Source organism: Megalops cyprinoides, chromosome 19, assembly GCF_013368585.1.
Source record: "Megalops cyprinoides isolate fMegCyp1 chromosome 19, fMegCyp1.pri, whole genome shotgun sequence".
In the NCBI taxonomy this organism is placed as follows: domain Eukaryota; kingdom Metazoa; phylum Chordata; class Actinopteri; order Elopiformes; family Megalopidae; genus Megalops; species Megalops cyprinoides.
The window spans coordinates 19,764,094-19,834,893 of record NC_050601.1 but is presented as its reverse complement, the minus strand read 5'-3'; the positions used below and the strand labels follow the sequence as shown (position 1 = coordinate 19,834,893).

Below are 70,800 nucleotides of genomic sequence, written 5' to 3'. Positions count from 1 at the left end.
AACCGGAACCAATGGCTCCAGTTTTTGTCCCGAAGGCAGGACAAATCTCATGTTTGTCAGTCTCAGAGGAGTCAATTTACCAAAAGCAGAGTGAGACATTATGCTCAGAGGTCAGGGGTCGGGGAGGTCGGGGGACAATTACGCTGTGTTCGCGCTGCAGACTGGGTGGGCCTGTTTTTTAGACACGCTTCCCACCCTTTTCATGGAGTCTGGTGTTTGATCCGCACAAAGCGAGCCCTCATAAGGAACAGAACCCATCAAACACTGTGGCTCTACTTCCACATCCACTGCGGAGAAGGCGATCAGTTTCAAAACCCATGGTGTTATTGTTGTGGGGAGCCGATCCATATTTTTGACAACTCAACGGAGAACTAAACGCTCGGACAAGATGTGCCTGTGGTTTTGTAAAACTGCATTTTGTCAAATTGTTTTTTTTTTTCTGAAAAATGCTGATGTTTACATAACAACAATTCTGGAAAATTTTCAGGAGTTTATAAATGACCATCCTAGATACCTATAGTCCTTATTATGAGTTGCTTGGCCAGGTTAACACATTAGATGCTGTTGCATGCTGATAGTTGGTTTGTAAAGTGGAAGAGGGAGAGAGGGGAGATACTGTTTCTGCAGAAGCAGTGGCTGAATGGGAGTGTTGATTGGAGGGGATTTGTGTGCCATGAGTGGGGCTCCATGGAGTTACCACAGGGACTGATCAATGGAGGGGAAGCACAAAAGAACCATGTCATTGCTGTTATTCTTTAAAGCACATTAAGATATACAAGTGTTGCACACAAACAGAGGATGCCGTTTGGAGGCTGTATTTAAACAGAGAATGGACTCTTAATGAATCTGGAAAGTCATCCAATAACAAGAAACCAGTGGGTTCAGTGGCAGATCACTTGTGCATCACCCACCAGCATCATCATCTTTCTTAACCCTTGTGTATTAAGGGCAGATTTTTGGAACGTACACTACACGTAGGATCCTCACAATCCATGTGTCCAGCCCTCTGGGCCATTTCCTGTTTAATATTGGAATTCCTGGTGTGGTTTAGGGAAATATATTCGCCGCCTGTGGCCCATGCGTAAGATGGGCGTGTGGCCAAGTGCAAGGAGGGTATAAGTCACTCTAAGGCAGCTAAACCCTCAGCACAGTATTACTTCAGTTTTGCATTAAAGGTTAGCCAGCCGCATGACTGAAGAAGAGCAGGGAACTGAACTCTGAAACCAACCTTTCGTCAATAAGGCCGTGGTGCAGTGAGGAGCAGCCTCCCCCCTCTTTGCGGGTAACGTGAGGCACTCCAGCACCATGGACAGCGCCTGCTCCACCTGCCCGACACCCCTCCTGGTCTAACTGCCCTCACTGCCCCAGGAGCAGAGGTACAAGCAGGAGACTGGCCTTTTCTACAGTTCTTTCCATTGAGCTTGGGATGTTCAGCGTCTCACAGCACGCTCCCTATGTGTTGCTGCCTTCTGTAGCACCCCCTGGTGGTGAGGAGCACTCTTGCTGAAAGGTGAATAAAAGCAGAGCAAGTCTAGACTGCATCTCATTCTCAGCAAGTCTAGTCAAACCATAAGGGCTTTGACTATGCCTGGGGAGACTTTTATTGTGATAAAACTTACTATGCACTACTACTTACTATTTGTTAATGACACAAAACACACTTCCAGGGGAAGTTCAAATAAACTGAAACTTACCATTGCAATGCTATTACTATCCCTCAATATGTAACGTAAATATCAATTATCATGAGCCATGTATAATGCAGAAAATGTATCATTCTGCTGGTAAAGATTTAATTTAGGGAAAAAAGTTTAAGAAACCTTGGGTGTCTAAAATAACATTGTATTAACAGTAAGTTCCAGACACAGACAAAAAACATTGAAAATGGCACACACTCGCTTGAAGATGTTTGAATATTTGTGGCTTCCCCCCTCTGTCCCCTCTTAGCACATCCATTGAGGTCTCGCTGATAGTTGGAATCTAGCCCAGGTAACCACCATGGCAGTAGCTTACTGCTGACAAAGGCACAGCAACGAAGCGCATTCGATCAGATGAGAGTTCAGAGACAGTTACAAGCAGGAGCCAAAGGGGTTTGAGGAGGTGATCGGTGGCACGGAGGGAAGGCAAATATAGACCAGGACGTCACAGGCAATCACCAGGGTCAGAGGGGCAGCTCTCCTATGGCACACCCCCCGTGAGCTTTCTCCCAATGCAGGCTGAGCTGCTGCATTATAACCTCCCTGCTGGAGCATTAACACCACGTTTGACATGCACCCGTTTGCTAAATACATCTGAGAGCTAAACATAATGCTGAACTGAGCACCCTCCTTTCTTAACCTTTGGACAAGGACAGATGAGCCCTGGGACAGCAGGGTTGTGGGTGATGGATCCTTTTTTTGGGGAAGAGTAAACAACGCAATATGATTTGTTTTCATTTTTGCTGAGGCCTCAGTTCGACTCTCCCTCACCACATCCTGGTCACTTGAGAATAGGGGCAGGGAAGGGATGAGGGAACCGGGGGCTAATTCTGATTGGTCATTCACCTCCCCCTAGAATGAGCTGAAATTGTGTAAATGCTTTTCAGCTCTGTGCACTGAGCATACCAGGGAGCCCTGTCGCCAGAATTCATTTTCGATGTTAAAGCTGACACATTTGCAACTGAAAGTTTAGCTGGTGCAAATTAAACTTGACAATCATTCAATCAGTTTAATTAGGACGAATTTGGGAGTCAGGAGAACACCAACAAAGTGAGAGTCCTGTTAACACAATGTGGTCAAACAAACTCATGAACATAGCACCAGACCACACTATAGTCTCCACATAAGATATATTTAACATATCTATATTTAACATATATTGTATATACATAAATATGAAAATGAATTCATGTGTATATTAAATTCTGGCAACATCAGCTGAACAGAATAGGGCAGGATAAGAAAACACACACTCCCAAAGAACTACGTGCAGTTCAGTGAGCATTTCCCAGAAACCATGGTAAGAGGAAGCATCCACTACAAACATATGCCACCAAACACCATAAGGAAAGGTATTTTTCACTGTAGGGAATTATTCATTCTATGCCCTTTTTCTAAATTGGAAGTACTGTTCAGTTATTTTCCCTATAGTCATCGATTACAGACTGTATCATTCCTATATTCCCTGTATTATTCATACATGCTCTCAGTCAACTTGTAAGAAATGTCGAGCTGTATCATATGATCATTCAAAATAACAGAATACAGTAAGAAATCTTCTTTCAAAAAGAACACAACCTTATTGCTTGTCTCAATCTCCCTGCTCTCTTCCCTCTGAATGTGCAGTTTTTTTTTTCGATAAAGCGTTCCTTTCTGTCCACACTGTTCCATTTATGGGGTAAAAACATAACACAGATGGATTGTTTTTCAAAGACTGCCCTATTCAGCCCATAATCTCCATTCTGAATCTCACTTTAGCAGTGGTAACTGTACTTGGAGGGGAGAGGAGTTTTCATCTCCTTCATCACGCTGATTGTCAAGCTGGTCATGTTATTTTGTACGTTTGGTCTTGTGACTAAAGGATATCAACTGGAGGGAATAGACTATAACCTTATGCAGCTAAATTTAGAGGGAGGAAAAGAAAAAACAAAAAGAACAGGAGGAGGCAGGAGGAGGACAGAGCGATACGGGTGCAGCTGGATTGGCCGAGCCGTGTTTGAGCTTGAAAGGGTTGCCCCGAGGGTAAAGGGGGGGAGGAGGGGGTTCTGACCCCCATCAATCTCACTCAGGCCTCACTTAATGACACCAGCGGGGCCCCGAGGCCCCTGGGGTGAGGAGGGACCCCTGCCACTGACAGAAGAAAACCCCCTTTGTGCTCGGGGAGGAGGGGCACGGCCCAGGAGTCCACAGGCCAGTCTGTCACATACAGCCTCCTGTCCAGCTCCAGCAGAGACGTCGGTGTGTGGGCGTGGCTGTGGGCGGACTTTAGGCCTGGGGGCCGTGTTTGTGCAACTGCAGCAGGACATCAGCTGGCTGCCAAGAGAAGCAACATGAAGACAAGGAGGGTGGAGAAAGGAAGACAGAGAGATAGAGAGAGAGAGCGAGGGAAATTTGGCCTTGCAACATTATCAGTATACTGTGAAACCTTCACAGTCATGCAATGAATTGTCACTCATTCTAATAAAGCAATTTAAATTTATGATAACTGAACTTGCCAAGCCAGAGAGACTGAAGAGATAAAGACAGATAGGAAGAGAGAGAGAGAGAGAAATAAAATGACAGGGGACAAAGGAGCCAAGGTTAGTGGGGGTGGGGGTTAGACGGAGAAGAGGGAGCTGCCATGTCAGGCTTTGAGGGGCTGAGAGGCTGAGAACAGGAGCAGATAAGGAGGGTGATAAGGGTACCCAAAGCACAGTTATGGATGGGGCATGACTGAGGGTGTCTGTGCAGGACCACAGACAGCCAAACCTCAACTGTGTGAGGTCATCACCCAGTCATTTAAACAGTAATTTAAATACACATGTTTTCAGTGTTCAGAAATGAGTACATTTGTTCAAACAGGATGTTCTGTGTTCTGTAAACACTTCTTGCAAATGCTTGCTTCATCTTGTCATGCCAAAACAAGCTTTATCTGAATTTGTGTTGGAAAGTTCCTTCAATACAATGACATTTCTGTTATCAGACTATCATTGCACACTGTGTTATCAATGCATAAGATTATGCAGTGTATAATTTGTCAATAACTTGTGACACAGTGAGATATCAGCAGCTGAGAAGACATTGCGATTGTATCCTGAAATGAAACTACAGCCAGTACAGCATTTTGAATTTGCCCGACAACAGATAGCACACCAGGAGCGAGCGAGGGTGGGGGAGAGGGATGATAGGAGCCAAAGAAATCAATTTTCAACCAAAATAAATGATAGCGAAGGCCTTATCGTCTGGTAATAGTAGTCCCTCCTCACAAAAATTTGATTTGCAGAGCTGAAGAAATTCAATTTGCTGATCCATTTGCTCCTCCAAGCAGGGGTGCAGCCGGGCGTACCGAAATCAAGAGTCCCTATTTCAACCGAGCCCTCTCTGCATGTGTTCCTTAACCTAATAACGCAAAATAAGGCACCATATGCTTTTAAAGGCCCGGCACTTTAAACTCTGACACTCAGCTCTGATGAAGATGCAACTGGGACTTGAAGATGCAGGCCTAAACCAGCGGATTTGTTTGAACAACTGCTCTAATAATTGGCAAACATGAGAAAGGCAACTCCATCATGATGACATGCAATTACACTAAAATGGGATGGTTTGATGTGGCCCTTTAATCCAAAGAGGATATCCTTAAAAATCCAAAAGGCCAGCAGTGGAGGAACTATAACACTGGTGACATTTTAGATTTTAGACATTCCGTGTACTGCTTGCAATGATGTGAAAGAACACAAATTCACATACAAACAATTGATGTTAAAATGTTATGAAACATTAAAAAACTCATTGCTCATTTGTACAAGTAGTCCAGAGAGCTCATACTAATTTCCATGGTGTGAAGCACAAACACAGCATGGCCCCTGAGCCAGTCAATCACAGAGTCACTATGCTGATCCATCTCTGCTGCACTGAGCGCTGAAGCACACAGACAGTCTGAGCTCGGATCGAAGGCGTCTGCGCCCAACCCACCACCCTTAGACCTTATGGTATCGCACGTAAATAACCAAGTGAGCTGGGGACTCTGAGTTTACGGTGGAACTCTTTACCAAAAGCAGAGGTATGGACAGAGGATAGATAATTCAGGACCAGCCTGGTGAAACATGGCTCTTGGTCTCTCCCAGTCTCTCAGTCTCTCTCTCTCTCTCTCTCTCGCTGTCTTTGCCAGATGATGCTTGTGATAAGCAGCGAGCCTGGGTATGTCTAATCACGGCCTGAGCTATCAATCAGCCCTGACAGGCAGTGGCTACATGAAAAGGAGCCAGAGAATCCCTCCCATTAAAAACAGCCCCCCCCCCCTTACACCATGCTTTGTTTTCCCTTCACGAGACAAAAAACAGACTGACATGATGGAGGTCTGGGCATTAATCAAATCACCCTGTGGAACAGCCCACTCCTGCTGATGATAAGTAAATTCTACTCCTCTCATTGGACAGCTGTGCTAATCCACCCCCACCCCTCTGCCGCCGCCTCTCTCTGCTCAGTTTTTAGGGCCCTCGTCTGCTCTCTGCCTCTATTCCCCAGAGCAGTGATGGGCAGGTGTTCGGCTGCGCGAGCCCAGCCCGACCAAGGCTGCAGGGACCCAGGGTTGCCAAGGCAACTGGCCCAGGCCTGCTGCTTGGTTGTCAGTCACCTCTGTCTCCAGGACTACAGACACATGAGACACTGTAACACTGCTCAGCCCTGGTCCCAGAAGGGAGCTGGCCTCGTCGCACACACCAACACGCAAGCAAATACACATGTGAATGTGCACGCTCTCTCACACACACACACACCCAAAATAAAAGTAAGTCAGTACAATGGCCTTGTATGCATGTTTTTTTTGCGCTGAGAGAAAGACCAATAAGCAGAGCATAGGAATAGATATTCCTTTTAGAAGGCATGGCATGGTTAAAAAAATAATGTCTATGCTTTGTCAAAGATTGAGTTATATGATATGTAATATATTTGAATCAGAATAAAAGAGGTCACATTTTTGGTGTGACAAATTTATGCCTGTGCTGCTTCTTTGTACATCTTTCCAACCCAAGATGTGGCCACTCCCTGTAGCCTCCCTGACTGCTTATAAAATGAGCATTAGATGTGTGTCAGAGTTAAACTTGCTCTGCATGCAGGCATCTGAATGTGACATACTGCAATTACTCTGCAAGCTGCTACAGTGAGATACTATAAGCATTGGACTGTCACCACTAAGTGCCATTGAATTTGAGATCAACATTCCCTCTTCACTGGCGTAGCTGGGTTACTATGCAGTTTTTGTTTTTAAAACCCGTGCCCTTTCTAAAATGAGTGAGCTGGTTTCATCAGCGTCAGTCCATTGTTACGTTAATTTTCTAGGCTCTAGCAGCTGGGTATCATGTGATGAGAACGGACCAATGGGAAGCAGTCTGTCTCCTCCCTGTATTGTGGTCACCAGGCTTGTCCTGAGCATTAATGTCCTCATTGTAATGTCTGTGATTGACTGATCAGGCTGCACATACTTCAGCTGTTTCAGGAGGTGAACATGTCATTGATAATTTGTGGCGTTTTGTCTCCAGCTAGCAATGACATCATGAACACGGTGCATGCCAGCTGACAAATCTTTTTATAACATTGCTCCGATTTTGGGGTGATTGTGACAATGACGCTGTACTGGTGCCAGAGCATCTGAGGTCTGCATTTGTGGTCCATGCTACCCAGAGACATGCCTAGGACATGGAGTTTGTGCTACAACCCCAGGAGGTAAAGAAGCAAGTTATAGGGCTGTGGCTCTCAGTGTTTCTCTTGTGATGGGCCTCGCCTAATTCTAGGAAACTCAGATAGACAACATTCTAAAAACTTTAATAAAAATAAAATTTTGGAGATTTAGTCTCAACTACATCTGGTCAGGTAAAACCTCCTTGGCTTCTGATTGGATCTCCTCAGCATGGTTCTGCTATAGCTGAGGTCCCGCTGGGGCTTGAAAACTCATGTCTACATTAAGCCACTCTATAATGTGATGCTGGGTCAGTCTCAGATGCACTTGCTCCCATTGTGATTGTGCGTCCTGGAGTTTATAACCTCTCAGGGTAGCAGCAGTGCCGAATGGGCTGCACAGTATGGCGACATAGTCATCACTGAGGCCTGAGGTGATGACACAGCATGATTCCCTGATTTCAATACTTTTACAGTGTCAGTTCAGACTTCCCCATTGCTGCAGTAGCCCAGCTGTAACGTGCGTCAGGATAACTCACAACATAGTCATTAGCTATCTTCAATAGTCCCAATGTGATAGTACCTCTTGGCAGAGATTTCTGCCCAATCTGACAGAGGGTTGAGGGTGAGTTTCACTCCATGACCACTAGGGTGTGCTCTTCAGGAACTGAACTCATGATGGGCCAGTATTAAAAAACGTGGAATGCACAGCACATCAGAAAAAAAAGCTTGTCGGCAATACAGAGCAAATCATTTAATGCAGGTTATGACACCGTGCTGCAGTTGAAGACCCAGTTTAGAGGAATGAATTTCAGTCCTGAGCGTTAATTTGGTTTAAAGATGTGCTCGTGAGTAATGTAGTGTGGGTATAAATTAGTGAGGACTGCGTCTCAACCAAAATAAATGAGTTTAAAGCAAAAACACTGGGGGTGTGTTTTAATCTAAGAGAGTGACTCCAATTTAGCATCTATTTTGGGTCTTAAAAAAATCAGGTGAGAGAGGCAGCCACACTTTCAAGCACAATCCAGTAAACGTAAACAAAGCAAGGATGGAAAGTTCCGGATATCATCTATTAAAAATAAAAAATGACCTGGAGCTTTCCTGAGCTGGTGCCCTACAGGACGAGGGTGAAGGTGAGTAATTAAGCAGAGGTGAATGAATTGACTCAATTTCCTGCCAGGTCAAAGGTCTGGGGGGAAAAAAAAAAGATTCCTGCCTCACGCTCAATTTGAGAAGTGGCATGCAGCAAAATTTCTCTAAATAAGCCGCTACGAGGGGCCCGTTAGCTTGTGGAGGCGCCTGAAAGTGGGGCATGGGCGTTCACGTGTATTAGCTGGGTGAATTCTGGCCGCAACCAAAGCCTGAACTCTGTAGAACTGTAAGAGTACAGAGTACAAAATCTGTAGAGGAGTTGAGATTTCCAGGCACAGAGGTCACAACCATGACATCAGCCAAGCCCAGACCTCCCTGCATAGGCCTTGTTCCAAGGTACACTGTGTAAGCCAGGCCCCAGTGACATATGCAGTATGTTCTGTGTCATGTTGTGTGACGGCCCAAAAACAGACACTTGAACCCATATATATGACTGTGATGGAGCAAGACCATTTACAGCTGTACTAGAGAGTTCTATTGCACTTAGCCAAGATCTGATTCTTGGCTACTTGCTGTAATATTCCATTTTAAAGGGTTGCAGGGCTGAAGGCTTTCATGGGGAGAAGAGGATCAATGGTGTCGAGCCAGGCATCAGTATGGTGAACGAGGTACACACCCAGAGGTACAACTGCTGTACACCGGGGGCAGTGTCTCTTTAAAGCAGTAAAATTCATTTTAGCTCATCTCAGCACTCATGAACCACTGCAGGGAAAGGGACACGTTTGTGAAGTAAGCGGCAAAACACTGCTTGTGAAAACCAAACTGCTGTTTTAATGAATAAAATCAGGATTCTGTAAAAAAAGGGAACTAAAGCTAGGTTACGCTCATGGGGACCATGAAAGTATGACATCATATCAGTTACACTGAAAACAGTTTAAATATTGATCCCATCACTGAGTGGTACTGTTACACTGTCCTACCTCTTACACACAAAGCCTTATCACTTTTCTCACAGAAAATAACAGAGATGTAAACTAATCTTCCAAAGGCAATACTTCAGATAAATGGAAGTGGGGTGGGTTATGTTTTGGGGATATTCTCATCTATATTATGCTGAGCAGAAATAAGGCCTGATCACACCGGAACTGAAGTCACTTTTTAAACTGGCGGTTTCCCGCAACTATGAAAACAGGAATTCACCTCTTCTCAGTTTCTCAGAGACTGCCCAAAAATATGGGGAAAAAAGATCAGAAAAGGGTATGCTGATCCTACAGCACCATTATGATCTGAGAGAGATGACTGATGACTGACAGGGGTATGCTGATCTTTAAATATATATTGATCTGACAGAGGTTCACTGATCTCACAGGGGTATTCTGATCTGCAAAGATATACTAATCTGACAAGGGTATGCTGATCTCACAGGGGTATGCTGATCTGTACAGACATTCTGATCTGACAGGTGCTATTCTGTTATGATAAAACTGATCTGACAGGGTAAGGCCACTGCCTTGCTCCTTCCCCCTGTGGGTGCTGGGTGCAGTCCGTGCAGGTCACTGAGCTGGGGTGATCCGAGGTGCACTCCGAGGCCCCAGCTCTAAGTGTAAACTCGCAGCGCCTCGTCGGGGGCTGTGCCGGCCTCCGCCTTCACCAGGAGGTGCGGCTTCTTCCGCAGCCTCTTGGCCTCGTTCTGCAGTTTCTGGCGGATGTAGCCCTTTATCTCAGCGTCTGTCTTCCCAGGGAAGTAGTACTGCACTGCTCCTGTGGAGGTGGTTCAGATTAACAATTACCACCAGCACTGTTACTATAATGGCTGCTGCTGCTTTCACGGTTTTATTATTTTTGTTTAGCACATACACTTTTGCAGAGCAGCTCCAATCTGCGACCAGTTTACACATTTGGCTTTTATCCGCGAGTAATCTGGATTTAGAAGGCAGTGTTAGTGTTTGAGAGGCAGCCAGTGTTAGTCTTAAAGAAGAAGGCTGTGTTGGTGTTAGAGAGGAAGACAGTGTTAGTGTTAGTGTCAGAGAGGGAAGCAGTGTTAGTTTTAGAGAAAGAGACAGTGTTAGTGTTAGAGAGGGAGCCGGTGTGAGTGTAAGAGAGAGAGAGACAGTGTCAGTATTACTGTTGGGGAGGGAGGCAGTGTTAGTGTTTGAGAAAGAGGCAGGCAGCGTCAGTGTTAGCCGCCTGCAGCTACGTACTCAGGATGGCCTGGACCTCCTCGGCCGGCAGAGCGGGCTTGGGCTGGCCCCTCTTGTTGTAGACGATGCCGGAGATGGAGTGCGAGGCCAGGCACTCCCTCTCGTAGAGCCCGCGCAGCAGGTCGTTGGTCAGCTTCTGGGCCGTGGTGCCGGTGTTGCAGCGGTCCAGCAGCTCTGGGGTGATAAACTGAGGACGCCCACCTTGAGTCAGAGCGGCCTCTTTGACCAAACTTCCTCGTTTTCATTTTCATTCATAAGAAGTGCTGAAGGTTTGGCTATAAGGCTCAAAGCTAAGCTTTGGGTAGCATATGCATACCACATGCATGAGAAACATCCGCTGTTCTTTAGGGGACTGTCTGTTCAATGCTTTCTGGGCGCTCCATTAAAGGGTGCCAGATGTAGCCTCAAGTGACTGATGGATACGTTTGTTTTGACATAATATACAAAGTGACTTTCTGTAACATTATGTGTTAGGCATTCCTGTCAGCTTTGCTGATGAGCTGGTGCCCAGTTTCACCACCAACCCAAAGCACTGCAACCAGGGGATTGAAACTATGCTTGTCTGGTCAGGGACTGAGAGTCACTCCTTGTGGTCTGGGCTTACCTCTTGGAAGACGGGCTGTCCGTTCTGTTGGGCGTGTTTGTGGGGCTCTGGCTGGCCATTCAGGGAAGGGGTGTCCCGTTTCACCCACTGCCCATTCAGTGCTGCCGGCACCAGACTGTCACCTCCGACCAGAACGCCGGGCATGCTGGGAGACGGAATCCTGCCGTCGTCACCCAACCACAGCTGAGTCCTCTCAACCAGAGCCTCCAGGTTCCTGGCCAGTTTTCCACATGCTGTTATCATAAAATGAACATGAAACTACATCTGATGGCAGGTATCAGGTATCACAGAGTCATGACTGCTCCCTCACCTGCAATGCAATTACTGTTTCTGGAATCCCTTGCTAGCCTGTGCTCTCCATAAATTCTCTGTTTATTCTGAGAAAACAGAGTGGGCTCTGTACATACAGAACTGATGTCATATCGACAAGCAAGACACAACAAGGAACTACAGGAAAAAAGCATAATCGTAACAGATAAATCCCTAAAATGGCAATGGCTTTCTTCACTTCTGTGTAAAAAAGAGGTGTTAAGGGAGGTGAAGACTACCAGTGAGGATAAGCCACAGTAAGTGCCTTGGCCTGACAGGGGTCATAATGTACACTATAATCTGTCACCTGCTGTCCTCACGGACTGCCGCCCCATGCCGTACCTGTGAGGTACCGTATCTGCTCCTTCAAACTCTCCATCTCCTTCTGCATGCACAGCACCATAGCGACCAGCTCTGCCTTCGAGCGCAGCTGCAGGCAGTCCGTCTCCTGTAATGACACACCATGAGCCCTTGCTCATTCACATGCACCAGAGCCTCACTCATTCGCCAGGAGAACATGCATCGTTGCTCATCGACTCCACCCAGATTTCTGGCTTACACTTTACCTGTGGGGTGGAGTCCCCTTCTGCTGAGGGCTCCATACCAGGGCTATCCAACTCAAACACCTGCAGGGAACAAAATGTAGAGTGTCACTCTCATAGTTTCCAACCAGGAATCAGGTCTGGGTCAGAATCCCAGACAGACCTCATCTGCTGTGCTCCCTCTTTACAGAGCTACTGTCATTCTGCAGTGATTTTTATCCTGGAATGTTGCATTGCAAAGAAAAACATCTGTTAGCATGTACAGTTAACATATACCACTAAATTCATAAAAGTATAAAAATAATTGAACATGACATTCTTGCAGTCTTGAGAACATGGGTTTTTCAGGTGGGAGATGTCATCCTGCCAGCATTCCTGCTATGATATTAAGCCTTGTGCTGCACTGATGTGTCAACCCTACTGGTTTGTACTCTGTCGTAGCTGGGTGCGGTTTTGTGAAACTGGTGGTAAAAACTGCACCTCTGCTTTAGGTAGTAAGAGAAAGACCCCATTGTCTCAGAGTCTCAGACCTCCCAGAATGAAGAGGCTTTTTACACAGGAAGCTGAGGTCCTGAAATGTTATGCCATTGCTAGTATCCTTATATTTAAAAAGTTAAACTGAACTGAGGGTCATTTATTTACAACTAACCACATTAACATGTCAACACTGTTAGGCACACATAACTGTGGATGATTTTAATGCACATTAATGTTAAATACACCATTCTGCACAGATTAACTATACCTTAATGCAAGGACTCTTGAATTAGAATAACCAAAGACAATCTACTTTTCCACAGAAATTTACAATGAACACTTATGAATTCCCAGTTTTATGTAAAAGTCAGATATGTTGATAAAATTTAATCGTAAAATTGATTAATTAATTATCAATTTGTATTTGAATGGCTGTTGCCCCCTTTCTCTGCAAAAAGTAAACAGACATATGTGCTACACTGGCCAAAATTTTTAATTTTTATTCATTAATTTCCAATTGCCAGCTTAGAAAGGACAATAGCCAATTTTTTAATACCCATCTGAGCATTACTGAAATTAACATCACTTCTATTGAAACTCTCTGAATATTCACATAATTTGGGACAATTACACCTTGAATAATTCAGAATATTCAGAATAAAACAGAAAAAATGTAGTGTGGCCTCTAAATTCTAAAAAATTCATATCCTGACATTACATTATTTCAAAGAGCAATGGAAATATGCGTTCATTCCAGAACGATAATGATCAAAAGCATACAGAAATAAGGATAAAGGGTTGGAAGCTGCAATCTCCAGAATCCCCAAACTCAAAACAAGAAAAAGAATTTATATATATATGTTGTCACTTTGTGCAGTTTATGTAATGTAGATATATTCTTAATTTTTCATTTACTTACGATAAAAAAATGACTGCCCACTTGGATTTAGTCCTTTAAATTATCTTCTTGTCACAACATAGTAAAAGTATGCAATTTGGCACTGTCTCGTGCATAGTACAGTGCCACTTATGGCATTTCCTGATATTTCATGTGAAAGACAACTCTGTTACTACACGTCATACCTGTTACTACAGACAAGTAACAGGAGTGACTTCGTCAGTAAGTTCGGCCCCTACTCCACATGTAGGTACATCACGTCCAGTTCAGTGTATGACACCCTAATCCGAGGTAACGGTGTTGACATGTTAATGACGTCCTGACGAAAAAGTACCTTACTCTGAATCTTGCTGTCCCCTCTGGGCTCATAATGTCAAATTAACCTTGTGAAATTCTGCTTGCAAAGCGACAGGTCGAACTGCTCTTAACAGAAAGAGTGACTTTTAATATACCGGGATTCTGTCATTAATTAATAGAAGTATTAAGAACATGACTAGGGACACTGCAGAAATCGGATCCTTCTACGTAAACAAAGAATTTGTTATATTTTAAGTACTTGCTGAGTGGACTGCCATAATTATTTATAACAGGGCAAGACACTTATATTCTCATTTAATTGAGCCCAAGTATAACTTTTACACAAATGATGTCAAGGACGCAAAAGGCTGAAGAAGAATGACCTAGAAACAAAAGTATGCTATTTGGTACTTCTAACATCCAAGTAAATTTTGGATTGGCCAGGGCGAATTCAGTAACGACTGTCTTGGTTACTCAATGGTCAGCCATGCATATTTCTTTTTTAGGGGACGAGCCGCACGCGTGGTAACGTGTCGTTTACCGTGATTTACCCCATTGTTCTCCACAACTTTACCCGGCATTGATTAATCATGGCTGCCCTCTCCTCCTCGCCGTTTTCTCCTTCCGTCGTCATAACAATAAGCTTTTCATTTGGTGAACAACATATGTCACAACCATCAACTAGCAATATACAGTTATGGGTAAATAATTTCAAGCTGAATGGGCTATACCTAACAGATATCAACGGGCACAATCAAGACACGTTGCCAACACAGGCACAGAAACTTTGTTCCAAAAATAAAATAGTAAAGCCAAACCCTCATTTTCAACTTCTGGAGGCCGGCAGCGGATGGAGAATATTCTTCTGCTTTGTCTTTGGTAGAGTACATTTGTTTTCTTCTTTTCTGCAGCCCATGCTGAAAGAGTCGGTCGGTGTAATTTAATGCATGTGCGACAAACACTTCGACAGATTCATAGCAGCTACACCAGTGACAACACATCCATGTTACTGCATATTTCTAAATGTTATTACGTACACATAAGACCTTGGTTTGCAATTTCCTTTCGTGGATATCTTGCTTTTGGTCCTCCTCGTCTTGTTCTTCTCCATTTTCGTGGTCAATAACTCGCTTCGCTATTGTTTTCCTTCTCATTTCTCTCACATTATTTTTTAGAGCGCAGAAAAAACTGGCTGCTTCTTTAGCATATTGCACGATTTTTTTCCCCAGACCAAGTCTAGTGACCCTACCGAGTCCGCCGTGTTACTTGGGAATTCGGTTCAAAGAAGTGCAGGAAACTAGCTGTATTAGTCTCGCTTGTCCTACTTAGAGCACTTCTGATCTCCGAACAAAAACAGCTCTTTACTGGCCCCCATACTAGAAATGACAGAGAACTGATTTTGAACTAAATGCACCGTAGCGTAACGTGGCACAAGATTCTGCCGAGCACAGACAGCAGTTTGAGCTACGTGCTTCTGGACAGGGAAAAATCCCAATGCACTTGTACTGCCGTGGTCATAACTGGTTGTCCATTCAAGTAAGTTTTACAGTTACATGAGTGATATTAAATTACAATCTTTCATTTTGGAGTTGTGTGTTCACTGCTTTGTGTGCGTAACGTGGCTGTGCATTGGAGGAGTCAGATTCGTCACTCATTTAACCGTGGCACACACAATGGCGCAAGTTGGGGTGGTGGGGTTCAGAAAGGAAAGGATGTCTTCTGACACATGGCGGTAAAATGCACGAGAGAATGGTGGTGCAAGATGCGCTGCTTGTACATCTAAGAATAATATAATACTGAATGGGAGTAAATAGATGAAATATAATAAATTATAATTTTGTGTGAATTCTGAAATGTGGAATCACACAAACGCTTTAAACTTTACCTGATCTAAAAGTTTATGTAAGTATGACAAATGTTAGCTGGTTAAAGTGTAATTGAAAATCACACAGTGATTATGAATAAATTACAAGGGAAAGCTTTGTTGGAAACACTTCTCAGAGAATCAGGATGGATGTTTTGAGGCCAGAGAGAACAGTGCACTCTGAACCTGCAAAAAGGCCTGCCTCGGGGCTTTGGGGCCATTTAATTATGGTCTTTAATGGTAGAGGAGGTCAAACAAAGTCAACTACAATCAGCCCCTGCTGGTCAGGCCCAAAGTGCAGGGCTACAGGAAGTGTGCGACAGCTTTAAAGCTGATATACAAAATGGAGTACATATGCAAAGATGTTGCAGAGAAGCAGTAGACTGTTTGAAGTTGTTTTGTGTGTGTGTGTGTGCGTGTGAGTGTGTCTGTTTGTGTGATGGTATGGAGGTGGGAGGGCTCCTCAGATATCGAGTTCTGTTGTGCAGCGTTTCAATAAACCAGCCAAGCCCTCTTTCTGTATGTCAATGTGTGTTGCAAGAAGAAGTCAAAAACAGCTTATGATCAACATGCATTTTACTAATGCAGTACCTACTCTTCATCAGTAAGGTGGAGATAGTATTTGAATGTTAATGTGTTGTGACAAAACTTTTCGTATTACCTGATTCTGCATCCTCACAAAACCATATTTTACTCGAGACAGTTCATTAAAAATGGCACCAGAACTGTCCAGCTGATGTCTGAAAGGTTACTGAATGGATCCTTATCCTGTTAAGGTGGAAAGTGCCATGTGAAAAAACAGAAATTACAGCAGGGCAGGGCAGTAACACAGAAGGGGAAAAGGACAGGCATGACATTGTTGGCAGTGTGGAAGATGCCACAGGCTACAATGAAATGCGATTTGATGTGTTTTAAATACCTTCAAAAAAAATTGCCCCTTGGTGCGGAGGCATGTAACATTCGATTAGCAAATGGGTGGAGAGGCAGTATGTGCTGTCGCGATTGGTGGCAGAGAAGCCAAACAGATCAGACAGAAGTTAAAAGCACAAGGAAGTGGGGGGTGAGGGTCATAGTAAAAAAAAAAAAAAGATAAGTTATCAGGAACAGATAATGTCACAAGCATGCTTCATGCTTCTTCTTTGAAGTAAAATTCAAACCATGTCCACCCAGCTGTGGGTAAGTGAAAAACAACCGACTTGTATAACCATGGTAGCCTGTTTTCCTGTTACAGATTGACAGAGAACAGGCCTAAAAAAGTAGAAGTTGGACTCAGGCGCTGAGTGGATTTTAATTGACAAGAAGGGGGTGTGAAGGTTGAACTTTGACCCCCAAGGCCCCAGAGAGGGCCGTATATGATTTCTGCACTAATGAACGTCGTAGGTCACCAGCTAGCTGCACAGCAGGCACTGTCATGGGATCAGCTGCCATTCCACACTAAACATTAATTGCCACCAGTTCATGAAAATCAGTGTTTCAGTGTGGTTTGAAGCTGGGAGGCATTCCTGTACAAATGCATGGATATATACATTAAACTGATCTTGGGCATCTCACATGCCTTCACCAGCCACACCCTGAACAATGTGTTTTTTTTTGTTCTCACCAGTTCATTGAGAATGATTCCTCACCAACATTGTTTTTTCTAAATTTATAAACAGCGAAAAATTTCTAAAAGAACGATCACTTGTGGTCCCACTGAGATTGAAAAACAGTAAGTTGTAAATACATATTTGGATGGTTGTGAGTGTGTGTGTCTGTGGGTGTGTGCGTGTGCAGTTGCACCCATGTGAGATTGTGTGACACTGTGAATCATGACTATAACACACCGACTAAAGTGAATATTTTGAGAGTGCTGCATGAGCTGTCCCTGAAATCAACCCCCCACTTCACTGATTCTTTGCTTGGTGGTTTTGTTCACCCTCATGAGTAAGCAATGGCATGTACAACATTTCGTGGGAGTCATGTTATATTCATGACTCAGAATCACAAGACTGTGCCCCAGGGAACAAAGTTGTGTGTCACCAGTGAATATCACACCCCGACAGAGAATGACCACTGCCTGGCCATTATGAGGCCAACACAAACTGGCTCCTATTTCAGAGACTGTGAGACTGTGAGGAGAAAGGGACAATGATGCATTTCCTCCTAACATGTTATTATTATTTGAAATTTATAAACAGGAGTAAGCAACTTGGGCTGAGGCATCTAATTTTCAAAGGAGGCTTGGAAAGGCAATGTAAACCTAGTTACAATTAGGCAAGAAAATGGATTGCAAATCCTTTAATAAAATGCCCCCTGACCTCTTAAGTGTGAGTGATGAAGTGAAGGTCACAGTTCTCGTTTGTAGACTGCGCTGGTGGCCCAGTATGTGGCTGCCTTAGTGTGCACTGGAGCAATTCGCGCAGATCAGTTCCTGTGCTCATACATTTAACTGGACTTATTATTATTTAACTTTTCTTATTCATATTGTTTTAATATTATTCTGTTAATGTGTTGGTTCATCTTTACCTTTACTTCTGTCTTTTATTCTCTTGTGTTCAGGTGATATGTGCTGCATGCAAACAGTCGGCCAAACCTTCTGAGTACTGCTCAAGCACAAGAAAGTACATTTGAAAAGGATTTCAACTGCTGTGCTCAACCACTATTGAGGCAATGCATAGGGATGGGTATTGCACGTGCTATAATAATAATGTCAGTGACAATCCAGTTAAGGCTCTGACATTGAAAAATGGGGCTGAGGAAAAGCTTTGTATGATGACCCACGGTCCAATCAGGGATCCTGCTGCACAGCCCATAGACCAACATTAGCGCGGGCTTAAGTGAAGGAAAGAACTGCAACTCAGGGATTCCTTAGTCAGGAGATTGCCTGGCTTGGATGCCCAGTGCTATTGTGGGATGGAGCTTTTCATCTCAAGGTTTTCAAAAAGAATCAGCCAATATAGCAACCCCCAGCTTCAATGGGCCTGTCCATCAATGGCCCAGACGCCATGTTTCCATGCGCTCATCTGTTTCTGAATGAGTCTGAGCTTTTAGATGTAATCAGTCTTTAACAGACCTCATTTTCTCCGTAATCCTGCTTTAAGCACCCATATGGGTTATGCTGTGTTTTCTCGCTGAGTGCATGGGGCATTTTGGGACACTGTCATCTCACCATGTGTTTGATATTAAACACAATCAGTTCATATGTTCTGCGAAGAAACAATTAGGCAGTTGCCATTTCTGTGTTTCCAGGCAAATTAAAACCAATCGCCCGGAAGAGCAGATACGGTTATTTATTTACGTGGCTCGTCAGAAACAAAGATCAGCCGTAACTGTATCAAAACACTCGCTTGGCTCGCAATGGCAGCTCTCACTCGCTTCAAAATGCGGAGAGCGTTTGCATTGTAAAAAACGCATCGGCAGTCACGGCAAACAACAGCTGAACAAGACCACCCTGTATTCCGCGTTACAGAAGGAGAAGGTTCACTTAGGATGGATGGTAACAAGTGTGAGCTGATAGGTCTTCAATGAGGATGGTAGCTATCTCCATATCCAATCCTTTTATATATACATGTGACATAAAAAAGCAGCACATGCCGAGCGGCTTTTCTCCAAAATGCATCTGTACCTGCTAATTTATTACAGACAACAAACTTCAAGACTGGCCCTCTTTAGCATTTAGCAATCTGAAAGAGAGTAATGATTATCTAATTAAAAGCCATCGGGATCATAACCACGTCCTCTGTATGTACATCTGAGTAAATAAGCTAAACAAATGGTCTGTGAAGGAAGTGGAATAGCTACATGTAATGACCTTGCAACGCACGTTTCCACATTAACAAAAAAGCGTTCCTCAATCTGATCTCGCAGTCTTTGCTTTCGCACCAGCCGAACAGCCTCAGCACTCTTACCGACCACATCTCATATGCGTCCTGCCATATCATACAGACTCTTTTAAGAGAGAGGTAGGTGTCAAATTACAACAGATGTCCGCTGTGCCATTACGGCAATTAGCGCCTAGTAGCCGTCAATAACGGATTGTTCACCGTCGCCCTGCACTCGCTATCGATTCTCCGCTGACGACCGGTCACTTTTCATCACCGTTATAGTCCTGCCAGCTGTGAAAACTGAAATAAAACATATCTTGTCAAACGTGTAATGGGGGAAATTAATTGAATCTTTGAGATAAAGTTTGTGGCAAGAAAAGGTGAAGGGCTAATGCCATTCCCCTGGGCTACTGGTGCGTCATAATTCAGCAGCTGAGAGTGACAGTCGCCGGACAGAGTGCAGTCTCTTAATTGATTTACTGCAGTTTGGGCTTTTGACCGAACATATATATATACTTCTGGCTTATCGAGAATATAGCATAAAATTGCATTGGCAATTAAGTGGCAGGGTCTGTCCTTTCTAAATCAAATTTTACTGCTGATATTGACAGTCCTCTATTCTTTTCTCTCCTAATATGTCCAAGATCATCTTCCTCTGGTAAAATCCTCTTTTCATCTTATTTTGAGGTCCTGGCTTGACTCCTCTGGCTCCCAGGTGCTGGAATGACCAGACCGTAATGTCCAGCACTCCAGTGTTACCAGCACCATGTGAAAATGTAGTGCTAAGTGATCATGCATGGTTGGAGGCTGAGGACGATTAAAGCTGTGAACGGAGGGACACGAGCTGTTAAATATTTGAATCGCAAAGTGTTCATGAGCCTGAATGGGAAAGATGTTGAATTGCTGTCACGGGGTACTGTGATACTTGCTGAAAAGGATTGCCCTTTTTTGGTTTGGCTTGCTGCATCGTTAATTAGATTTTCACTGAGGCCCTAAGCATGGAGCAGAGATAGGGTGTAGACATTCTGGAAATTCCCCATCATAGCACCCTGCTAGGGAGCTGCAAACATAACTCTTGGTGCCAGCAACAGGCAAACAGTGAAGGCATAACTATGGACCGAGATCTTCTCGTGGAAGGTCCTGCAAAGCACAGCCCTGTCCATAGAGTGATAGTGAAAACAAAAGAGCCTTCAGGGTAAACGGAAGCCATACATTTCCACAATGCATATTTACATTTACATTTATTCATTTAGGAGACGCTTTCATCCAAAGCGACGTACAAAAGCATATGACCTTAGGAAAACTACAGCAGGAGCAACACACAATCACACTTCAGTGTTGGCTGTCAATATAGTTCCGCAAAGTGCAAGAAATACAGAAATGCTATTGTACAGCATTGATTATTAAGGGACCAAGGCAGGTCATGCATGCATAATATGATTTCATCTGGTTTATGGCCAATAGCATTGCATTTATTTCTGCCGGTGCATCAATACATCATAGAATACATAATTGCTTGTATTTTCCCAGAGTTGCTGCAACATTTTACTGGTTACTTTAAAGGGAAAACTGAGGAATTATTGTCTTCCCAGCCTCAACCCCTTAAGTTTGCACCAATGAATGTATGTTCTTACCCTGGAATTACGATACTAGGAAAATATAAAATGCTTGTTTTAGAATAATAGTATCGACTGACATTGCTTCTGCTTTTGTCTCAGGTTTAATATCAGCTGAACATCATATCAACCCTTTCTAAAACAATATGACTCAGACTGGCGGAATGTAGTGTTGTTTATTTGTATATAGGAACAGGCAAACCACAAAGAATGCTTGGTAAGATTTACGTATTAAACCCGCTGCAGAGCTCTTGAAACGCTGTCAGACGCTTCACCCCGGGTGGGGCGTGTTGCAGTGCGGGAAACATCGAGACTTCGTTGAGAGAAGGCACAATATTCTTAATTAGCCTACTTCTTTCTTGGTTAGACGCAATTTCACTGGTTTAATGTTAAACTCTGTTGCCACCTGGTGGCAAATGTTAATTATTGCCTACAAACCTGGCTTGTTTCTTCCAACCCATGGCATTCTTCATGTTTTCAGACACCATACTATCACCCATTGTGCTTTAGTAAACTGTTTTTCAGTTTTGTTTATTTCTGTGTGTGTGTTTGTTGCCTATCTATCTATCTATCTATCTATCTATCTATCTATCTATCTATCTATCTATCTATCTATCTATCTGTCTATCTATCTATCTATCTATCTATCTATCTATCTGTCTATCCATTACATTATACTTCACTTTTATTTGTTTGCTTTCATAACACGAACAGTCATTTACTTTATCCAGACTTCTCCCCATTGTAAGAAGAGTCTCTTTTTAATTTTTGTCGGAATATTTATTTCCCTGGAAAATAAATTGAGATGTTTCGTCTTTAATGAGATGTGTTCATCAGTTCGTGGGCTAAACCAGGTTAGTGTTTATGTATTTAAGAAGGGGTACCATTTGTAACCACCGGTCTGTTTAGGCAGATGGCGGCTTCAGGCGCACCGAAATGTATGCATGTTTGAAAAGGTGCGTGTGCTTCGCTGAGAAGGAAATTTAGCGGAACCACCCCGATTTGAGGAGACACGCCAGACTGAACAGCTATCTTGCTATTAAAAAGCTTTCTGTTTAGAGACCCCCTCAAAGGTGCATTTCATAATTGTATGGTGCGCGTTAACTGAGCCTTTGATGAATGAAATAATTTGCTGAAATCATTATTACATTAACGATTATCCATAAAATAGCGATAATGAAATGTAACAGAATGGACGTTTCTCACAACAGCTCAAAAACACTATAAAACATATCACACTTAAATTTTACCAAGGAGATCTGGTTTTACAAACCAGTGATCCCATATAAAGATGGCCCTGCTTAATGAAAAGCATTGTTTTTTCACAATTGGAGAAATTATCATGCAGTGTGTTCACAGTATAATAATTTCACAATCAGTCAGATTATTATGCAGTGTATTCACACTGTAAGTCAAGCAAAACAATTTTTACTTTGTTTTCTAATTTTCAGATCGAATTTTTACATTTTACTTATCTTTGTTTATTTTGTAGATTTGTTGTAAAATACTTGAAAATAAAACAAATCTCTAGTGTGTTGCAAAATGTTGCTTATTATTTACAAGCTTACCATTTACATGAATACCACGAATTACATACCATTTTCAAGGAAACTGCACAATTTAACAAACCTGTCACTGTCAATTGTGATCATTTTGTTTTTTGTCCTTGCTGGTGTTGATTGACAGCTCATTCTCCCCTCCCTACTCCGCAAAATGTATACTCCGCCCGCAATTATGTCATTCGTTGCACAGCCAATCATTCAAGAAGCCATCCATCAATGTCTTACTGTCGACCAATAACATTGAGACAGGGGAAAGCGTACCAGCCAATTGCAGTTAGCTGACCCCCTCCACTGACATATAAACCTCGTAAGAGCACTCAGCATTGTCTGCTGGTCCCCCTTTGTGAAAGAGCGTGGGCAGCATAATCAAACAGCATACAAACTTTTGCATAAGCTGACATACACAAATTCAAGAAAAACGGTCAGCTTAAATGAGTAAAAACCTTATTTATCAGGACTATTTTCATGCCTTTTGCCCACTGACAGTGTATAGGTTTTATCTAACAGGGTTGTACAGCCACATCATATTAATCTTGTGCTATGCAGTGTCCTTTCACTTGGTGTCCAGCCCTGTAATTTCAAATCAACTTCCTTACATACTTTTCAGAAATGCGTTTTGTGGGCAGCATCTTCAGCCCTATCCATAGTCTCTGATCCTGTACACTATTATATTTATGTGGCAGCTCATAGTTCACAGGCCTACAGCGCCTGCTATATACCTGTCTCCAGCTGGCTCTAGGCAGTGATGTCCCAGGGACAAATGTGGCACAGTGCCGACGTTATTATCCCCAAACTTCATATTCCATATTCACAGGGAGCATGCACAGACAGTGGGGTGGAGTGGGCCATTGCTCTTAGATGCTGGAGTAGGGAACCTCACATACTGTATATATCCAATGATAGAAACAGTAAGGGGTAAAATGGAAGGCTTGTTCTGGCTTGTTCACATCAGCCTGGGTCCAGCCAGTCCCGCATGTGGCTGGGGTTGGGCTGCATAGGTCTTACCTCTAGGTGTCCCTGCCCTCCAGCCAAGCCTCTGAGGTCCCGAGTTCCTAAAATGAGGTTCAGCATGGCCAGAGGAGAAATAGGGGAAGGAGGCATGAGTCTTTGACTGTTTGTGGGATGGGGAATCAAGATGTTTTTGTTAGCACAAAACAACGCATTACAGAGGTGTCGTTGCATTGCATTAGCACTGCTGCAAGCAATGCTAGAATAGGGGGAAGGAGCAGAAAGTGATTTTCATGACTATTTTTATCATTTCCAGAATTGTATTGTGAGGATTTTTTTTCTTCCCAAACTGCTAGGGAAGAAGAGAGCAATCCTACTTTCTTTTCTTCTGGAACAGAGATTTTCTACATACTGTGGCGACGTTTCATTTAAATATCATCTCTAAAAATACTGAATGTTAAAATGAAATATTCATATTTGCAGAATGGAATGGAGAAATAAAATGGAAGAACCACATTTTTGAAAAATTAAAATGGCCTCCAGTCTGAAGCAGTGGGAAACGCTGACTGAACAGGAATTAATCTCTTCTAAATGTTGCAATACTCAAAATATTGTACATAAGGTTAGCTGATATAAATAAACTTTGGGCTTCAGTGATTAGATTCCCCCCAGGAACAATTTCATGTCACATTTTAAATGAAATTGGGTTCGGATGTCAATCCCATGAATTCAACATTAATTACAGTGTTTTTTCCAAGCTGAGTTGAAATGTAGTTGAGACAACAGTTTAAGTGCAGCATTCTATCAATTCGAAGTTAGCATAATCTGAACAGAGAATCAATTGAGGGTTCAACTGAGAAGACAGTTGCAGGAATACTTAAATTTATTGACATTTAAGTGATCATAATATTTTAACATCCAATCACTGTGGCTTAATTAGAGTAATAGTAGCTAGTTGTACTCTGTTTTTCTTTTAAAAAAATCCAAATTTAATTTTTTAATGCACTTGCATCTCTACCAGCTAGCTTATACCTTGTCTGGCCAACTATTGAAATCGGTCAAGCAGCACTTCAAATATTGTGACTCCTTGTATGGCTTTTGCTTGTGTTGTACTCTGCCTCACTTGTAAGTCTTTTTGGATAAAAGTGTCTGTCAAATGAATAAATGTAATGTAATGTAAATGCATATAAATGTGTTACAGATACCTGCCCTTGGTGAGAACATATCCTGTACATCCAAAAATGGCCACTAGATGGCACTTAAAAGGTCAAGGTGAACCACAGCACAATAGGATATGCGGGCTGATATTAACTCACACAGATATCTAGTGTACCGATTCCAGTGTAAAACATGTCCAATCAATGTAGCACTTCAGCACCATGAACACTGACTACCATTCACGGGACCCCTTCCAGCCAGCCAGGAGACAATGGATTTTGTATGTAGACAGTATTAGTCTGCTGTTACATCACCAAGGCAACATGATGTTAAAGGTAGACCAGCTCTCACAGGTTATTGCAAAGTAGGGATTACAGTCTGGCCAAAAACATGGCAACCTGATCCAGAGCAGTGAAATCATATGAACAGATCTTTCCATTCTATAATGGCTCTCATTTCATAAATATTCACATATTAGCGCAGAACACATTCACTGGAAGTCCATTGTGTTAAATGATCACTGACTGTATGCGTATGTTGGCACAACCCTGTGTTAGTCTTAAAATACAAATACAATCTGCAGTAAAAATAAGTCACCAGGACACACAGCTGTAAAGATAATCTTTATTTCTATTATGTAACAGAAACATACTTATTGGAAAAAATGAGCATTTCATTATGATTTGAGATAAAAATGTAGACTATGTCTTTTCCTGCAAGCTGAAATCAATGCAAAATGAAACAAATATATATAAAAAGTCTATTTGAAAAAGCTTTGTGATATAGAGAATGCTTTCTCCTGCTCACTTAAGCACGGGAGATGCAAAAAATGCAATTTGATTCAATTTCTGTTCTATAAACAGTATGGTAAATTACATGGATTAAAGCAACTGACATTTGTTCCAGTATTGCAGTACACCATTTGTTAACATAATTTACCTCAACCTTTATTCTTCTATTGCTTGCATACATATTTAATATGATTATTCAAGAAGAATATACCGCTTAATCAAATTACCCTACTTCATTCAATACTGCACCTGCATACATTAGAAATGATAAGTTAAAGCGACAGTTTTTTCTGGTCACCTATTTTCTCAAATGGGCATTTTTACAACATATTCTTATGTACTGTAATTCTTGCCGTTCTCTTCCTGTTTTTGCTGCATCTGTTGCTCATGTGATATGTATTCAATATATAATGCAATATTGGCTTCATGATTCACTCTGGATACGCGTGTCTGCCGAATAAATAAATAAATACACAAAAGTGATCAGTTTAGGGTCCCTCCGTTCATAGGATCATGTATGAAATTACACCACATATTAAGTGTAGACTCAAATGTAGTTGTAGCCTTCAGTGGTAATCTTTGGTATCAGAGGCTTTTTTACAGGAGAATACACATGAATCCGTCCAGAATTCCTGAAAAAAGTAACAGTATTGGGCAAAATGTTTTATATTCTTCACTGAGGGGGGAAAAACAACATGATGACGTTTAGCATGTTCCCTGAACACAGAGAGCATAAAATGTTTAGTCACTGCTTACAGCCACACAAAAATATTAATAAATTAATATTAATAATTAATAAAGCCCTGTCTTGTGCATTTTGTCATCAAATTGGCAGCCCTGCTATGCACTTTTACTTTTCACTGTGCCACAGGTACTTTATTATAATATTAAAGTAATGTCCAAAAGTAATATATTAAAAAGAAACAGTTAAGGTTTCAACACAAGCTGACCTTCTCCACTGAACAATCTTTTTTAGAAATGTAACCCTCCTCTATAACGCACTGCTTGTGCACTAGGACACTGTTGCCTGCTGTGTGTTTTAAGCATATTTTTCCTCTGAATTACTTTGGGATGCACAAAGCTGATATTTTTAGGTGTCAGCCAAATACTGAATCCTACGAAGCCATATTTCCTGCAGTGTGTCTCAGCGTATACTTTCAGACAAAAATCTGAAACAACCCGTCACTACAATCCTTAATTATCAATCCACTGTGAAATTTGGCTGATGACAGACCAACATGTAGACCTGTGTACCAAGAAAGAGATGAATGATTTTTTTTGACACACAATTCCGGGTAACAGTAAAAACACAAATAAAATTTGGCTACATCTGAAGCCTTAAAACACATATAATTATTTGGTGAAACTGAATCCGGGATTCACTGTATTCCAAGTAGTTTCCTGAGAGGGAAAATATCTATAAAAAACAACAACATTGTGACTACTCAACTGAAATACAATACAAAAGAAATCATCAGTGTAACTCATCAGTGTAAGTGTATTTTTACTATTTGCTTCCCTGTTTTCGAAGATGGGCTACATAGGTGCTAAACAAAGTGTTCTTCCTCATACAGGCTGTCACATTAAATTGAGCATGTTTTATAATATAAATACAAATGTATATTACTTCATATCGAAAATTCAACATATTTTAACCACTTTGTTGCTGGTTTTTCCCCTCTCTATTTCAGACATTTGTAACATGAAAACTCCCTTAAATGTATGCATTGTACCACAAATATATATATACACTGCAGTTCCTAGGACTAAGAGCTAGGTGTCTTCTCCAGTTCCAAGCCTGATCATTTCAATATTGACCACTTGATTTGTTCCTTCGCAGACTGCAGCACCTGAAGAAAACAATAAAATAATCACAATCATTCCCAATCTTCATTAGGAAAAAATAACTGAGGTGGTTATTAATATTAATAGCAATGATGTTTCTGCTATTAATAACAACGTTAATAAAAGTTGTCAACTAAATCTGTGCAAGCATATTCAGAGAAAATACAAAGCAACAATAACAATTATCACTGAATTTTAACAGCAGTAGTATTATTGCTCACTTATTACTCATAATTTTATTCTAGTCTAAATCATCATTGTTTATTACACAGTGTAAAATAATGATTATTTGAATAACGCAGAATTTATCACATGAATTGAAAAAGTTAAGATAAACAGCCAGCAGGTGTCGCTGTATGTCAAAGGATCGTTCACTGCAGTATTTGCAGTAACGTAAGCATCAATTCCTAGGAAAATAATGTGCTAGTAGAGATCGATAGAGATTTATAATTTTAAATATACAACATAGATTTAAGGACATTCATCTTATTCATTTTTGCAATGGAAAGTCTGTCTTCATTCCTTTATTGGGAGGTGGGGGTATCCAAGATAATCTTGGATCCACCCCCTTAATCCACCATTAAACCACAAAATTAGTATTAATTTAACACTATATGACTATAAATGAGACTTACATATCACTAACTGTCTAGTTTCACAGTGTGAAAAAACTAGTGTGGAAAAATTAGTATTTAGAAATGTAAGCATTCCAAATTCAAACCCCCCCTTTAGCTCATGTGTTGAGATAAAAGGGTGAACTCAAGCTGCAAAGCATTTAGCTGACAAAGGAAAAAAGAAAGAAATAAAAAAAAATCAAGACTTTATAATTTTTCTTTTACTTTCAAACATTGAGTTTGAAAAATAGGATGCTTACAAGGATTCACCACAAGATGGCAAACCGAACCATACCTGCACACCCAGTTGGAAAAGCTGCATATATGCATAAATGTACATACATACATTCCTGTACAGGACAGAGGGCTCATGTTTTAACATTAGAGCTTGTTAGTCATCATTTCTGATGGGCAATTTATACATTTTTTTAGTGCAATGGTATCCTCTTCTGAATATTAATGATGAGGAAGATGCGGACTGTGACATATAACCCTTAAATGGCTCCTTAAACAAGCTGGTCAAAACATGTATCGTAAACGTGCACGCCACTCTTTTCAGCTCTTTTCTTGGCATTAGCGTTAGATGCCAAGCCTCATCACATGCAGAAAATCATGATCATAAAGCACTGTAGGTGATGGAAATTGTAAAAACAGCTAACCTTACATCTGCATACACTGCATTTGTGAAATATATGGACCTTAATCGCTGTCCCATTACCCATGGGTAAAAATATAAAGCCATCATATTTCTATGGTACCATATTTATGAGCAGGTTAGGCTCAATCATCAATAATGACTAGTGATTATACACATGTTGGACCTCTGTATATTTGGATGTAATGGATGTAAAGAGGTTCTGTCCCCATACATTGTGCCTAGATTGGTTTAATCATTTTCAGATAATTCTAGTGATCAGGATAAGGGTCAGGTAACATGATCTTGGCTCAGTTGTTGGGGCCAGACATCTGCAGGAGCAGAACTTTCAACAGGAACTGCAAAAGGAAACGGAATCGCACATCGCGTTAGAGAATAACGGATCTCTGGCTAGGGCTAACTCAGGCTAAACGGGGATGACTTACAGTGGAGGTGGCAGCCAGTTTCTGTGATATGTGCTGTGTGGGAGTTAGAGCAGAGGGTTAGTGGTAAAGCAGAAGACAAGCCAAGCAGTCTCTCACAGTTAGGGTCAAACTGCCACAGGGATGAGGGGGACCATTGTATTGCCGTTAGGCTCGTTCCAATGCACTGCACAGGTGTCGCGCTAATGAATAAAAAGAATAATGGCCAATGCTTCAGGGGAGCACAGTAAACTTGGGCCTGGAGTTGGTAAGACCTGGAGCCAATGGAAGCGCAATACAGCGACCGTCTCTCCCATCCCCGACTATCATCCAAGCAGACATTTAGCTGAGGACAGTGCAAGCATGCAAAGTCAAAGCAAAGACGAATCATAATCATCACGTGTCACTGTGAGGGTTTGCACTGTCCATCATATGTCGTTATCAAACTGGACCTGAGAGGGGCAGCCTGGATGTAGGAGTTCCCCAGAGAATAAGCTCAGGGGGTGGGAAGATCACTACCACAACACTACCCCAGTAATCCCTTTTGACCCGTGCTGTGCACATACCGTGAAACAGTTGGTCTGCATCTGTCAGATAAAGGTTGATCTCCTTTAAATACTGTTCCCACGTTATACCTTTCAGTGTATGAACCCCACCTTCAGATCAAGGTTCTTACGCTTGCGGTTGCTATTTACACGCTCTCATTTTGAGTGGCCCTCATTCTCCACTTCAAGCAGCATAGACAATACAGTCAATAGAGAGATTAATGAGCAGAGCCCACAGCAACTTTTGGAGGATATTTCTATGCAGGGATACACACCATGCTGATCGTCACTAAATAATTATGGTAGAAGTTGGAGTTGGAGGGAAAAAATGAATGTGTCAAAAAGAGCGAATTTAGACATTCTCGGGGTGGAGCGTTCAATGCCAACTATAGAAAGCGTGGCATTTGAGCAATGTCCTATGAGCAATGAAAGGAACCCGGGCTATTTTAGTTTCTTTGAAAAGCTGCAACAGACCGAGGGCTCAAGGATCGGAGTGAGAGACATTTTCACTCCATCACCGGCTGCAGACGAGATCAAAGCAGCGGAGCGATATCCTAGCACAGTTCAGCGGCAGTGTTTACAGAGATGAAAAAAATAAATCCAAAATGCCGGGAGAGGCAATATCAACCACAACGGGCTTAGAGGCTATTCAATCCTATAGCTTCGCAGTTTGTCCTTAACTCTAAGTTTAAGTAATTGTTCAAGTGGAAAAGGAACTGCAAAAACAAAATGAGACGTGCTTAGGTTTCTTTATTCAGAGCTTAGCAGAAATCAGCGGGTGTTGCTGGATAGTACTGAATGGCCCCCTTAATGATCAAACAGGTGCAAAATGTACGCTGTTGTGAAGTGTACGCTCCTTACCTGAGCCACGCTCTGCTCCGACAGGGGATTCTCATCTGCCTGTGAAACAAATGATGAGATTAGAGGTAGCCTTAATGGCCTGGGTCTCAGAGGTCCCTGGCAGACTCCTCAGATCTCTCTGGAGTGTGAGAGCCAGAGAGCCTGCCACATAAACAACCTGGACACTCGCACACAGGGTGAGCAGGCACAATGTGTGAGACACACACACGCGCGTGCACACACACACACAGGTTACCATGCTGGTCATTGTGCAGATAATTCTGTTTCAGAAATCAAAGGAACTGACATGGCTGGCATGTCTTTTTTTCCTTCTGACAAGTCATGAATTAACAGCTGAACCGAGTTCCTCTATCCACACAGAACTGACTGAGCAGGTAGTTCTCAATAGTGCCAACTGCCATCTAATTCAATCCAACTCCAGGATTTAGAGCCTTGAAAAAAATCATTAAAATTGCAATAAAATGGTCCATTATGCCAGATTCATTCAGACAGCAAGCCAGGAACAAAGGTAAAAAGTCAAGAAGTCGCAAATTTAATAAGTTCTGCAGCTAACGCACGGTGGCTCTCCCTGACTGAATCACACTGGAGCACATTTAGGAGCTGAAATACTGCAAAGTGAAAACTACATTCATGTCAACTCCATCTGCTTTTGAAAATAATAACCCATTTCTGCTTCTCTTACTCTTCCCAGCTAATCACCTTTCAGAATGATGAGGATTTGACTTGTGCAGCTGACATTTCACAGACAACCACAGGACATAACAGAATAGTAATTACAGGAGACCTGTTGACCTAACCGGGGCAGGGACATTACATCACATTGTGGGTGTTGCATGTTTGCAGACGGTACAGCAAAAGCTGAGAGTCCAAAGTCTAAATATCTTAACTGAATAAGTGTGGCAATGCCACATAACTATTAAGTGAAAGGTAAAACACTGGTTTTGAATAAAAAGCTGGTGAGAAAAAAAATGGACAGACACTACCAAACCTTTTGGTGAGTCGGCTAGTGGGCAAATCCATTGAAGATGGCTCATGCACCCCTCATGCATGTGTATACAAACTACAGCACCACAGATATTCTATGTTACAACCAGATATTCAGCTCCTGCACACCTTCTACCCTCCAGCAGATTTACATGGATATGCTAGCTATAGATGCTATGCTTTGCACTACGCCCCTTCAAGAATGTTGAGCCAGCAAAATCAGAACACTTACAGCTTCAACAATAGGAGAGACTGAATTTAGTTGCAAATCACTTGGAGCTGACTATCTGGTAAACATACAGTGTATCTGTGGTACTGCTCCAAACACTGGCAAACCAGCACACACCCTCGCATTTTTGCTTATACTTGGGCTGCATTCCACAAAACTGTTAATTCCGACTGATCTCAGATGGTTGACCGCTGACGTGAGGTGCTGGGCACAGCCCGGGCATCAGTTACGATTCAGGGCACAGGTTGGCTTTGAATGCAGCCCGAGTGTAGAAGTCTCCTTGAATTGCTAGAGACAGCCACAGCAGCACCACCTGTTAGCCAGCGCAGTGATGCGGCACAGCCGCCCCCTGGCAGCGCGGGCATGCTCGCTCCATGCAGTTACCTGCCCTTGGTCTCTCCGTCTCTCTCTTTCTCTCTCCCTCACCCTCTGCCTCTCTCCCTCCGTTTCCTCGCTACGCACACTGGCTCCTATCCCCCTGGCCCTCAACGTTACCAGTGATGTAATCAAAGAGGACGAAGCCATAGGCTGGTTCTGATGAGGCCTTTAGGGTGGGGTGGGGGGTGGGGGGGTACGGGGATTGGTGATGGGGGGAAGAAGGGAAAACAGAGGTAAGAAAGGAGAGAGGAGGGGGGAGAGAAGGAGGGAGGAGGAGGGCAGGAGCTTCATCGTCTGGCCTTCGCATTCAACTGCCAGGCTGCAGCCATACAGGAATTTCCCTCTCATCCTGAAGAGCTTCAATGAAACTCCTCACATGACAATGCTGAAGCGGTTTCTAATTACAGATATCAATTTGTCGCTGGAAGCTCAACCCTCAAGGGAATAAGGAATATTCTTTCATTGGACATGTGGAGATCTTGGGAGCCATTCCTTCACTCCCTTTGCTGGTCAGCAATGCTGATCTATGGCCAGATCTCATCAAAGAAGCACTTGGTGCGACTAAGCAATTGCTTACAGAGCACTGACCACAGATCGGTGTTGGGTTAGAATGCATTTTGGATTTTTCCAAGTAAGAGATGTGCTAATAGGGTATGGTGTGGTGTTCTGTCTTCACACCCAAAATCAAAGACAGTGTTACGGCTTCATTAAGACCTGGGAAATATTACCCAACCCCTGCAGTCAACCATTCAAAATATTAATCTGCTGCCACTTAATTCCACATTCCTTTGGAACTGACACGATACTATGATCCTTCATTCAGTTGGCAATGTTGATAGAAAGGCTTCCCCACCTTTTCTGTGTTAACATATATGTATATATGTATAAAACCCTGGCTGACATCTTACCCGATAATTCACTTTCTGGATGACCTGCTGGGGGTCGCTCTCCAAGATCACACTGGTGACACAACAACAAAGACTTCAGTTAGAAAAATATGTACTTATTTTTAGTCAGTGATATGCAGGCATATCAGCCATGTAGCCTGTCGGTGATGTGCAGTTCAATTTGGCTCGAATGGCCAAGCTGTTAAAAATGCTGCCGTCTATCTGAAGGGCATGCCAGTGAAGCAAATCACACTCAATATCATCCTCCTAACAGATGTTCAGTTCTGTTATGTGCAGGTTCACCATAGTCCACAACAGTCAGTTTTAAATCAAAGCATAGTCATCTTTTACAAGTGACGACAGTGACTCCACCTGTTTGAATGAAATAGTGTGTGCTTTAAAAGTTTGGAACTACTTCTGCATTAACAAGGGGAAGTATGAGATTTCAGACAGCTGGTGCAGCTGAACCCCATTTACACAAGCTAATGTTTAGTTGATACAACATCCTTTTTGGGTTGGAAATGTAGTGAATTAGCATAGCACTTCAAGGACTGCAGCAGTGTTTTTAACAAGGGCTCTACACTCGATAAAAGCCTGTGAGTTCACATGCCCCCATCCCTTAATGCAGACACAAGAAGTCGATTTGTAAACATTTCCTTCCGAAATACACAGAGCACCCTGTAAACACAAGTTAAAACAAAGGGCGGTTCTGGAAAGATTTAACCTACAGCTGCTATGCAGTCGTCTTTCTTTAAGTCCTAGCCAATCAGTCGCCCCCATTCAGTCTGATTCACGATGGGACAGATTCCACATCTTTATGTCTTAGTATTTTCGCCACAAGCAGCATTCTGACGTAGCTCCAAATGAACCGAGACCTGACACTTTTCAACGCTAGTCACTCCCAGTCTGTCTCTCTTACCCCCCATCAATGATCTCATCCACAACTAAGAAGACTCCATCCAGGTTGTCCAGAAGACACCTCTTCTCCACGTTCTTCCTGTCAACATCAACGGGGGAATATGGTGGTTAATGGCTGGGGAGGAGAGTCACTGCCCCCACCCGTGCCCTGATCCTCCACCACAGGGTGCTACTACCATGCACCAAGAGGGAAGACACCATCAGCGAAAAAAAAACTAAGAGGAAACCACCCTTATGAAAATAACGTTCAGTATGCCAAGAAATATGTTGTTAAGCCCAAGAATATATTAAAAAAAACATTTACAATATAATAATGCAAAGCAAACATGTAATGAAATATTACAGCACAGTAATAATTTACATATTTTTAATATATCCATTGAGCTAAAAATACATTCTCTAAAATTAATTAATTATCCCTAAAAATGTATTTTTTCTATGGGCATCACACTCCACAAACCTCAAACACACTCTCCCAGGTACAGGAAGTGAGACACCTTGTTCTTCCTGTGGTTTTCAGTGAATGCATGATGTGTGCACACGGCAAACACCGAGTACTTTGTAAGCACTCTGAAAGGCGAGGACACATGCGCCCATATCAGCTTGAATACTGCTGTATCGAGAGGCACTGAGAGACACATTGAGAGATGCGGAAAAATTACTTCCATCCGCTCCTCTTCTGCCTCTCTGCTGCATTGGTTTCTATGGAAACACGAACGCACCACACAAGCCCAGATTTTCCCCCGTGCCGGGAGCTCGGAGCCAGCACAGCTCCTCCTTTCATTGTGCAGGAGCAGCGCGGTACAAAAGGCTCCGTGTGTGCCCCTCTCTGCCTGCTCAACGAGGCCAACCAAAAAACTCAAAGGACCAGGTGCGCCGGGAACCCCCCCCCCCCCCCCCCCCCCCCCCCCCCCCCCTCCTGTGATGCAGGGGCGCTGACATCCGGAGAGCTGGTGCTGCGGCAAACTCTTCAAAGAGTTTCGTTTCACCCGCCGCCCTCAGGTGTGGCTTTGTGAGCTGACTGGGGCGTCATAAAAGCTGCCCTGAATTGACTGCCCCACCAATTTTCATCTATTATGTGTTTTAATGAAAAGATAACGCATGATCAAATATCATGAGGTCCAGAGTGATCCCGGGGGAAGCGAAGGAGCACTTACCTCAAAATCTGGCTGAGGGACTCGAACAGACAGTTCAGGACTGCCATCAGCATGAGCTAGCAGGGACGAGAGAGAGGCAGCCAACGTCTGAATCCATGCAGGCACAATCTGAGCATGCCTTTATCTCGCCATCTGTGTGCTGTGTGTGTTTTGTATTGTGCTGATATGATTGCATCGCATTGAATTGCATCGTATTGTGTTGTAATTATGGCAGTCATCCACGTCGCAGCGATGACTCCGTTGCAGGCTTACCTCATTCTCTTGAGCGCTGCCCACCACGTAGAAGAAGAGGTCAATGCTGCTTTTGTAAACGATGGTCAGCCCCTCCAAAAAGGCGATTTCGTCTAAACAGAGACGGACAAAAACATGGCACGGAAACCTCACTGTACCGAGTGTGTGGGGCTTTGGCAGAATTCAACATTTACGATAACCTCTGACTCTGGCCTTCAAGACTAAAATGACTTTCTTAACTGTTCAATTTCATTGTCAAGCCAGAGACACCTGTGACCCCACAGCCATTTTCAAGACCTTGTAAGTACCACACGTGAAACAAATTCAGCAGTACACAGCCACAGATGAGAATATTTTAGATTACCTGCAATTAGGCTATTGACAGTAATGAATAACTGTCAAAGGAGTCTGCATACAAATACAGTAGCTATAAAGGTAAAAGTAAGCTTGCTGACTAATATTGACGGATCTCAATTAATTCATATTCACAATTCAAATTAATCAAGTTTCACACCACTATGGCAGAGGAAAGGTTTTGTTAAAGGTTTTTCAGCACTTCTCAATTATATTGGATTGAGTTTTTAATCTAGGAATTATTATGTTTGATTTACCATTAAGGGAATATCACATGCTCAAATATAAGAACTGAGTCGGGCCAAGTCTTTACATGGGCGTGGGAGTGTATTTTAGGTATTACAACACATGCTGAAAAAATGGTGCATGTATGCATTTGTGTGTGTGTGTGTGTGTGTGTGTGTTTGTGTGTGTGTGTGTGTGTGTCCTCGAGAAAAGCCAGAGCTAAGGTATTGAATGACTGATGCATTTTAATGGACCAGAAGAAACCTCCTATTTGCAGAGCAGGTTAGTTTGCGCTTTATCTGCTGTAACTATACCTGAGAGGTTAAATAGCAGAATATAACCTGAGCTGGGCATGCCTGGGAGACACACATTCCTGCTGACACTGAGACAGGTGTGAAAAAGGGACGCTTCAGACCCGGATGCTGAATTAGGGCACCACCCTGAATGCCCCAGGCACCCTGTGTGCCTCTCTATGTCACTGACAGTCCCGGCCAGCTCCCCTACCTGCACCCCTGATTACTACTGAAAAGATCATTAATCTGCTGTGAGATGGTCCTGCTGTGCAGAGATGAAGGCACTGGATTCTAAGATATAAAGGTCCCCCCATTACAGTGTGCTGGTACACTCTTGAGCAAGAGACTAATGTGGTGAGTTTAAACCGCTTGAAAGCATTTTAAAAGTCATGTGACCTCCTAATCCGAACAACATCAGCAACATGTGGAAGTAGCATCCATACAACAGCTGACCTCTGCTAAAGGAAATAATGCTTCTGCAATCAAATGCTGTGCCAGTACTTAGCGTCTACTCCGTTCTTCTAAACATTAAGATAATCCTTTGTACCACAGGGCACTCTGACATTCCTCATTTCACAAATAGGCTGTCAACCCATTGCCTTGAGAGTTCCCAGCTTAAGATGATGAACAAACAACTGCCGATAACGAGGTTCAGTTGTGTCTGGGCTGTCTGTCCCTTCCTCTTGGATAACAAGTCTCTCTGAGCTGTGCTGTCAACTCAAAGCAAGGGTGTGTGTAACAGATCTTGGGTTTGACAGATTTGATATCTCCGCTCCTTTTTGTAATTAGTCCTGTTTAAAAGCACAGTCTACAAGCACGTATAAAAAAATGAGGGAGACACTCACTGTCAGCTTTGTGTGTCTTGTTGAATATTTTCTTCTCAAAGTTCTTCTGCTCTTTCATGGAGGGATAGAGCTCTGAGTCATAGTACTGGAAAGGCGGACGAATCATCTCATGTGAAAGACGTATACAGCTTTACATAGATAAGGATTTGCAAAAAAAATTACTAACAGATTTCAGGATTTTTGTCAACTCGAAGCAGTACATGGGATGTATGATATCCACATCTGCTATACTCCAACAAAAAAGGACCATAAAACGTATTTTTTTTTTACATTAAATGACTGAATGGCTAACACAATGACATACACAAAGCAAACACATGAACTAGTGCCCACTACCTTTGACAGGAGTCGGTTTCCATCATTGTCCAGAATGAAAACAGCTTTCACTGTGTAGAGTGAAGGTTCCTGGGAGGAAGAGGAATCATACGAAAAATGATTAACAATAAAGGTAGAAACGTGTTTAAAATATTACATACTACAATTTCTATCTGCTGTTACATTAACACAATATACACGTGCAACATTTGAGAACACAAACTAGGAGGCAAAAAAAAAACAGAAAATAAACATATAACAAATTAATGTCAGTGAAGATGATGAGGCAATAAGGGAGATTATCATTATTATTGTTAGTAGTAGTAGCAGTAGTATCTTTAAGATAAATAATAGTGGTTGTAATTCTATGACAATTATGAGGATGAGGAAAAAACATGTCTATTTAAGAATGAAGAGAATGGTTGAGGGGATTGCTCCTGGTGTGTTCTGCTGCCCTCTCTGTAGCTGAGTCGCCCCGAGCCAAAGTTCTGTTATGCACTGACTACTGCAGTCTCAGAGCCAAAGTGTATCACAGAACTTGGGCCTGGAACACTGGAAAGCAAGGCTTGGGAAATGGACTGGCTGGTCCAGCTTGGACCCTGGTCACTGCAGAAGTTGGGAGGGGTTACTGTGGAGCCTGAACCATCACTCAGAACCATCTTTGCTTTCCGTTCAGAATTCGCTATGCCTGGATTGCAGGGAACCACGTAGTTGTATTAAAAGCATGATAGGTAGGAGAACAATGAGGTAGAGGGTAGCTGCTGCTTTTTAAGTTGAAAACGCTTGAAGACAGGTTCGGTTACAGCAGCCTTTGGAGGTGTGGCTACCAAATCCACCGCTGGAAGAAAACCTCAGATACGGTGCCAATGCTGAAGTCCAGTGAGCTGTGCACTGCACCAGTCTAACCCCGTTAGTTTGAGTCACGTTTTTGTGCAATGAAAGCAAGTTTAAAAGGGGCGTGTCGTAGCCTTCTGAGAGCAGTTTTTGGCAGTTGATTCTGAATCTCATCAGTAAGATTCTCTCGGCACAATGTAGTCACGCAACGAAAAGCTTCAATTCCACCAAAGTTTTACGTTTTGACTCGAAAGACAGCGAACCCCATTTGAAACAGATACGTGGCCTAGGTAGTCTGGTTCATCCGGTTCAACTACTTATACTTTTAAACATATAGCTAAGCCATACTCTCGGTATAAAGGGATGCGTAGTAACTATACCCAAGATTTAACTTTCCTGACACGCTGCTACAGCGACGTGCTCGTAGAGTGAATTGAGTAACGCAACGCAAACAGCTGAAAGAAGACGGTGAAACGACGTGGCACCCAAAAATCTCAGTTGCGCTGAGACTTCCAGGCTACATAAATTTGGCAGTATATTTGACGCTGACAAAGTTATCCTCACTACGACAACTAGTTCAGCAATCGAGAACTTTGATAACATACGGGGCATGAGGGTTAATACTAGTTTTCCAAGAACACCACTGTTTACGATTTCCCCCCACTTAATACTATTCTGTGTAAAAGCTGAGAGTTTTAAGGACTGTGAATGATGAGGGCAGAAAGCCATATCGACGTGTAGGCTAACTGAGGCATACTTCATTCAAAAACTGAATGCAGTCACCTATTTGCTCGTACAGAAAATATACCTAATTGATACGGTTACTATTAACATTGATTTTCCCTAATGTAGCTAGCTAGCTACTTAGCTGGCGATACAGCTTGCCACAATGTATCACATCTCTCAGATTTGTCAACACAAAAAATTATCCGGTGAACGTGGTACTCGTATTTTACAGCACAAACGAGGCCCCTCGTTAAGTTTGCAACAAATCTGATTGAAAATAAAATAAAGAAAATACAGAGTTAAATATCTTCGAAGATTGCCTACCAAAGCCACTGAGTCCATGGTGGTGTTTCGGTGTTGACGTGGACAGTCTGAGCTGTCATTTTAATAGACCTCGCAGATCCCTCTGCCTCACAGGTAGGCGGGTCTTCCAAACAGCGGCTTACACGAAACTACACCGCTGACTCTGCCATGTTGGCTCCAAATGGGCAGCTTTCAGGATCGTCCTCCGGCGTGAGAGCCAAAATGGTGTCAGATCCTAGTCAAGACAGTCTTGAAGTAATGAAACTGTATGAAAGTAACTTGACCACGTCTCGTTTTCTGTCTTACACACTACAATACGAACAAAAGCAGCGCTTTCTTCTTTTCGAATCGTGTTCGTTGGAAATGGGATGTAATGGGCACACTGTGTTTGCATAATCTCGGTGGTCGCTAATACGTGTTCTTACCATACAGTATGTGACAGTATCTACAGTGAAACTACGTATAACAGTATCACACACACAATGCAACAACAGTACCTATGATCTTTCGTACGTTCATGCATATGTTCACCCAGTCACCATTTAACGGACACAAAGTATCAGGTGTATCAGGTGCGTTGGATAAACTAAGAAACTAAGAAATACCTAAATTTCTATCTGCTCCTAAACCGTTGTATTTCTAAACTCATTGATATAATAGTTTGGAATTATTCGCAACGTGATATATACCAGCAAGCACAGAAATAGTAGCCTTCTGCCACGCATGTGGTACAGGGTTTAGTCAGTACGGTGTAGTGTATCTAGTGTAGTGATGGGGACACTTTTGAAAACATCCTTCCATATATGTTTAACTGTGGTCCAGGCGCACTGCGCTCTATAAAGATTCCGTGGCAGTGATCACAGTGTAGTGGGTGTTGCACAGTGTAAAACAGTCCTAAACATCTTCTCATAGCTCAGTTTAACTAAAGGGCATCCTTGCCACCCGCCCACTCAGGTGTGTGCTAATTAATGTTGTGTGCTGGCCAGTTGGCTTCCTTTAGAAATCTTTAATAGACCGTCGTGTGAATGCAATTGATTATTAATACTCGCTCTCATTAGGAAAGCGATAAGCCCTTAGCCATGCTGATGAAGGCCGCCGACTTCATAACATACAACAAACGCAGTGAGAGGATACGCATTGCAAAGGGATGTCAGTTTTATTCTCTCGTCGATGACATTTAATCGTACCGACTGAAACGGTGATTTGTTTCTCTTACTAAACGTGCAGATGCGTTGAGCACTTCGACCTGCTGAACGACAGGAGGGCAGCTACAATACCACGTACTTGGCCTTTTCTGCGCTTTGACACAGCGTGTAGTTGTGTAGTTTTGATTGGTTCACTCGATGTCACGTGACATCCGCGCTGGAATATTCTGCTCATGCGCCCTACAGGAATGTGTGCGGCGTTCTGAAGTAGGGGCTAGCGAAGCTAGCTAGCTACTGACGTTTGGAAATTTTGCAAGTCATTGTCGGCCATACAAATCGCGGAGAACAGGAATAGCTAACCTTAGGAACTTTCTGGTCTGGATATCCTGGACAGCAACACGGGGCCAGTTCTTAACTTTCAAACAAATAACGCTAGCTACTTTTTAATCACTTCGCCCGTAAGTATGACAGCTAGCGAGCCTGCTAGTCTAGCTTTGTATTAAAGAAAATAGGTAGCCAGCTAGCGGTATCTTTACTAACGTGTTTGTGATTTGAAAAGTACGTGGCTAGCTAGATAACGTCTAACATTACCTAATGGAACGTTAATGTCTAGGGGGATCAATTTATTCAGGCAACACAGGGACCATATATTAATTAATGTAAAACGGTTATTATTCAATAAAACTGCTAAAACTCCGTTACTTTGCCGCCCCTTCCCCCATAATAGCAACAAACCGCCCTTCTCTGATGCAATTGGCTGCAATGCGTGAGAGCCGGCAGCCTCACCGTATCCTCGGTTTATGAATGGAGGGCCGGTCTTTCCGTCATCGTGGCGCCACTTGTTGCTGTCGCCGGGGTTTGCGGGGCATCCAACACTATCGGAAGTGAGCCGGCCCTGCACTTCCTGGTTGTTGGGCAAGTGGTGTTTTGTATGGGGCTGGGCTTTGAAGGTGGACGGAATAAGGTAGCTGGACTAGCTAAATTAGCAAGATCCGTAGGTTTGTTTCAATGGGAAGCGGGATAGCAGGAGGGAAGGATCAAGACAAGGTTGGTGACAGGTGTCTGTTGTGGATGTGCGGGAAGAGAGCATTAGGTTAAACGTGCTGGGTATGGGAAGGTTAGCTAAGTGGCTCCATAACGTCACTTTGGGAGGGGACACAAAGCAAGGGGAAACGAGTGTTTATACATTGACGTTATCGGAGTTCGTCTTCAGAACAACATCGCCAACGTAAAAATGTTAGATGGACAACAATTCGTGGTACACTTGTGGACAAGCAGCTAATAAAGCTACATAAATAGAGCTAGCCAGATAGTTCGTGTTAGCTAGGTAAGTTTGTGGCTAATAACAAGTCACCTAACGTTTGGTGTTTACATATATGCTTAGATATCGCGATTTAGTTTTGCTTGCTTGTTGTCTGCCTGGCATATCGGTTTCGGGTTTAACACTTGCTACAAGCTACCAACGGTAGTTAGCTAGCGAACTCTAGGTAACGTTAGCTACCTAAATTGACAAGGGTTTGAATGAACAAAAGTGTTAATTCCTTGAACGACGTAGCTATCTGGTGAACATGGTGTTGATTTCGATTTCTTCATGATATTTGATGCTTTCGTCGGATAACATCTCACCTCGAAACTGAGGAGAAGTTAATTTTCAGTTTTGAAAAGTGAAAACCTCACATCGAGGTACGGCTGTTTATTTTATACAGACACGATTTTTTTTAACGACAATGCGTCTTACCAGATCTTATTTTTCAACGGCCACTCACAGAGCACTGAAATTAGCTGCGTTTCGGTATATCTTCAGTTAACGCAACACTATGCTTCATGAAAATACATACAAGTGTAAGGTAGTAACGGTTCTCGAAACTGGTCTCAACAGATGATGTGTCTAACGTTGGACGGCTGTGAACTCATTGACATTTTATGAAATTGTTCAGGTGGCCGTTCGTGGAGACGCGTATACTGATTGCAGGGATTGTTACCCTGGAATAAAAGTGAAGAAGTAAAGGCCCTATCGCGACTGTACAGAATGAATTCCAGTAAATAAAGCTGTGCCGTCCGAGGAGATGAATCTGAATTGTGTAAACGCCTGTGAATTACGCAGATACTTTTTAAACAGTTGTATCCTCAGTTTCCTTTTCTTCTTTTAGCTTTAGCAAGATGTATGGTACAGTTTTGTAGTTTTTTTTTACAGGGGCAAGCACAGTGTGTGTTTAATTTAGTTGTGGAGTTATGTTAATGCGTATTAAGTTGTGTCTGTGTACCGTAAATGTTTGTTAAATGCATAATGACGGCTGTTTGTTGACGGTTAGATTACATCATCAGAGCAGCCTACAACATGACTGAAAACCCGTCTTAACTAAGGAGTACTTTGTGGAAAGTAGGTCAAATGTGTAGTGTGTGTTGATAAGGATAAGCCCTTTCGACAAAAAAAAAAAAAAGAATTCACGAGCCTCATTTGTTTGTCGCTAATTGACTTTTATTTAGGTCCCATTAAACTTGTCTACTTTGTGATGATTTATATTACTTGGAGTTCATTACCTGGAATAATAGATGTAATAGATAATGCTCTTTTGCTATGAAACTGTATTTTTAGGCTTAATTAGAGAAACTAAATACAAAACCGAATGAAACAAGTGAATGTTAGGGGGCTGACTTTGTCGAGTGCATTGTTCAGATCCTGGCACTGTTGCCTCACTGTAGCACGTTTTCATTTTCTTGCACTGTATTCACAACAGAAACAATTGTTTGACTACATTCGTTTTTTTATTTATTTATTAATTTTTTTTTTTTTACCTGAAACTGTCTTTTATTCGGTACAGGTTTGGAAGAAATCGCCAAAGAGGAAATCTACTACTCAAGCCAGGAGTGTAAGACAGATTTGCTTTGACTGTAAGGGCAGCCACGGAATCTTTTGTTGTTCGAGAGAAGAAAGAAGTCACACCATGCATGTTTCTGTTCTCTTAAATATTCTAAAGAAGTGAAAAAAACATAGTTTTTTCTTCATATACTTACATTTTTATTTTTGTTTTTTTAACTTTTACTTTTTTTCTTCCCAGTTTTACAGTGACAGTAAATCCGGCTTAAGTTTTTCTTTTCTTTTTATTTTGACCCCTTCTTTTTTTCTGTTTTCCCCCCTTATTTTTGGTTCTTTTGGAAAGAAATGCTTTACCTGAAAAAGTACTTCACAGAGGGCCTGATTCAGTTCACCATCCTGCTGAGTCTGATCGGGGTGCAGGTGGATGTGGACACCTACCTGAGCTCCCAGCTGCCCCCGCTGCGCGAGATCATCCTGGGCCCCAGCTCGGCCTACACGCAGACGCAGTTCCACAACCTCCGAAACACGCTGGACGGCTATGGCATCCACCCCAAGAGCGTGGACCTGGACTACTTCTTCGCCTCCCGCCGGCTGCTGAGCCAGGTGCGCTCGCTGGACCGCCTGCGCGTGCCCAGCACCCAGCTGGACGCCTGGCTGGTGCACCGCGACCCCGAGGGCGCGGTGTCGGCCGCCGGCCAGTCCGGCCCCAGCATCGCCCTGGACAATGGCGGCGTCCTGGAGGACGTAGGGAACCCCGAGAGCTCGGCCATGAGGGGCGGCGGGGGCGTGGGCGGGGGCGTGGGAGTGGGCGTGACGCACGAGGCCGGGTTCGGGCCCGGGGGCGAGGACAGCCTGGGCGCCGTGGCCCCCCAGGACGAGCAGGAGCAGGTCGGCGGCGGCGATAACCTCACCAAAGAGGTACGCCACCACACCCTTCCCCTTCCCTGTGGAGTCGGCAAAACAGTGCAGGGAATAATGGGCATATACGATAGAGCCATCCCAGTGTAAAGTGGAGGATTGGAATCAGGCCTGTAGTAGTGGGTACAGAGCAACAGACGCCTTACCAGTGCGGCCTTTGAATCCTGTCTTTTGTGAAGGCTGGAAAGCAGTGTATACTCTCTGAATTTCTGAAGTGAAATAATCACTAGGATTTATTTGTGTGACTGGGTAAAATCCATTACAGGTCAATGTGCATCTCAGAAAAAGTGGGAGATCGGTAAAGCTGACCTTTTTCTTCTGTAGTTGAGATTAGGTGCTGTGGAACACTGTTGAACTTTTCCTGAGAAAATAACTACTTTTTCAGTTTTTACAGTTTGTACAAGCTGCTTTTTTCTCAGTGTTAGCTAGAGAGTGCAGTGGTAGATGTTGGCTTCGGAGCTAAGCAGTTAAGAAAAAAATGAAAATGATGATCTACACTGCCATTATGGAACAGGGTTATATTTTTAGATACAGGAAACCATCCTTATTTGTTATAATGGAATATTCTAAATGTGTTTGGGAAGCATGTGTTTAGAAAGGCGAGTGCTTAAAGTAGATGTTTGAAAGCCCGTTGCCAAACTGTAGCTAGGGTAGCTATAGCTAGCTATTCATGGTAATTGTCAGAGGAAGAAAGGCAATGTTGTGTGTGCATGTGCATACTGGCCTGGTGGCTCCTGGTGAGCCAGTCGTGGTGGTTCTTGGAAATAATTACCATTCTGTTACGGTGCAAGACACATCAGGGCAGACAGGGCCGACGCCTCCCTTCCTGCGTCTGTGTGGGAGAAACAGAAATGCTTTGGGGCAGCTAGGTTTTGCTCTCTCGGAGCTCTTTTTGATCTTCACAACCCGGGATAATGTATCAAGCACAGGTCGTACTTCACTCTCTGCCAATAACAGATGTAAGGGCGACAGGAGGGAAGGAAGGCAGAGCGCTACCAGAGTCCAGCGGAAGGAAGAGTGGTACCCGTGGTCTTTTCGAGCACAGGCAGGGTAGAGGGCCGTTTCACAGTAAATTTAAGATGCGTACATAAGCCTTGGCTTGTGTGCGCATGTGCGTATCCGTATCCGTGCGCGTGTACGTGTGTGTGCGCGCGCGCGTTTCAGCGTCTGTGATTAAGCCTTTGAAATTTGATGGCGTTCCAGAATAGCTTGTGTTTGCCCTTCATTTTGCATAGTAAAAGCACTGCTTTTACCCTCTTTGCTACAGTGTTTACCTCACACAGAAGCTCCAGTGGTCCTCATGCCTCATGTCCCTCATGAGCCAGTCAGGAGCCCAGCGGTGGTCATTGGCTCAGTGTTTAATAGTTGTTTACTGCATGCTGACCAATGATTACACGTGGAGAGCCGGGGAACACTGCTCCACCCTACATCCCTTTAGGGCCAACTGGCATTGCTGATCCTGCGGATTTTCTGAGCTGTCTGTCTGATTGCTCCACGGCCTGCACAGTCTGTAGTGGCCTTAAGGACACTGGCTGCAACATGGCAGCTGTCAAAAGCCGATGTGTAGCTAATGCTAGCTGTTACAGATGGGCAATAATACTTACAGCATTGCGGTGATTGCATCTCTAAGGCAGGGTGATGTCATCAGAAAGGGCTTGGTAGCAGTACCTACCAGTCTGGCTAAAGGTCCTGGCTTTTTCCTTATGTTGCAAAGAATTTGAGTTGATTGTTTCAACTCAGGCTTGCTGTCATTAGCAGTGGAACTTGGTTACTAGTATTTAGCTGAATTGTTTGTAACTGAGGTCCCGGTATTTTCCTAGATTGTCTGCATTCATGCACTCTGACTGGACACCTGGACAATACCATCCATAAGCCCTGATTGGCTCGGTTGGGGTCTACCCTGATTGGCCAGAAAATATAGTCTCTGGCAGGGAAGTGGTGAGAAGATAGAGCCAAAAGTGTTCATGTGTGGAGTGGTTGTAGTGTAGAGCCGTTTTCTGTGTATGTCGACAGGCAGTTGCATTTGCATTTTCAAATCAGTTTTTCATTTGAAGGTCAGAAGTTTGTGTTTTGGGATTTAGCTAATTTTATGAATCGTTTTACATTTACAGATGGTTTGTCTGTGCTTTGAAAAATGATGGCACTAAATTCGGCACTAAATGGCACTAAATTCACTCCATACCATTAAGTGACTGATAAAACTGGTACTGATCATTTGTAAATGTATAGCCAGCCTTCTAGGGGGAAAATACAATTCTTAAATTAGTTATTTTCTGGTGTCAGGACAGAAATTGCACAGAAGCATTTTTCTTGAGTTTATAGGTTTAGATTGAGTGATACTGTTGATATAATGCATTTGTTGCTTCAGTTAGCTAGTGGCGCACAGACTGGAATTGTGAACAAAATATTAAAATGACAACAGCGAAGGAAATGTGGGTCTACGCTCAAACGTGACAGAAAGCCATATTTTTTGTAATATTTTTAGTGTTGCCAGAATTCTTTCTGGGAGCTTTAGAGAGGTAAGGATTGAGGGACTTGAGAAAGATTTTAATGTTAATTAAATTTCTTGTGAACCGTATTTTGGTACCTTGTAAATGTAAACAAAGTTCCTTCGTATCTAATCTGCCTTGGGACGTCAAAATAGGAAATTATTTCCCCTGTAAAAAAGTGCTGCTGTTGTCATGTCATAATTATGCTTGTGCTGTGATATTTATTGCTATATTATTACATAAAGTCCCTGGCTGGGCACCCGGTAGTTCAGAGTTGAACAGAACAGAACCTGAAGTGTAATATCTCTGCTGTTTCGGAATGGATTTTTTAAATGATAAAAATCCATTCAGTTTTTTCAATGAAAAAGATACAGCTGAACAGTTAGCATTTATATGATTATACAGGTGACTGGAATATAACTTCGACTCCCAGCGTACTTTTGCGCTCCTTGGAGGAGCTGTGCTGCTAGCACACTGATGCGACTGTGCGTTAGGCAGCAGACAGCGGGCAGGAGCTGGACGACGGGCACACAGTGTGGCCGGTGTCGGAGAGGAGGGGGGGGCGTGTGCCCTGGGCCGGCCCCGAGCTCCGCTGCCAGCGCGTCGGCGTTCCAGCCGCGACGGGAATGCGCGCTTGGCAAGGGCGCCGGGATCCTCTCGCCCCGACCTTGAGCGGGGGCGGGAAAGGGTGGGGGGTGGGGGGGGGGGGGCTTTTTTGGCCTGTCCGTTTTCCTCATCTGCGTGTCGCCGCACAAGCACGCCTTTGAGTCCCGGGCCCCCCCCTGTTGTCCACATTCCCCGACGGCACCTTGAAGCCCGTGGGGCCCCGTCTGGCTTTGTTGGTGAACCTGTCAGCAGCTGGTTCAGAGGTGACCCGTTTGTTTATGTGCTGGCGCTTGTGCGGTAGGCATGCGCAGTCCGCCGTCCCGTAATGCGGAGGCTGCCTCCCAACCGAGCAGTTCCACAAGCAGGATCACGCTGTCCTCCAACACTGGCCCCTGCCTGGGAGTTTCATTTAAAGTAATTCTCCCAGTATAGCCCGGTGGACGAGCCTTTGGTCAGGTCACTGTGCGGCATCAACAATGTCTGATCATATTAACATTATTTTCGTATTAAAGGGCAGCGTTCAAGAACCTTAGAGTGAACTGTGCTTTTAGCGTGTGGATCCCCTTGTCCAGTGTGTTGTAAAGATGCCGGGCTAAACTGTTGTTGAGCGTGCACACGTGTTGACGTTGTGTTCATGTTTATTTCTTTTTGCTTTGAGTAGAAGTGAAGTTTGAAGTGGGTGCCGTGTTTGTAATTTAATGTGTCCTGTTAGAAGTGAAGCCAAGTTCATTTAGTAAAAGTCAAGGTAAATAAATATAGAAACATACAAGGATGAGTGAATGAATACAGTTGCAGTCACATTAAATGATAAATGCAAAAAGACAGACATTTTGGGGAGAAAGTGAAAATGTTTTCGTGAAAACATTCCAGGCACGTTTTTTTCTAATAATACGAATACCTAGTGGCTTAATGCCAGACTCTGACACAGTTTGAACATAAATTCAGTTTGTATCTCAACAAGGTCACCATTTTAAATCTTGCCATCTCATCAACTTATCAGTGTCTCATTAGCTGCACCACCAAACACACAACACTGGTTATGTATCCAAGGCCAAAACGAACTGATGCCAGGACATTTTTTTAAGCAAAATGTGAGTCGACGGTCAGGGTAACAGCCTTGTACGCTTGGCGTTGAGTGACCCAGAGTGAGTTTGTTTAGTTTTAAGTTAGTCTGCCGTATGAATACCCTCAAGTTCTTGTATTTTTCCCCAGCTGTCTTCCTGTATTATGAGGAGGGAAAATCTTTGCAAACCCTTGACATTTTAATAGCCTCTGATCAAACAGTGAGGAAGAGCTATCCAGAAACCCCCATCCCTCATTGGCATGGGTACATGGGTGTGTGTGAGTTACTCTGACGTGACACCACCTTTTGTTAGACTGCACAGCTGAGCGGTGAGGCACAGGTGTGTTTAGGGGCGAGAAACGCACACCCTCCTCCCCCTCCCTCCTCCGAGCAGAACCTCTTGTTTCTGTATCAAAGCCTATGCAGTCCCAGGAGGGTCCCTAAATCCTTGTGGGTTTCTCTCCTCACCACTGGCCCTATCATTTACCACACAGAGGGGGTCAGCAGTACTCCATAGGGGGAGTAAGGAAGTATTTGTATTATTTATACCAACATGTAGAGATAAGTGCCATTATATGGCACATCTGGTCAGCCTTGGCTACATGCTTCTGGATCAGGAGTAGCTGCCGACTCTGGGCAGCACTAGGCCTATAACCCATCTGTTGCCACTGCAGCTTAATGAGGCTGAACACCCAACAGTCAGCCAGCCTAGCCAAGAGTCCCCAAAGCTGAGGAGAGCGACCCTCACCTTCCACAGACATCCGTAAGCAGGTGACGGTGGCGTAAGCAACCGGACCGTAACTCCTCCTTCGAAATCCCCATGCTGACACAGCCATACCGTCTGCTGTAAAGTTACAGTCAGAATACTCAAATTGGAGTCCCCCCCCCAACCCCCTTTCCAACCCTGGGCAGGTTCCACCAGGCTGTCTGCAGCTCACTGCGGCGTGAAGGGGCCTTGGCTAGCCAGAGCTGCTCTCGCCTCAGACTTGTACGCACACCGCCCTGACAGCCCCCCACCCCCACGCCTACCTGCGAGGCTGGTCCAAGGCCACCCATTCATTCCAGGCCTGACGCGGAGCTGGCACACAGTGCCGCGCTGCGGCTCGCACAGCGATAGATCAGGGGAACTGACAGGGCCTCTGAGCTTTCGTTACACTGTTCTGGACTTAATGAACCTGAAAAGAAATGCAGTGTACAACAAGTATTTGAGTGGCACGGTTAATAAAGGGTCAGGTGAATTTGAGGAGCTGGAGGTGTCTGGCTGAGAGACAGCATTTCTCTCTTCCCTGGACTGGCAGTTGCTCATCTCCCTTTTCTGCATATTTCAGGTTCGTTTCAGTATCAGGGTGTCCCTTTTTGCCATGATAATAAGTCAGCCAGGATTGTGCGATGACGTTTTTGGTCACTTTTTTTTCTGGCTCTGGATTGGATGTTATCAGTATGGTCATCTTGACCTATTTTCGCAGTCTGACTGCAAAAAAAAAAAAAAAAAAAGACCCACCCAGACAGTCACTTACCTGAGGGTCAAACGTCTCTTTCAGAGCACAGCTGTGCTCTTTTCTGGGTCTCAGGATCGCAGGCTACTGTCTTTCCCACACCCACCTACACAAACATTCATTCGAGCAGTCAGCGGGGGCTGGCATGCTGTAACCCAGCCCGCCAGGTCTTCGCTGCAAAATCCCCGCAAAATCCCCAGAAAATCCCCCTAAATGCTGGCCCGATGAGGCCCTGGGAAGTGCCGGGACTTGCCCAGGCAGCGGCCGGTGCGTGCGGTCATGTTCTGAAGGATGTTTCTGGGTTCAGCTGCCCGTGAGCGCATTGACTGATGTGGAGCCCCAGCAGAAGCTGATCTGGCCGTGGGCCAGAGAGTTCGGCTCGCACTCGGCCTCGGTCAGGCCGGGCTGCAGCGCGAGTGCATCTGCCACGCGGGCCCGGGCTTTCGCAACCTGTCTCCTGTTTACTGCTGTGTTTAGCGTAAACAGCTGCCTCCACACACACACACACACACACACACACCCCCCTCCCAGACACGGGTTCAGCTATCTTGTGTTGCTCCTATCACTTCTCATCGAGTTCCCAGCGTATACTTGAAGTAATGCACTTCATTTACACACCGCAAGCATATTTCGGCTCATTATAAAGCACTTCTGGGTTACGAGCACAGGCGAAGTTGTCAGCGGGATTTCAGAAATGCTGGAAGGGAGCAGATCGGTTGAGCTGGATGTTCTTGGGGGGTGATGGGGGGGGGGGGGGGGGTTCAAGCGCACATCTTTCTCTGCAGTTGCTTCTAATTGTGAGCTGCTTTCTTGCACAGAATGCAGCACAGATTGTTCTGTGGTTACAGCCAGAGAGGGCGGATTCCTGTAGTTCTCCCTCACTGTTTTCATTTGGTGACCTGAGCTCCCTCACTCACCGCCCACAACGGTGGTCTTCAGCTTTCCCACCTTCAAGCAAGGATGCGGGTGCTGTGATGCTCATTGTTCATAGGGGGAAAAGCCGGGCCCTTGTGTGGCTGGGGTTGTTTTGGTTAACCGTGTGTGTATTCGCATGCTGTGTTTCCATGGCCTGATTGATTGTCATGGCATTTTCTGGCTCCTGGGTAGGCACAGCACCACAGCCTGGGGGAGAGACTGGCTGAGGGTTGTGAGAAATTTCAGTCCATTTCACACGTTCTTGCAATTGTACCAGTCTCTCTTCATAGAGCACGGAGTTGTAGTTTTGGGTTACAGGTTAGTTTTGGGTTATAGGTCATTGGAGCCATAAAAACTATATGGAAGGGAACTGAAAGGCCTGGTCACAACACTGGGTGGGGTATGATGAGTGCTATAGCCTGGGACTCCGCCCTGGCTTAGGGCAATGCGTACCATTGGTCACAATGGTCAGACGGAGTGAGCACTTGACACAGTCAGCTGATCAAGACATTGTATAAACCACAAAGCAGCCCTTTTCACAAGTGCTGTCCCCAGGTCTGAAGCAGGCCAAAGTGCAGTTTAATGCCTCGGAGTGGGACCAGTGGGGTCAAAGTGCATCAGTCACAGGGCAGCCTTTCTGCTGTGTCTGAGTACAGATTCAGCCAGTTGTGAAAGGGCAGTGTGGTGGGGATGTCCACCATGCCGGGCAATGATAAGAACACAAGATAAGGACCCAATAAGTTATTCAGTTAACCTGCTCTGCAGAAAGGCAAACTGGGGTAAAGAAGAAAAACTCGAAATAAAACCTTTCAGATAGGTGGCATACACAGGTGAACACCGAGTGCAATAGAAGACAGAAGTTTTAAGTGCTTTCCCTGGTGCTGCTTCCAGAAAGACATGGAGGCTTTACATATTATTTCCCAGTCATGAGGCAGTTAGTATTGATCAATAATGTCTTGCAGCTGCCGCCCTGCCTGAGTACAGGGCCAGAGCTGCTCATGGTCCTGCAGCACTCCTGGTCCGCTGAGATACCTGGCGTACTGAACTGAGAGCAGCCAGTGCCCCAGACACAGAAGCAGCCCCCTCAGCCCCCACAGTGTCACAGGCAGTCAGGGCCGATGACTGTAAAAAGTCACTCCTGCAAAAGCACAAAGCAGGAATCACTCAGCCCTGTGTGCTTCATAGTTGCAACCACCAGTCATTTGCCCTGCGTTTTATTTTCAAATACTTACTTTCTTATTGCTGAGAATGCCAATGGTTTTCTGTCACCAATGTGTGATAATGGCAAATGAAAGACAGAAACCTGTGTTAATAGTGGTGTTGATCACGGATAGCAGATATAGTATCAATGTTACAGAGGCTGTCTCTGGGTTCCCATTCTTGAGTGGTGACTGGACTGAGACACCAAAATAACCTTGGGAGTTGTGGTTGTGTGTGTCCAAAAGCATTTCATTTTGGGTCCAGCAGCTGGATACATGTAGTCACATTGGTGAGACCATCACACCCCTGAGGACAGTGGGCCACAGCAACTGAACCACAGCTCCTCTTTGTCCAATTGGCTGGGATGCCTGGAAGGGGGTGGGCTACTAATTTTGGCCCAGTGTAAGCATGTGACAGCCGGTGACCTCGTCGGGCCTGGGCTGTGCTTCAAAAAAGGTCAAATCTATTTTTAGCTTTTTAGGGCATTGCTATAAATAAAGACAAATCAGTCTGGAAAAATAACAATGTTGGCCTCGTCTTGGGTGATGTTGGGGACTGGTGTTCCTTTTTGCCAGTTGTCTGCTTCGGTCTGTCTTTGATGAAGAAAATGTGAAATTTTGGAAACCAGATGGTTGTGGTTTATTTTTTCACCACTATTTCACTACCAGAGATTTTGTTGCATTATTTCATGCAGGGTTGTATCTCTGACCACAGACCACAAATCAAGCAAAAACAAGTGTAAAATCAGAAGCAGATCATATGATTTTAACCAATTACCTTAAAGGAACATTGTGTGTAAAAGGGTGTACTGCTGTTATTCTGGTCTTAAGAATAAGAATATTTTACTGTTTTTGCAAGTATTACCATAGTGCAGGAAGTAGTCATGGTTTTGTCCATGGCCAACTTCATGGTGCTAGACAAAGACCTTCACCATAATGTTGAACTTGTTAACCTGAATAAACTTATTCCTCACTTAACAGTAATGACTGTCAGTAGATAAAGTAAATCCTCCTCTCTGCATTCTTATGTTGACGTGACTCTGTATTTCTATTCATTTAAATAGTTAATGTGTTTATTGACAAAGGCAATAATGGAATGTAATGATGTAATGTGTTATATGGATTGATGTGCAGGCTGTTGTCATGTGTACCATTTAAAAGAAAGCAGTTGTGCCTAATTTTGGCATAGCCACTGTTTTACACTGGACATGTTGAGCAGAATCGTGACCACCGGCTCATGTTTGCAGGACATTGATCTGATTGACATCCTGTGGCGTCAGGACATTGACCTGGGTGCGGGGCGAGAGGTGTTCGATTACAGCAACCGCCAGAAGGAGAGCGAGGTGGACAAGCATCCCACCGAGGAAAAAGGGGAGGAGCTGGAGAGCGAGGAGAGCTGGAGGAATGGCCTCAACTTGCCTGGGGGGCAGGCCCATGCCCAGGTGGACGGAGAGACCGGCGAGAACATACCTGAGCAGGTGAGGTCCCACTTCATCCCTCTGAGCTTGCTTCCTCTCCTTTGGCTCTATATTGTCAGCCCATAATGACCTCACGGTTGCTGTGCAAGTAAGCCAGTTTAAAGAGATAAACTATCACACAGTAACTCTACAGTCGTCCACAGAAATTTCCATCAGCTGTGTGGAGTATGGTCATGTGAATCCAGCAGCGATGAGATATGGAAAGTGATAGTAATGAGATCCATTTAAGCATAAGTTGAATGATTTATAGTGGCCACAGCACTATATTTGTTGGAGACAACTGCAAATTCAGATGCTATAGTGTCATATGGTATGATGCTGGACCCGAGACAGCTGAGTGTCACGATTCAGTGTAGCTCTTGTGCAATGAGAAACCGAGATGGCGATGCATGCTGTCAGCCTGGAAAGCCTCAGCCATCACTTTCACTATTGCCAGGATGCTTGTGCGCTTGAGGCTGAGAGCATTATAATTTGCACACAAAGAAATTGTGAAGAGTTTGTGAGTCAGCTTTGCCACAGGGGGAATTTTCATTATCAAAGTAATTTTAACAATTCCACGGATAATAAGGCAAACCCAGGGATAGCAAAAAAAGGGCGAAGAGCACCTAGCGCCATGGAATAAGGAGCTGGGTTGATTTTTGTTTTCGTGTTAAAATGACAAACAAGGCACTTGTAGGGAAACTGGGTGTACCTTCATATTTGCTTTGTGTGAAAAAACAACACATAGAGTTGTGCTTTAACAGCTACCCAGCTACTGGATTCACAGCTGAATTGTGGTCTGTTTAGTATAAATACAGTGTGGGGATAGTGATGTCGCTTTCACACTTGGTCTGTTTTGCTGGTCCGAACTCGAGTGCGATTATTCCCCCCTCCCCCTGCCCCCGCTGGTCTCCTTTCACATTACGTTTTTTGGTTGCGAACCCTGGTCCGTTTACGTCATCAACACGTAAGCAACGTGCAGCTTTTATTTGCCAATGTCGCTAGGCACCAACGCGAAAGGGAGGCAAAATAGCAACCTATACTAGTTTTCTCATTCATCTTTTTGTAAATATGGTGTCAGCACCAAAATTGTTCCCCATTTTCACTATGCCATAAATGCATCCCGCTGTCTGAGAGTGATACGAGCTGCTCGGATAAGGAGTTTTTTGCGGAGACAAGCGGCAACGCGAAATGAATTTGCAGCTTTGCTTGCAGAGCATACACACATACCCTCAAGGTGAGCGAACAGTTTGGCTACCTGCAGTTATTTCCCGAATAGTTCTTAGATGCGACAAGCAGATAACAAATTACATGTCATCAATAGCGTTTACTTCCTGGTTTTAGATCGGATAGCTTTCACACCAAATGCGGACCACACTGGAGTTCAAGTGAACCGTACCCCAGACCGCTGTTTTCTGGAGGACTCGGGTACGGTTTCTGGTGTGCACCTGAGTTCGGAAAACAGTGTTCACGTCAACAAAACGAATCGAACTAATGGCTCAAGCGGACTTGGGTCCGCACCAAAAGCTGTAGTGTGAAAGCACCCTGAATGACAGCTCGGTATATGCTTGGTGCCCTGTAGTTTTGCCTATACCAGAACAGATCCAAGACCTCAACTATACCTAACGCCTCATGTATTGCTGTATCTTTCAAAGAACTGCAAACCTCTTGCATTTCTTTCCTTGATTAAAAACATCAGATGATTGAATAAAAGTCCATAAAACAATGCATAGCAATAGAGTGTGGTGGGATGTCTTTTGAAAGCCCAGTGACAGTGAGCTCAAGTTTAAACACACATTCACAATGTAAACAGAGAAATCAAACTCCATTACATAACCAGCATTACACCACATAATGCTTGTGCTGATTCCTCCTGCCACATGGGGGCAGTAATTAGCATTTCTGTCTAGTGCTGTGGAGGGAGCTGAGTGACCTGAGTGTTATCTCCTCTCTCCCAGCTGGCCGGCCTGGGAGCGCAGACCTCAGTATCCCTGCAGGAGTGCTTACGGCTGCTTGAGGCCACCTTCCCCTTTGGAGAGGACCCCGAGGTAACGCCCCCTACTGGGCAGTGCCGGGAGGAGCCTAGTAGAGTTGCGAAACAGAAGGAGCCTACCGTCAGAATTAATATGGCTGTATTTGTCTTAGCTAATATATATTCCAAACGAGATGTGAAGTGTGCGAGATGTCTACCTCCTTCTGATGGCTCATGTTGGACGTGGCAGTGTTTAGAATCATGGCCTCTGCAGTTATTTAGTAGTGGTGTTTTTCAAGGCAGATAAAAGAGATGATCTTCTGGTGCACTCTGCACACTGGTGTAAACCAGCAGTAGTCTCCTCCAACACCTGCAGTGTTGTCACCCTTATGGGGCGGTTGTGTCGTGTTAATTTGCAGTTCCCCGGTACAGTGAACTCAGATCTGAACGGGTCCGGTGAAGAGGGTCCCTCGACATCCCAGGGGCTCTTGCCATCCCCCTTGCTGCCCCAGAGCGAGCCCTCCCTAGACCTGGAGCAGCAGTGGCAAGACATTATGGCCATCATGGAGCTGCAGGTCAGTCCCAGACGCTGCCTCACTGTCTCATCTTGGGCAGTTCAAATGTCTCTCTTGTGTCTGACCAGTCATTTCTTATCACATTTGTGTATTAAGGACATGGAGGTGAACAGCACTGCAGGTAACTCCTTCCTGGCCACCGACACTGACAACAGCAGCACCGGCAACAACCACAGAGAGATGGAGGCAGAGCCCCTGGTGAACTATGGCCTCTCCAGCCCCACCCCTATTAACCAAGATGTCAGCCTCCACCAGGCGTCCTTGCCCAGCTGTAGCCAGGACCTCCGTCCCTTCTTCAGTCCCGATTTGGACGGCTGCGTCACCATGGAGCCCCCCGGCCCCCATCCACCCGCCCTGCTCAGCCTCTCCTCCAGCAACTCCTCCAACCTCAACACCAGCTTCGGGGCCACCAACCTGACAGGTCTCTTCCTCCCACCCCCTCTGAACGGCACTAACAACGGCACCCTGGAGCCCGTGCTGCCCGACCCCCTCAACGTCCTGCTGGAAGAGGCCATGCTGGACGAAATCAACATCCTGGACCTTGCCTTGGAGGAGGGCTTCAGTCACACCCAGGCCTCCCAGCTAGGCGAGGAGCTGGACTCCGACTCCGGCCTCTCCCTGGACTCCGGCCACAGCCCCGCCTCCCCCAGCAGCTCGGAGACCTCCTGCTCCTCCGCCTCCTCATCCTGCTCCTCCACCTCCTTCTCCGAGGAAGGCGCCATAGGCTACAGCACCGACGCCGAGGCGGAGGAGGGCGCCGTCGGGGGCTACCAGCCCGAGCACAGCAAGTTCTGCCGCATGAGCTACCAGGACCCCTCCCAGTTCCACTGCCTCCCGCAGCTGGAGCACGTCGGCCACAACCACACCTACAACCTGCCCCTGTCCGCCTCGCGCCACCCCACCGAGCAGCCCCAGCCCGCCGGCACCAGGGGCAAGAGGCCCGGCCGTGACCGGCCACAGGACGCCAAGCTGCAGCAGCCCTTCCAGGAGCAGAACCTCCTGGACAAGCAGTCGAGCCGCGACGAGCGGCGGGCCCGCGCCATGAAGATCCCCTTCTCCAACGACAAGATCATCAACCTGCCCGTGGAGGAGTTCAACGAGCTCCTGGCCAAGCACCGGCTGAGCGAGGCCCAGCTCGCCCTGGTCCGCGACATCCGCCGGCGCGGCAAGAACAAGATGGCGGCGCAGAACTGCCGCAAGCGCAAGCTGGACACCATCCTCAACCTGGAGCAGGGCGTGGACGCCCTCCGGCGCGACAAGGCGCGGCTGCTGAAGGAGAAGATGGAGTTCCTGCGCTCCATCCGGCAGATGAAGCAGAAGGTGCACAGCCTGTACCAGGAGGTGTTCTCCCAGCTGCGCGATGAGAGCGGGCGGCCCTACCCCACCAGCGAGTACGCGCTGCAGTACGGCAGCGACGGCAGCGTCCTGCTCACGCCCCGCCGCCCCGCCGCCGAGCAGAGCCGCAAGCCCGAGAAGAAGCAGAAGGACAAGAAGAAGTGAAGGGGGGCGGCCATCTTTTCTTTTTGTTTGCAAAAAAAAAAAAAAAGAGATGTTTTACTGAAGAAAGCAAGGTGTGTTTATTTTCTTGGACACGACTGGTGGGGAAAAAAGCAAAAGGGCAGTTACACTACTTTTTCCTGGTTTAGTTTTTTTTCTTCATTTTATTTCAGTTACAGGAAACAACTGTGAAGCATAAATGAGTTGCTTTAGTACTGAGTTTTTCTTCCATTGTATTTTTGAAGAAAAAGGATGAACGGGGAAAAAAAATCATTTTAAAACATGAAGGAACTGACAGTTTTGAGAACATCTTCACTGGACCTCATGGCAGCCAGTCACTGCTGTTCCATGCAGAGAAAGGACTGGTCCAAAATCAGCCGTAATCCACAAATCTGCAGTCATAAATACACAAAAGCATCACTTATATTGGATCTTCTGTGTCTGCCTGGAATCAGGTGGACAGCAATGCAGGCACAACATAATTCAGCTTTATGAGGTCACAAGAGGTGTTGCTCGTATGTTGGCGGGCCCTTGAGAGCAGCTTATTTGAGAGATATTGCAGCTTCATTCCTGTGATAGAGAGAACGGACTCCCCCCCTCCCCCCACCCCCCACCCTTCAAGGCTAAAAAGGAAGTCATGTCAGAACGGGCCCCGGGGTTGAAGGTCCAGGAGGCTGTGGTGGTGTGAGCTGGACTTCGGAAGGTGACGAAAGTGATAGCAGTTTAGCGAACAGAAATTTTCTCCTGCATCTTTGCCAGTACTTGCCAAAAGTCGTATGGGTATTCTGTCTTTAACTCAAGAGAAACGTGAGGATTTGCCCTCCGCACTCGCTGAGACCGCGTTAGCAGTGCAGGATCGGCGTGTGGTGAAACGCTGACAGGATCGGGTCGAGGACTCAGTGCGGGCCGTTCTAGTGTTCCCTGATAGGAGCTCCGAGGGCTGTTTCGTAAGGAGCTGAGGTGTTACACCAGAGGGGCGTGGCTGAGTGGGCACTGAGAGAGCCCAACCGCTGAGGAAGGCGTGGCTGGACTTGGAGTTCGGAAAAGGAATGGGTGTGGAATGAGGAAGCGCACACCAGAGAACAGCCCTGCTATATCTGTACATAGCACTGCCATCGTCTGTAGGCCTTGGCTGTACTGTATAAACTCTTTCTCTCTTTCTCTTCTCCTCTCTCTCTTCTCTCTCTCTCTCTCTCTCTCTCTTCCTCCCTATCTCTGCCTCCTCCTCTGTGTAAAAAATTGTAGTGTCTCATATTGTCATGGCTAATGTTAGGAGCGTCTGTGTCTTGCTCACCCTGTCTCAGGTTCAAGGGTGAACATTTTCCATCGGCCTCAGTCGTCACCTAAAAATTAGCTCAAGCCACCAAAAGATGTCTTGCCTGGGATATGCTTACATCCGTTCTGATTTTGCCCGTTGAACATCTTCTGTTCAGAGCGCAGAACATCCTCCGATGAACTCTTGTTCGTGTTAATATAGCTAAGATGCTGCATCCCTCAGCAAAAGGCTGTCAAATTACATAGAGAATTCAAATATGTACTGAAGTTAAAATAAAAAGGATGCACTTCTTAAACACTTACTGCCACCACATTGCTGTGCAGCGAAATTTATTTTAAGAATTGTAGCTTAATCTGAATAGGACTGGTTAGTAGTTAACATGGATACTTTTGTTGACAGGCATTAAAAGTGACACAGATACATAATGGCTATACAGCTAAGTAGTAGTGTCAACAAAGTTATAAGGGGTTCATTACCTTTCTAACGAGTCAAAATGGTTGCAAAGGTGGCTGCACTTATTGTGTTGACAACATACCTGAAATTTCAGGGCTAAAGTCACTCTGGTGAAAAATTGTATCATTCAGCAGGTAAACCAATGGGAAGTAGAAACTAAGAGATGTTTTGAGTGTTGTGAAATCAGCCACTGTAAAAGAAAACATGCAGACAAAAGCTTTGTTTCCCCCCGAAACATCCTTGAAAAAACTGAAAACATTTACACATTTGTTATTGTTTACACATTTAAGCGATAGACGTAACATGTACTCGTGTAACGACAACTTGTACCGTCTCCATGTTCAACACAGGCGCCTTGTGCCTTACGCCATCTCGGGGCCTCCCTATTTCGCCTTCGGTGCATCTCCCTGTTCATCCCCAGCTGACCTGTGTGCTCTCTGTAGCCTCGCTCACTGGCTGTGGTACCAGGCCCCACAACATGTTTGGTGACGGCTGACCAAGACTGTGCCTGAACGTGGACAGAGCAGTCAAAACCAGCGGGTGGTCAACCCGCTCAAACAACACATAGTAGATGTTTATTGTCAAAATTCGAGGCTCGTTTGATTGGATCGTGATCAGACAGGGAAATAAAGGAGAAGACCGCAATGAGCAATGTTCCTCCCTGCAATTTTATGCATGATTGTCTCAGTTCAGCACACGAATGTCACCAGACATGTGTACAGCAAGAATGAGGTATACTTGCTGTATAAAGCAGGCCCGACACAAGGCTGGTCAGCAAGGCTACGTCTTCTCCAGCCAGGTCGTTATTTAGCTATAATGGCATTCCTAGTGTACTGAAATATTGAAGTGAACTTACTGCATGGGAGTGGGCTTCATCTTTTTGTTTGTGCTGATCTACAAGTATTGAAAATGGAGATCATTCTACCTGTTTACTGCCTGCGTATTTTCAGTTTTACGTTTCATGAAATAAGTCGTACACAAGTACTAAGAAGCAGGATTTATTAACTGTTTTCGATCAGTGTGGACGTGCCTGTAGAATAATGCGTGACCATCTGTACTCAGAATTGTGAACTCGGAACACCAACGCAGAACCATCAGGTAGTTGGCAAGGTTACGATATGCGGGATCTTTGTTCCAGGTAGGGTCGTTCCTTTTTGAGGTGCATGAGAAGCTTGAGAACTACATTGCCTCTTGTTTACAAAGAACCGGATACCATCAGGATTTGGTAAATCAAGTCAACATTGAAATTTGTCTTTTAGAAGAATTTAAGACAGAGCGCTAGACCCTTTTTATGTATAAACAATGAAAGCAGCAGAAAGCATTTCTGCATTACCCTTGATCCTTTGCTGACTTGTTAATTTTTTTGAGCAAGTTGAATATTTATTGGGCACTTGAACTGATGTCATTTGTGACTGGTGAATCAAACATGGCCATCACATTTTAAACTATTAGACTTGCTCTACGTAGGAGTCCTTTAAGGGAGCAGTTTTAAGACCTGGACAAACGGGAAATGAATTTAGACAAAGTTTAACTGATACTTGTAAGTCTTGTTGACCTTTAACAAAGCAGAGCCCTTACAACACAGTTACCCTAAGCTGAGGGTGTACGGCTCTTGTTTCTCACTAGGTGCCCCAAACTGACATCACAGGGCAGTGAAGTGTCCCAGCACCATAGGACATAAACAGGAACTAATAGGCTGTCCCCTTCTTCATCAGCACAAGGAGATGAAGCACCAGGAATTCAGTGAAGGCAGCCTGCACTCCAAATGGCCACACCTTCCCAATCATGTTTTATTCCTCTGTAATTGCAGTTTGTTAGCATATAGAGCAGAGTTTATGGTATAGGCATGATTTAAATGATTTCCAATGAGCCTGTATTGTTTTGAGAACAGTGCCATAGATTATACACTTCCCATACTATACTACTTTATACTGTATGATACTGTGCTGTACTCAGCTGTACACAATGTCTTCACTGACATCCATGTGCTTCAATCCCCCTGCAGTTTCAATTCAGTTCCTGTTTAGAATCTGTCAGCATCCCAGAGAGCCAGTTCTGGAGCAGGGGTGAGAATCATATAGAGATTTTCTGTGACCGACAAGCCTGGCAGTGTTTTAGGATAAGGCGCTTCTTGTTCATGTTGCCTTGCAGTAAAAATTATAGAATGGCTCCGACCATTCACTCTGTCAGAGGAAACCGAGTGGGTTAGTATCCCACTCGAATGCCGTGCGTAGGACTAGCTTGCATAGCTAAGTGTAAGCACTAGAGTAGTGTGCGGTAATGATGACCTGCTCAATTTGTGAAAACGGGGGGGAAAAAAAAGTAATGCAAAAAATTGTTTTGCTTCAGCGTTGAAAGCTCCACCCTCTCAACTATACCTGTACTTATTGAATGAAATGTCCTAATTTGATTTGTCCTAATCGTCATGGTCCAAAGACTAGTCAAGGGACAAGCTTTTGATTTTCCACTCATCTCTTGGGTGCAAATGTATACACAGTAATAAATCAAATTGCAAATGATGTCATATGCCATGACTAATGTTTGTTTTCATTTTGGAAATGAAAAAGAAACAAAATTATCACGCCGGAATGGAAGCGCTACATGGTTTGTGTTTATTACAAAAAAAAAAAACATCAACAAAACTGAAAAATATTCACCTCTGGAATTTATTTTTGTCGGTTTGAGAGTAATACACTGGGATTATACCGTAATGTTCCAGAGCACTTGTTAGGTTTTTATGTCTGTCTTCGAGTCTTGTCATGTTTTTTCTCTCCTTTGTTCTGTAAATATTTTTATGTTCGGATTACACGTTTTATGTCCCTTGTACTGTAGATTTCTGTTTTACAAAGCCATTACCCCTCTTTGAGATTGGTTGTATGTTTTCCCAACTTGGTTTATTTAAAAAAAAAAGTTTGCTGGCAATCTGGGATTGTTCTTTTAATGATTAATAAAATATTTTTATTTTAATTCCTGACTGTGTTGTTTGTTGTGAAGAACTAGTACCCTGCAAGGTGAAATTCAGCAAACAAAATGTAATTGGAATCCTGTTCATTTTCAAATCAGTGCAGAGCAAATACAAATTTGGTAGTTTTACATACAGGACATTTAATGGAATTATAGTTGCTTCAGTGCTTGTGTGAAATGGAGGCATATTTTGACATTTCTGTCAAGACCAGTCATAAAGAAAACTGCACCTCTGACAGAACTGCAGGAAACGTATCGCTGACGAAGAGCTTGATTTTTACTGGTGCTTACTCTTCTAAGACACAGGATTATTGCTCTTTTAAACAAGCGTTAGATCACCTAGAAATAATACCTTGCGTATTTAGTGATCCCAAGACAGATGATGCATCTGATTGGCAAGCTCTTTCTCCCGCAAAATGAACTGTAGCTACCAAAATAATGGCTGTTTCTGTTCCTGGTTCCCTTCTTCACTAGGTGTTTTGAAGGGAGCTCCAATTGGGTAAATTGGAGCCAGGTTTCCGCACCTCTGCACCGCCTCTCGAAGCCATGGCCATTGTGAGTGGCCAGCCCATTGACAGCCTGGCCATTTCACGAGATACTTGTGCCGCTGGCTGGATCCTTTTGGTCCCTGTGGGCATGGGCAAGGCCAAGCTGAAAGCATAAGCATGGTGGCCATCCAGTATTAGCATGTCTACCTCGCACATCACAGTGATTGGCTCCCCCTCTCTCCCTTCTCTTGGAGGCATATAACCTGTCAGCGTCTGACGAAATCCACCAGAGTGCATGCATTACAGCATGTCACTACGATATGAAGAAACATCAAGCAGCACAGGGGTCAATACTGGGTGTGTAAGCGTGTGTGTGTGTGTGTGTGTGTGTGAAAGAGGAGGTAAGGCAGCTGCAATGATTGTACAACCGAGGCAGAAAATGGCTAACTTTACTGTGGACTGCCTGTACTCGAGCAAGTAACAAGGTACAAGCACTGCACTGTTGAGTGACGGTGCTAATCCACCTATAAATCAACATACACACAGGCTGATATTAATACTGACAGGCAGCACCAGTATTAATTCCTATTAAGAATCACACGTCTCTCCTCAGGCTGCTGCCAGCCACTCAGTGAGTGAGTGACTGCGTGGGTGGGTGGGTGGTGAAGGGGGTGCCAGCCATTTCTGAGCTAGCGAGTGGCTAAAGGCTAGCACACGCGCTGCAGTTTTAGCCCTGATTTAGCTCCTTTTATTGCCCTCCAGTTTGGCACAAGCTTCCCGTGGTCCTTGGAGGAATTTGCCGTGCGCATGCTGAAATCGTACCTTGGCTTCGCACCCAAGATTGTGTGGTGTGTCAAGTCCTGCGATTCATGACAATCGCTCTTTCACGCACCTTACGAATTGTGAACAGATACCAAGCAACCTTGAAATTCTCGGCAGTTCCTGTTCCAAGTAGGGTTTCTGGAGCTCTCAGGGGCTGCCAACAGCAACAGCAGAATGAACCAAAACAAAAACGCTGTTTTCTGCAGGGTGCCAGTGTTTGCGGTACAGCTGCAGCAAAAGCAGTGAAAGACGGCGCCTGACAAAACATTGAGGCCTTAGCAGAAAATACATATGAAAGATATGAATTCACAAAACTGTAGCTCCCCAATCCGGCAATAATAGGGTGACCGTACGTCCTCTTTTTTCCGGACATGTCCTCGTTTTGGGACCTAAAACATGCGTCTCTAAACGAGGACATGTCCAGGAAAAAGAGGACGTATGGTCACCCTAGGCAATAACCCACTGGTAACGTGTGTGGGGCTAACTCACCACAGGCTACACTCAGTAGGGATGCTCAGAAATCTTAATTGGTAAACTGGGCTTAACTTAAATGTGGACTCCTTACAATGTGGAAGTCAAGTATTAGTGGCACTGATGACCAGATTCAACATATAAGTGGAAATAGTACTGAGAACAGCAATTAACACAGGTTGTCAGTCTAGCCGTCTGGGTGAAGAGGAATTCTTGATGTAACAGAAAACACAAACACCTTCTCTTCTAGCCAATAAGCTTACTATTAATTTTCTTGTACAACCTAATTAGACACAGTGACAGAAAGAAACCACTATGTAAGGCTTTCATCTTATGGTAAGTTAATAATTTGCACACCAGCTTCTGGTTAGCTACAAAGCATAGCTTTAGTCCTGAGACATCTTAGATTCTTATCAGGTACTATCTGCAACATAAACTCCGTAAAATTGCTCAGATGAGCAGTTATTTTCCAGTTGGCTAACAGTAAGAATTATCTAAGCAAAGCTACATTCAAGTGGCTCTCTTAATTGCTGTGAGACGACAAATTTATCAACATTCTGACTAACCTGCACTCCACAAAACTAAAGAGTGAATGTTAAGGGCTCAGTGTGAAAGGAAATACTTTTGACAATTCCTGAGTTGGATGAAGTACTAGATATACAGTTACAAAGTTAAGTTTGGCATTTCAGCTTCAATGCTATTGGAGTTAGTGTCTGTTTTTTCAAAGCATATAATGCTAGCTTTTGAGGCCAAATTATTGCTGATGTAGTATGATACCATCAAGCCTGACATGGATGAGAGACTCATACATCATGAGTAATGATTATGTTTGCTCATGGTTAAATATTAATCTGTTTGGTATCAGTCATCCTCGGATATTCAATCCTGTTTTTCAAATCCCTACTGCATTTGTTGAGCTCGTGTTGGGATTAAGAAAATTGTGAAAATCTATTACCCATAATGCAGTTCATGTAACTCCGTGGGTATATATGATGCTGCTTAGGCAAATCTGGAATTATACCACTGAAATGCATTGATCTGTAGCTACAATTGTCTTATGTTACGCTGATTCATTTAGAAAAAAATCAGGGCTTGATTTTTATCTCGCTGGTTACTGTTTTTTCTGGGTGGGGGAATGCCCTTTTAAACACGAGCCCCCAGCCCCTAAAAGGTTCTGTGCTCTCCCTTGCACACAGTGGCTGAATGCACCCATTCTGCCAGGGCATTCCAGAACCTTCTGGAAAAACAGCCTTTGCTACTTTAGCACCACCCTCAGGACATGACAGGGTACTTGATGCGATTACAATAGCTCACAGTATCACTGTACTCAGAACACCAGGTTGGCGTGATGGTTAAAAAAAAAACTGTGGTTCATCTTGGAGATAAATGGAGATGTGGAAAAGATTAATGAGCTCCAATCAGAAACCCCAAAGTTAACGGTTTAAATTGAAAAGGGATGACCACTAACACTGACCCAGACTGGCCTTTTGACGCTTTCACAATCCCAGCCTTTCATTAACCATTATTTTCCTTCCTGACACCGTTATAAAATGGACAAATGACTGTCGGCTGACTTGATTGGTGATGTTGATCTTGTTTTTTTTGGCGGAAACACTCATCAAATCTGAGTTTGATGAGTTTGCTGCAGCAGTCTATCCTGTTTAAAAATAAGAGAATTATGAAAAATTATGAAGTTATGAAAAATCTTCGGAGATACTACCATGATGTGACAGTAAAAACAGAGATTACACGTGCAAACCCTTCCATGCAGAAAGCTCAAGCAATAAACGAAAGACAATGCAAGTACAACAAACAAAAAAAGTATTTATTTTCCAAAAACATAGACAAGTCACCCCCTGACACACTTAAAGCAACAATGAAACTAACATGCAGCAGAATCGATTTCTACCATATACTTTGTTCCTACTGTAAAAGAGAATAACAAAAATAAAAGGTTGCGACGGAGCCACCTAATACCTGTGCATTTCAATGAATAAAACTTTCCTTTCAGGACAGGCCGGTAAAATCTGAATGGATGTCATACCCTCCAGAGATGTGGATTAGAACGGGCAGTGTGAGGTTCCCTTCTTTCCGTCCGCACCTCGTTCTGCAGTTAAAGGGAGTTTGTGGTTCTGCAAGTCACAGAGCTCAAGAACGTGCTCTCTCCTGCCCTGCTTTGGAGGTTTTCAGCAGACTCACCTCTCGGGGAAGTGGGGTATGGGAATAATTGGGGGGGGGGGGGGGGGGAATCACAGCGTACCACACTGAAGGACATTGCGCTTTTAAATTCCAAATTCCGTGATAGTTTTCCAGGCTCCAGCTGAAACCCAAGGTGGTCATCTCTCCTCCCCAACCTTTTACATGCGTTGTCTTGAGGGGGGACAATCAATGGACCCACTGAAAATATCCAGGACAGAGAGAGGGATGCCACTCACACTGCTGGTCTACATTGACAGTCTACTGCTGGATAAATCTTGGGAGTCTAGGTGGGGCTGGAATCTGAACGGTACAGATCTACATTCGCACCTATTTGCAACATGCACAATGACGCCTACCACATCTAACGCGATATTGTACAATTTATTTCTCTGAAAATACATTGATAGAAAAGTTGAATCGATTCTGAACAGATGTTTTTCAGCATTCTGTCCCCCCCACCCCCCCCTCCCCCAGGTTTTCCCACCCCATCTGTAAACAAACCCCAATGTAGAAAGAACCCTCTTTTTTTTTTGGGATCACAGACAAAAGAGAACCAAGGATGCAGAGTTCTGCTATCTTACAGTGAGGGGAAAGCCACAGAAAAGGAAATGTGAGGTATGAATGCAGGAAACAGTGTGCCCCCTTCTCCCTCCCCGCAGTGTGCTGAGGTGCGGCCTTGGCTGCCGGCGTTCCCGTTTCCACAGAGCGGAGCAGGCGTCGAGCTGCGAGACCCGGGGCGCGGTGCTGTTTCCGGGACTCCTTCTATCCTGCGTATGCGCGCCTCTCTTTAGCATCACGGCGTGCTTCTGGGTGCGAAGCTGCCTGGACAACCGTTTTCTGTAGCGTGAGGGGTTCCGGAAGGATCCGCGAGACGCGCCGGGACTCGGCAGCGTGAATTCATGGCGAACGCCGTGCAAACTCTGCTCTGCGACGCTGTGATACATTCCTTTGCGACTGCAGGGGGGGGGGGGGGGGGGGGGGGGGACACCTCAGTCAACACTGCGCTCTGCTGAGTGCCATTTTGCCTGGGGGCCAGCAACTGCACCGACTGATGCGTGACCCACAGGGTGAGTGCGGTGGTGGGGTGGGGTGGTGGGGGTGGGGGATCAGTCGTTTGTTCTGAGAACGTCCTCTTTCGGGTCACAAAATTTTAGCCCTATTTCCGGTAAACAGCCAAGCTCTGTCACAGATATGTATTCACCTGTCCGAAAGCAGTGTTTGTCTTGACGTACTGCCTGCTGAGTGTTACCCTGAATGGTGAACAAAGCACATTCTGCAGCCAAATTGTATGAAATCTGCAGATTTAGAAGACCTGTCCAAAACGTAGGTCTCAGTTGCACCCATTAGCCCGGTAATTTCAATGGCAATATCCAATCTAGTCTTTCCAGGGCTGAGCAAGACTAACCATAGGGTGATCTCTACAGGCCATTAAAATTGTACTGGTTTCTGAGCCCGTTTGCCGAAGCAGCAGCTGAACACTGGCCGTCACCAGCCGCACTCTGAAAAGAACAGCAGATCTACGAGACTTTGGGGTAGACGTCCGAGAGAACCCGACCAGCACTGAGCCATTCCTCCACCTTCTACGCTCCTCTTTGTTAATTTAAAACTTTTTAAGAAAAAAAAAAAACAAAAAAAACAAAAAACAAAAAAAAGAAACTATTTACATATTATATGATAATGACATGATAAAAGAGGGCTAAAGCCAACATGTTACACGTTATTACTACTGGAAAAATTAAAAATAAAGAAATGGCATAGAAGGTAGAAACAGCTCAGCATAGATAGGACTGGTAGCAGACTGGGCAGAGAGGAGAGGGGCGCGGGTGTGTTTCACCCTCCTGTACAAAACGCTTGGGATTTGGACTGGGGTTTGGGTTCAGTGGTCCTGGATCGGTGACGAGCGGCAGGTTTCTTTTGGCGAAGTGGTTACCCTGTGTCCCTCCCCCACTCGGCCGTTCCGTAATCCAGACAAGCGAGAAATGTTGATTCAGTTCCACTCTGTCCTGCACGTGGCACCACATCAGCTATTTCTGCATGAAACCAGAGGCCACTCTGACATGGTTTAGTTAGTACACAGACCAAAGGAGCATCCAGATAGAGATGACCTCAGGCCACCAATGAACAGACTGAATGCAAAACAGAAAAGGGACACTACATTTCCCATAACCCCCCTCCTTCCCAACCCCCCCCACCCTCAAAAAAAAAAAAAAAAAAGACCCTCAGTACTCTGTCTTTGTGTGTGAAAGGGCACTTCAACAGTCCGGGTTGATAGAAAGCAAGGTGGTTAAGAAAGTAATGGGCTTCCCTTGTCCCCCCCCACCCCCCCTCTCCCGCCCCCCACCCCCTCCCGCCCCTCAGCCCAACACCCCTCCCCCCATCCCCACGTCTCTTGGTTAGTTCTTGTCCTCCTTCTTCTCCTCTTCCTCGGTGGGGTAGGAGTGCCACGTCAGCCTCTCCTCGTAGAAGGAGATGACCACCTGCGGACACTTCACGTTGGCCTCTTTGGCCGGCACCAGGTCCGCCTCATCTGAGTTCTTCCTGTGGGAAGGAGAACCCAGAGTCAGAGGACACTGTTCCCGGGAGAGTCGGGGCCCTGTACAATATCGGTGTCAACTACTTAAAATCTCAAATTAGTGTTGTAATTACCTATCGAAAACACACTTCCACAACCCACTTCTAACGTCAAGTTAATCCAATAATCTAACAGTAACCAGAAGCGGACTTCTGCTTTCAGCAGAATTCTCATAAAAGAATGAATTTCCAATTGAAAATTTCCCAACACAGAAATAAAACACTGGCATGGTTTTATTGTTAGCTTTAAACGACACGCAAAGACCATTTTAAGAGTCGTTTTTACTGTGATGTGCGTTAAACAGACACCACTCCGCAGAATTATCTCTGAGAATGAAGTCCTTTTATAAGTGGCAGAAGAACTGGCAGTGACTGGCACTCTGCTTCTGACAAGAGCTCAAACTTAACCATCCAGCGACCCAGAGAACGCTGCAGACATTAGCTCAACCGATGACTCAAGCGATGTCACACCCACGAACCGCAAGTGCACATCAAAATAAAAACCATGGTGGCACAATACAATTTGTTAAAAACAAACCAAACCCCCCCCCCCCCCCGTGCATCAGCCACACACAGGAATGCCCCCCCCCAAAAAAAACACGGTGTTTTCACTTTTCAATGTTTTCAACAAATGGTCACAGCACAGAGATGACGTGCTGATGGCAGCGCAGTGTCGACGTTGGCCCTGGGTGCGGATAATCACTCAGGCTCCCGGGGACGCTGCCTGGTGAAATTGCGTCTGGGTGTCCACAAAGGCTGATTTACGCGGCTCAAACGCCAGGCCGCGCAAAAGTGCTGAGCGCATCCTAACGCCGCGTACTGCTCGGTGGTGAGCGAGCGATGAATCGAGTGAGTGGCTCTGCTGTGCTCAGTGTGAGCCGCTCAGAGGGCTACTGAGGGAATTCAAACAGCGAGAACTCCGCGAGCAGGAAGACTGCAAGCCTGCTTAATTTCACGCTAATTCCTCACCCACCTTCAGGGAGCTGAGTTATAGTCGATGAATATGACTAAAACCTAAATATAGGTGCTAAAGAAACTTAAAAGCTTAGATTTCTGCTCATTAAAAGAAAGGCGCCATATTCATGTCTTTCACACTTATGCTCGGTTGGAACAGAGGCACACGAGGGCTACAGATTGCCATTCAGCTGGCTGATACAGCGGTAATTGCTAGTGTTGTGCAGGCTGTCCTCATATAACCTGCTTATTAACAGTCACTGCAGCAAAGCCTGACATAACAATTGAATTGGCTGGCTACATTGGCCGGTTAGCGTTAGCTAGATGGCAGTTCTACCCAACTAAAAAGGATGGGAACAGAAAGCTTGCTACAAGCAGGAATTCCCCACATGTCTGCAGCGCTCAGCTAACTGCTATGGGCCAAAAAAGAAAAGGAAAATGAAATCTTAATTTCCTCATCACTGTCTGTTTTCATACGCTTAGTATGAGTAGTAGTTTTACAGTTCGTTTTCCTGACTTGGCAAGATGGCTAACACTAGTTATACTTATTACAGGTGTAATACAGCACTTCTGACCCCCAAAGACCTGCTGTCTTGGGTACAAGTGTGAGGATTTGTCACACAACTTGGTATTTGTGTGGTCCGCCTTCCTATGGGCAGAGCCCTGTGAGAAAGACCTGACAGCCAGACGCACCATTTCATGAGGAACATGAGCTCTCCGCTGGAGTCTGTGGCTCCGATGATGCGTTCTGGGTCCAGCCCTCGAGCGAAACCCCTGGGTTTCTCTGGCTGAAACAGAGAGGGAGACGAAACTTACATTCACAGGGCGTCATAGGTAAGACCACAGAGATACAAAATTACTACATGGGTTTAAAGTACTATTTGATTTGACAAACGCTAATCTCGTTCTAACTGTTGAATCCATTGAATGGGTTTACACTCAATGCCATTTTGAAATCAGAAAAGCTTGTCGCACAGACAGAGCTACATCAAAGCTAAGAATGGAAACTTTGACTTAACTTTATGAACAAAAGGCTCACGTTTGCCTGTTGCTTTTTTACTGAGCAAAACCATTCTGTTTATTCTACATGGACGCCCCGCTCTACCTCATCTTTCCTCTTCTTGGGGCGGCTCTCCTCCCCCACGCCCTCTGTGTCTGACTCGGTGGTCTTCCTCTTGCCCCCCGTCTCTTTCTTGTCCACCTCGTGGGCCGTCTTCTGGGACTGCAGGAACTCTGCGATCAGGTCAGGGCAGTCCAGGTTGTCCTCGGGCTCCCAAGTGTTGTCCTCACTAAACGTACAGACACACAGACGCACAGACAGAGATCAATCAGCCACCCGGG

The 70,800-nt window shown here is 44.5% G+C and overlaps 4 protein-coding genes across 10 annotated transcripts in view; 1 reads left to right on the top strand and 3 right to left on the bottom strand.

The window, feature by feature from the left end:
• Window positions 1–9,329: 9,329 nt before the first annotated feature.
• LOC118795031 lies at window positions 9,330–15,310 on the bottom strand. Its single transcript, XM_036553371.1, has 7 exons — window positions 14,807–15,310; window positions 14,588–14,686; window positions 12,122–12,181; window positions 11,898–12,003; window positions 11,247–11,479; window positions 10,643–10,829; window positions 9,330–10,202 (listed from the first exon to the last, which is right to left on the bottom strand). The coding sequence occupies exons 1-7, from the start codon at window positions 14,921–14,923 to the stop codon at window positions 10,039–10,041; spliced, it is 966 nt and encodes a 321-aa protein (XP_036409264.1). The 5' UTR covers window positions 14,924–15,310; the 3' UTR covers window positions 9,330–10,038.
• Window positions 15,311–25,439: 10,129 nt separating this feature from the next.
• copz2 (COPI coat complex subunit zeta 2) lies at window positions 25,440–39,208 on the bottom strand. 4 transcript variants are annotated; one of them, XM_036552707.1, is made up of 10 exons: window positions 39,133–39,208; window positions 37,270–37,338; window positions 36,934–37,018; window positions 35,238–35,329; window positions 34,986–35,041; window positions 33,830–33,907; window positions 32,932–32,983; window positions 30,433–30,471; window positions 29,051–29,083; window positions 25,440–27,361 (listed from the first exon to the last, which is right to left on the bottom strand). In XM_036552707.1, the coding sequence occupies exons 1-10, from the start codon at window positions 39,148–39,150 to the stop codon at window positions 27,314–27,316; spliced, it is 570 nt and encodes a 189-aa protein (XP_036408600.1). In that variant the 5' UTR covers window positions 39,151–39,208; the 3' UTR covers window positions 25,440–27,313. The 4 variants fall into 4 exon arrangements, with proteins under 4 accessions (XP_036408600.1, XP_036408604.1, XP_036408603.1 ...); XM_036552711.1 differs by lacking the exon at window positions 29,051–29,083; XM_036552710.1 differs by lacking the exons at window positions 25,440–27,361; window positions 29,051–29,083 and adding an exon at window positions 32,072–32,189.
• A 1,316-nt stretch (window positions 39,209–40,524) lies between these two features.
• On the top strand, window positions 40,525–59,587 carry LOC118794174 (endoplasmic reticulum membrane sensor NFE2L1-like). Of its 4 annotated transcripts, none has more exons than XM_036552365.1 (6): window positions 40,525–40,714; window positions 43,079–43,992; window positions 53,008–53,238; window positions 55,176–55,265; window positions 55,609–55,764; window positions 55,861–59,587. In XM_036552365.1, exons 2-6 carry the CDS (start codon window positions 43,420–43,422, stop codon window positions 57,262–57,264), a joined length of 2,454 nt encoding a protein of 817 aa, XP_036408258.1. In that variant the 5' UTR covers window positions 40,525–40,714; window positions 43,079–43,419; the 3' UTR covers window positions 57,265–59,587. The 4 variants fall into 4 exon arrangements, with proteins under 4 accessions (XP_036408258.1, XP_036408261.1, XP_036408259.1 ...); XM_036552366.1 differs by lacking the exon at window positions 40,525–40,714 and adding an exon at window positions 40,751–41,303; XM_036552367.1 differs by lacking the exon at window positions 40,525–40,714 and adding an exon at window positions 41,470–41,583.
• Window positions 59,588–68,318: 8,731 nt separating this feature from the next.
• Window positions 68,319–70,800, bottom strand: part of LOC118794424 (chromobox protein homolog 1) — an 8,971-nt gene continuing 6,489 nt past the window's right edge. Inside the window, exons 4-6 of the mRNA XM_036552675.1 lie at window positions 70,565–70,748; window positions 70,153–70,247; window positions 68,319–68,472 (exon numbers count right to left, since the gene is read on the bottom strand). Coding sequence (XP_036408568.1) covers window positions 68,328–68,472; window positions 70,153–70,247; window positions 70,565–70,748 — 424 coding nt within the window. The 3' untranslated portion in view covers window positions 68,319–68,327. The remainder of the gene's footprint in view (window positions 68,473–70,152; window positions 70,248–70,564; window positions 70,749–70,800) is intronic.

Bases quoted from the DNA above. Each gene is read 5' to 3' on its own strand.
- LOC118795031 (XM_036553371.1), bottom strand. From the start codon at position 14,923: ATGAGAAGGAAAACAATAGCGAAGCGAGTTATTGACCACGAAAATGGA. The intron at 11,480-11,897 runs GTACGGCATGGG...TTATGATAACAG, and splicing joins GCAGATACGGTACCTCACAG to CATGTGGAAAACTGGCCAGG. The intron at 10,830-11,246 runs GTAAGCCCAGAC...GGGCGTCCTCAG, and splicing joins GACAGCCCGTCTTCCAAGAG to TTTATCACCCCAGAGCTGCT.
- copz2 (XM_036552707.1), bottom strand. The intron at 29,084-30,432 runs GTAAGGAGCGTA...ACTCCCACACAG, and splicing joins CGGAGCAGAGCGTGGCTCAG to CACATATCACAGAAACTGGC. The intron at 27,362-29,050 runs GTAAGTCATCCC...TGTTTTCTTCAG, and splicing joins AACTGGCTGCCACCTCCACT to GTGCTGCAGTCTGCGAAGGA.
- LOC118794174 (XM_036552365.1), top strand. From the start codon at position 43,420: ATGCTTTACCTGAAAAAGTACTTCACAGAGGGCCTGATTCAGTTCACC. The intron at 53,239-55,175 runs GTGAGGTCCCAC...CCTCTCTCCCAG, and splicing joins GCGAGAACATACCTGAGCAG to CTGGCCGGCCTGGGAGCGCA. The intron at 55,765-55,860 runs GTCAGTCCCAGA...TTGTGTATTAAG, and splicing joins TGGCCATCATGGAGCTGCAG to GACATGGAGGTGAACAGCAC.